The 72089-nt window shown below is 41.3% G+C and overlaps 1 protein-coding gene and 1 long non-coding RNA gene across 2 annotated transcripts; one reads left to right on the top strand and one right to left on the bottom strand.

Moving 5' to 3' along the window:
• Positions 1 to 22291: 22291 nt before the first annotated feature.
• Positions 22292 to 55342, top strand: LOC134620354 (murinoglobulin-1-like). Its single transcript, XM_065470099.1, has 34 exons — positions 22292 to 22311; positions 23696 to 23794; positions 23874 to 24054; positions 24148 to 24301; positions 27143 to 27195; positions 27299 to 27319; positions 28563 to 28728; positions 28803 to 28887; positions 28987 to 29137; positions 33924 to 34047; positions 35753 to 35824; positions 35919 to 36064; positions 36462 to 36611; positions 37462 to 37605; positions 37712 to 37796; positions 37904 to 38060; positions 38432 to 38493; positions 40096 to 40217; positions 40289 to 40340; positions 40583 to 40666; positions 42110 to 42286; positions 42537 to 42612; positions 43551 to 43707; positions 43987 to 44061; positions 46629 to 46791; positions 46866 to 47053; positions 49696 to 49908; positions 50550 to 50674; positions 50782 to 50872; positions 50960 to 51028; positions 51109 to 51214; positions 51373 to 51397; positions 53877 to 53886; positions 55313 to 55342. Exons 1-34 carry the CDS (start codon positions 22292 to 22294, stop codon positions 55340 to 55342), a joined length of 3633 nt encoding a protein of 1210 aa, XP_065326171.1.
• Positions 55343 to 56622: 1280 nt separating this feature from the next.
• Positions 56623 to 58712, bottom strand: LOC134624225 (uncharacterized). Its single transcript, XR_010093493.1, has 3 exons — positions 58624 to 58712; positions 57823 to 57880; positions 56623 to 56657 (listed from the first exon to the last, which is right to left on the bottom strand). It is a non-coding gene; the product is annotated as an uncharacterized LOC134624225 (long non-coding RNA).
• Between the last annotated feature and the right edge of the window lie 13377 nt (positions 58713 to 72089).

Raw genomic sequence — 72089 nt, 5'->3', positions numbered from 1 at the left:
CACAGAAGACCTGCAGCAAAGGGTCAGAGGTCAGACTGGGCCACGTGATTCAACAATGAGCCAATGATCATCAAGTAGTGACTAAAGCAGAGCCCTGACGTTCTGACATTTATCACACAGTTAGAACAAATGTCTGCTGATGACTTCATCTCATGAAATGACTGATAGATGTCAATTCATTGATCAGCTGAGCTGCTGATCTTCATCGTGCACAGAAACATTCAGCTTGTTTCAATCAGTAAATAACTCCCACTACTCCCAGTTTGAACTGTTCCCACTCAAAATGCTGTCAGAACAATGATCATTGTAGAACTTCACAAACATCACGTGTTGTTTTCCACATGGAAGATCAGCAAACATACAGAAACTTCCTGTTGCCACACACGGCCTCTAAAATCTCTTCCACGCTTTCTGTCTGAAGTCCACTCTCTGTGTCGGATCCACAGGAAACAACAAGATCTTATTAACATGGTTTTCAATGTGTCTCCTTCCAAAAAGTCCAACCAATGAACAAATGTGTATATTTGTGGAGGCCGAACAAAAGCATGACACATTTGTCTGTTTCTATAAACTGGTGTCAAACACAAATATGAAGAGTTTCATTGACAGACTCCAAAATGCCCCCGCAGTGAATCAAAGGGAAATCCTACAGTGTGCAGAGAATCTTAATGGCTCCAACATCAACACATCCACAATGTTGGATCCAGTTCTACCTCACAGAGTTACTAAGACACACCCTCTGCCAGCATTACAACAGCTCCACCTGCTTCACCTGCCTCCTCAGCCTCTGTACACCTGAAGAGAAAAGAAAGGCTCCAAAAGCTCAAATCTACAAAGGATTCATGAAGTTTCATCCAACAAGAACATGTTTGCCTTCCACAGTGTGCTGTTAGACACCACTGTACCTCTGCCATTTCAAAAAGAGCAGCTTGGGAACATTTTGGCTCCAAACACTTTGTGTTTAACTTCCTAATCTTTGTTTTCTTTGTGAACAACATCTGGAGCTTTTTGACTCATAGAAACATCATTTTGTTCTTTAGATGTGTTACGAAATCAGTTTTGCCCCGGTTCTTTATTCGTCGAGGAATCCAGAAACGGCACCGGAACTCAGTAATTATTTTTACAAAATCTTTATTCATCTTTATTTAAGCATGCACTTCTAGAAGGGAAGACGAGGCCGGTGTCCCTCTGCAACAATCTTCACCCCTTTGTTAGTCACACCCAGCTTTATAGAAGCAGCCCTATCATAAATCCCCCACAGTGTGCTCCAAACTCTGTCTCTGTGTGTATGCACGAGCACGTGAGTGCCTGTGTGTGCGCGTACCATGTGCCTATGTGAGTGCACGTGAATGACTGTGCATGTGGGTGTGGGTGCGTAAATTAAAGCACTGTAGGTGTGTGTCTCAATGTAGTGCCTTCCCGGATGTCATAAAAACCCATCTCCGTTCCAGACCACCGTTATCAAGTCACAAATGTTGAAACCCCCACCTAAGTATACCCTGAGGAATTTCCACTTTACATCAACTCCTCTTTGTCTTAGTTTCACAGCTCAAATGGGGGAGGGCCTCCTAAAATCTACTTCTAAGTTCATGACACAATCAGGCCTTTATTACATTCAGGGCAGTGTCAGTGTCTTTACAATAATTCTACATTCTAACTAACACATTCCTAAACTTCTAAAATAAGCTAAACATTCCTACATATGTAAACTCTAAAATAAGCTAAACATTTCTACAATTCCCCCTTTTTATCTGCCCTATGGCAGATAAACCTAAACTAAATCTTTCACCATAATGTGTTCATAATATGACTCCCCATTTCCCAAAAGTGGCATCATGGTGTCTGCCTTTGTATCAGATTCTCCTACAGCACGATTGATAAGTCTTACAAGCAAAGCTCTGATACAAGGCACACAACAACACCCACACGTCACTATTATTGCAATAAAAACAGACAAAGAAACCATAATTGACATAATGAAACCTTTCCATTGCCCAAAGACAGAGATCATCCATGCTTCCAGTGGGTTCTCCAAACCCGAATGCTCATGCATTGTGGTGGACAACGTTCGCAGGCCTTCCAGCGCTCGGGTCACAGAGCCATTGGGAGCTGTATTATTTGGAATAAAAGTACAATGCATATCCCCAAACATCGCGTAAACGCCCCCTTTTTTATCCCAACAATATATCTGACGCCATCCGATTTTGTACTGCCATTAAAGATGTTGGACTTAACTGTTCAGCAAGCCCTTCAACTGCGTACCTGGTAAAGTTTGCCAGTCTCAGGACATTATAGTGCACATAATTAATACGATCCACATTCTTGCTAGGAGTTACTGGAAAGAATGCAGAAATTATTGGACAATTTTCAAATCCTCCCGCAATTTGGTCAGCTAACTTAAATTCATTCGGCACACCCCTGGGAACTCCAATGGCATCCATATATGTTGGTGATCCTACTGTAAGGGCAAACAATCCTAATGACCGTTTGGCCAACACATGGCGTCTCCGCCTGGCTGTCAGTTGGGCGGTGCCGGGCTTACCCAGCTGCACCCCATTTTCACCTACTAAAACGAGAGGTGCACCTAAACGTACCATGGCACAGAGACCAAAAGTCCCACTAGGAATTCTGACAGACAATCTGTACCCACCATAATAATAATACGAACCAGCACGTGCCCACAGGCCTATTTCAGTGCCGGTGTCTCTTGATAACTGTCCTCTGGCCAGGTACGTCACAGTGCACCAATCGGCGTTAATCTCCCCAGCCTCATGCTCATGTTCGTCAGGGGAAAACACAATTAAGTTAAAACACGTGTAGTCGGCTCCTCTCGGTGTGAAAGGACCAAGTACAGTATCATTACCTATTGGTGAAACAAACTTGCTAACATAGTACAATTACCTTCAGAAACCGCTTCTCTATTGAGTCTGAGCATGCACTCAAATCCCCACTGGTCTTCAGGATACAGAGGAGCTGGTTCTGTGAAAAGATGTGGGTGGGCCGCTGCGCACGCCACACAATCTGAAACATTTTGTTCCCTAGCATTTTGGATAAGCCAGTTTAGGCATAAATTACTTTTATGATAGCCAGTGGCCATTGAAATGAGCTGTTTAGGTTTTAGTCTTGTATAATCTACCTCAATTATTTGTGGGCCCGATTCAGAAAGTGGCAATGGTGGGGGAGGCGTTAATAGCGTTACTACCGCCACATCAGATGCAAAATCTCTAAAGTTAATTTTAACCAAACCGTATGGATCCTTCCCTAAGACATCTGCCCCTATAAATAAATACACCACAGATCGGGCGGGCCACACAGTGCCATACCAACGAGTCAGTGAGAGGGTCAAAGGGTTCTGCCCAGCTGGAAAGTCCCGCTGGAACCCAAGCTTCTGCCACGTGGTGTCCTTATAGGGGCGCCACATGCCAGAATACTCCACTATGGTAGACCAGTAGTCACACGGGCCCTTCCAATAAGTGTGATAGGGGTACCCAAGCTTCTGATTGTTACACTCTATATCTACCATTGGATTATAACCTACCCAGACATCATATCCCCGCCATGAACTGTTTAAGCCCTTACATTTAATGACAGCACATAGGTCGAATGTATACGAGGTAGTGGACCCTTTAACGTAGTCCAACTCTATGCCGCCGTAATAATCCAAACGCTCATCTGATTTACCTGTTTGACTACGTTTGAGTCGCTTCGCCGGGGCCTGTGATGGTGGAGTCGCCTGCGTGGATTCAGATCTGTCTCTGGGCAATTCACTTGAAAGAAAAATCACAGTTATAATAACAGCAATCATCACTCCTGACACTACCATTGCTCTCCAATTTCCCCATAATCCCATCTTAATTTTATTTTCTTTTGTCTTCTTTTGTTGTTGTTGTCTTTTTTTAAAATCTTATCTCTTTTGATTCAATATAGTTTCACTTTCCACTTGTTTTTATGAAACCACCTTTATCTTCTGAGTCGGGCGATTCTCTGTTGCTCTTCTTTCTTCAACTTCCGGGGTAGACTACCCTTCAGTCGTTGCATGGATCAGGGATTTATTCTGTCCCTGTACTGGGATCCATGTAGGGCGTCTCAATCGAGTCACCCTTTCTTGCCAAGAGCCTTTCCGACCTCCTAGGCTCTTCCGCCACCGCACACTGGTTCCCGTGGTGCCAGATCTCGCCGTTCCTTTCAGCTGGACTTCCTCTGCGCTGTCACTTTTGGAGCTTGGCACGCTCCCTCCATCTCTCGATTCTCACGTTCCAACGCTGCTGAAGATTTTAAGGCAGAGCACGTCGTACACCTTAGCTGTCTTCCTCAACATCAACGTCGACACTCTTTCATTTTATTCAAGATCTTGCTGTGCAGAGTCTCCTCATAACGATCTCCTGTACAATGTCTGCTGTGCTGAAGGTAATCTCTGATTCTCCTGAGGACTCTCTCCTGGCCTCAGCTCCCATCTTGTGGACGTTCTCCTCAGTCGCTCCTTCTCGTCATGACACCTCACGACATCTGCAAATTAAACTGACACTCCTCTCGCCACATGGCTTCCGCCATGTGTCAACTCCCCAATGAGACATGTACAAGAATGTTGCACAGTCTCCCTAAAACAATCTCCAGGGTTTCACACTTGGAGCAGCCATACTCCAACCTGTAACCCTGTGTAAAAAACATTAGTCGGCAGTTACATGTTTAGCCTATTTAACTCCCAGCTCCACCTGAAGCTTGTATCCTGGAAGACAACGTCTGTTCAATTAAACTTCACATTTTCAACCAACTATAGATCATAAGAGTAATAAAGTATTCAGCGTAAAAGACAAGTGTCATGTGTAGATTTTCTCAAATCATCAAATCACTATTATTGCCATTATCTGTCCCAAATCATGAATCATCCCAATTTATTCCACAATTTAATCGGTGACTTTCCTTAAACAATGTCACTTCACTTACTATGAGCTCAGTAGTGGCCAGCTAATGAGCCCATATTCAACTATTCCATTAACACTGCATCTCTTATTTGTTTTCTCATGTCACTTGTCTGTTTTCTGCTGAATCCTCTACATGCACTCTTAGAAAAACAAACATTAACGACACACATGGATCATCCTGGTCAGGCGCAGGTCGACAAGTTCCAGAGGTGCTATAAAAAGACCATAAAGTTAAGCCTGCTGTAAAATAAATAACAGTTATTTCAACACAGCATGATTCTCACACTATTTTCACTTCTCCCCTGTAATATTCAACATTTTCCAACAACACAATGTAATAGCATAATCAACATATAGCCTGTAGGTTCCCTTCACTCATAAACCCAGTAATCCTGTAATAGAAAAAACATCAACCATTAGTGTGCCCTACTGTAACTCACATAATCAAACACATCATTAACTTCCTGCTGTAGAAAAGAAATGTAAATGTTAACGCTGTGCACAAGCCCATGAATAACACACCGCTGATAGATTGACAAACACAGAAAATGGCATTTAAAGGTTTAAATCGTCACGCAACCTAGGATGCTGCTGTCATCTTCCTGCTCCTGTAAAAGAAACACATAAATTGATCCACCCTTTTGTCCTGTCTAGGTGGAGGTTAACCTTGAGTAGTGGTCAAGTCTTGTCAGTTTTGTCAGCTTTTACCAGTCAGTCAGTTTTTCCTCTTTCACTCATTCATTCATTCATCCATTCTTTCTTTGCTGGTAGTAGAAAATATCATTGCATTTTCGTTTCCACCCACAGCAAAATGACGTCATTTCAAAAAGAAAAAGAAGAATTTAAATCGGATTGCCTCGGTGAATCCTTTTTGGCAGGGACTCTCATTTTCTAATTGTCCCAAATAAGCGGCTTTCTCCAGAGCCAATTGTAATTTTTGGAGAAACTCACGTGCAACAGTTTTCTCGACATGCTGTAAAACGCTTTTAATTCCCGTCGTGCAGATCTGCTTAAAGAAAAGAAATTCACAAACACAAGTCAGTGCACTTGTTCAAAACAAAAAATAAAATAAAAATATCAAACAAAACTGTCAAACAAAACTCCCAATGCACTGTCCAAAATAAAAATAAAAATAACAGATCAAACTGAAAAACAAAATTAAATAAAAATACAGAAGCCCGGTCTTAGGACTTGTCCCAGAATGTTTTCTAATAGGTGAAGACACACCAAATCTAAAACTTGGTGCCATGGTAAAACCTTCCCCATACATCAGAAACAAAAAACAAAACAAAACAAAAAACAAAAAATCTGCTAGTTTCACTCATTTAAATTCTGACTGCAAGATTCTGTTCACCCCTGTTATCATGTTCCCCAAAATAATACTAATTCAGTTGTCAATGAATCACTTCTCAACCCACTCAATAAACCAGACAGGATGATGGTAACAGTATTGCCTACTTAAAATTGTGTTTGATTCTAATGAGCTTCATTGCGTGTGTGTGTGTTTGTCAGGTTAATACATTTTCTATTTCTGTGTGTCCTTTTATGTACCTTCCCCCTTTTTTCTGAAACAAAACTCCATTCACTCCAAGTTTTGTTTCAGAAACATCTAAATGAAAATCTCTGTCATAGTCAGGCACAGCTAAACCCCAAGTGCTTGCAGGTTTCCATCGGCAACCACGCTGTGTTTTATTAACCCCTTCTACCATTACCCTCTTTTGATGTGTGACACTTTATGTAAGATTTTGTATCCTCTGTAGTGCATATCAGGTGCATGTGTGGTGTTGTCTTTCCAGTTACTCTAACAGTACTCTTGCATACCTCAGTGCTTGTCTTCCTCCCCCTTTTGTGGTGGTCTGGACACTTTATCAATCCTCCACTTCAAGGCAGTCGCTTGTCTCCCCAGATTCCTTAACCCAATTTAATTCCCCACACTAAAACAGCATTCCTCTGTCCTCACCTGCTCCTTTCTCCTCTCCCACTTTGCTGTCCAATGGCAGTCAGTTCTCTTCAGCTTTGTCCCATGTATGCTCCCACTGTCTCTTCCATTGCCATCTTGCTCCAAACATGACAAGTGTCAAAGTCCAACAATCTTCTCAAAAGTCCTTCACACACCGTGAAGTTGCAGCTTGCTGGAAACGCATCTCCATTCATCCAAACAAGATGATGGATCTTCTCTTTCTGATGCCGTTTGCCCATAGTGCTGCTGGACCTCTCTGCTCAGGTCTCTGGTATTGTCTCTTGGACTGCTGTCCACTGTTGATGTTCATCCTTGTGCTTCTGGAACTGCACTCTGTGTCTTCAGGGAGAGATTAGCTTCCTTGGAGCTTGCTTTTTCAGGATGAGGACGGGAAGCTGCAAAACAATTCAGCCAAAAATTCTGGCTGGGTGTTTCTTTTTTTTTTTTTTCTAATGATTTTAACCTATAATTTTCTTGCGACTGCTGCCCGTGCAGAATTGATCCAGGTCCATTTCCCACCTGTAATCGACAGACTGAGAGACTTTCGTTATTCACTGTGACTGCATATGTTTACATCACACCTAAAGCAACACATCTCCACTTATTTGTTTTGAACTCTACTAACTTTAAACCCCGAAAATAAAATTCCTATTTGTTCTTAACCGCAAACACAAAAAATCTTCTTGATGTTGTTGTTAATTATTTTCACCCACAACACTCCAAATTATGTTTTCTTTTGTGTCCAGCAGGGGAAGAAGGTGACCTGTAGTGTCACTGCTTCCCCCAGTTGGAGACAATTTCCCACTCACACTTCCACACTTTGTTGTTGTTTGTTTGTTTGTCACTTTGTTTTCTTTATTTTCATTATTTTCTTTCTCTTTTTTTTCCACAAAAATTAAAATGTTGTCCTGCAACCTAGAGAGTTAACTGTCATTTGATAAATTCAGCATTTGATAACAAGTCTCTGTTTAATTTACACTATTTTAACACTGATGAGAGATAACAAGCTGATTTTCATTGCATGTGTGTTTGTGTTATTAGGCAAGTTTAATGGATGTCTGTGGAGCTGCATCTCCAGCAGGGCATGTTCTTAAAGCTGCCTTTCCTACACACCTCTCTGCTATTAATTGATCATCTTTAACTAATGTGCTATGAGTCCACTGATCTTTGCATCACACGAGGTGACTTGGACAAGATGATAAACAAACTCACATGCTCAAGATGCTGTCTAATCTTCATGAGCTCTCTTGTGTTTGTGTTAGTAGGGTTAATGCATGTCCTGCTTGTGTGTGTGATTTTGTATATATTTCTTTTTGCAGTGTTTCAGATCCCTTCACAATTTTCCAACTTAAGCAGTCAGTTTGTATCCCCCAGTTTGTGCTTTTTACTCACTTGGGCCACAGATTTTATTTAGTTTTCCTCTTTCCCTGTCATCATAAAACATGTGACATGTTATCATGCATTTCACAAAAGAAGTTTGTTCTCATGTATTCAGAGTTGTGTATCTTGGTGCAGGATTCACTCGCACATCAGGAAACTCAGTGTTTTAGAGTCTCCACTCCAACAAACTCCAACACATCTCATTCACTCGTGCTAGAATTCAGTCACCTGTCGTTAATCTAAGAACGATCAACTAATTTGCATATCAGCTATTAACCTACTAAGATGACAGGACAACAGACATGAAAGTTCAAAATGTTATCATCAAAATAAAATTTCCCTCATACTGTAAATTACTTGTGCTGCACCAATCAAGCAGAAAGCATCTCCCAGTTTACTATATTAACAACTAAATTTATTGTCTGATCACTGGTTGGTCAAACCAGAATCCTTTTTTACCCCATTTTTTTTACACCCACACATTAACCTGTTCACTCACTCCTCCAACCTCATTCTCTTTTAACTCCAACAGCTCTCATGCAGTCAGCAATCAAATTCTCTATTCATCCTTGAATACTTGTTCACCTTTAAATGTCACTATTAATTTTATCAACTTATTTATCATTACCTTAACACTAATCCACTGTTTAGTTTTTCTTTAATTACTTTAGTTCATTTTCTCCTATTTGATCACTTTGATTTCTTAACTATTATTATTTCACAGAAAATCAACTAATCTGCTTTGTCTCCCTTTTTGCCATCAAGTAATTCACACACACTCACAGGCTGGTCACTCGCCCCCACCTTTTTTCCTCTCTCACTCTCACTCACACACACACATTTTGCTCCTCCTTTGTTCCACCTGTGAACCCGCCCCCTGGGGCTGGCTCACACACACCTCATGCTTCTCGCAGTCCCATTCAAACTTTCTGCAAGACACCTCTGCTGATTCAGGACAATGCCCTGATCAGAACAAAGAGCAGGTGCCGTCCGCTCTTGTACACCTCAACCTATCTAGGACAATTAGGCTCACGATCTTCAGATCGCGCCACATTTGCCTCACGAATCATTGAAACTGCGCCACGGACTGGATACCGCAGTTTCTCTTCCCCATAAAAATTAAAACCAAATTAAACCCCCCAATTGACTTCACAGTTTGCAACAATTCGCGACACGGCCTCCTGCCGCAATTTCTGCACACCACAAACACACACTTTTAGACACAAATTATTTTTGTTACTTTAATTGACTCCCGTACTTCAGACGAGACGCCGACTCTAACGGCGCTTTCACACACCTACACAGTCGAGACACTGCAGTCAGTGGGACGAGCCAAGCAGTCGTTCTCTCACTAACAAAGCAACTTGCCCCCACTCTCATGCAGGTTATCAACCGTGACTAGGATCCCACACCTAGGCTTTAGTTATTTAAGGCGCCCCCAGTGCCCAGGTCACCACCCCGGCTCCTGTCCCACAGGTCCCAACGCCGCGTCCGAAGATGGGTTGAGTTGCCAAACTCAAAGCACACACGGCCCTCAGCCGGCGACGAGGCCTTAAACCCCGCTTTCTAACTAATAGTAACACGTTTCCTGCTTTAACGCACGGAGGACGGATCACACACCGCCACTTTTTTCCTAATAACTAAGACGGATCACACACCGCCACGGATGAAACACCGATGCTATTAATTACTAACTAAGACGGATCACACACCGCCACTAAAACGGATCACACACCGTTTCTTTAACATACTGAGTGAAGTTACACTGAGATACGCTCAACTTAGCGAACAGATAATTTAGGCTTTAAACAATATGCACACTTCGATAATAAACAGGTGGTGCTTACCTTTCAATCATGTGAGCTAGCTCTCTGTTCACCTCGTTTCACGATCTCAGCTCTGCCAATTCATCCTCTCTGGGCCTCGAGCGAATCCCAGGGTTTCGGCACCAAAACTGTTACGAAATCAGTTTTGCCCCGGTTCTTTATTCGTCGAGGAATCCAGAAACGGCACCGGAACTCAGTAATTATTTTTACAAAATCTTTATTCATCTTTATTTAAGCATGCACTTCTAGAAGGGAAGACGAGGCCGGTGTCCCTCTGCAACAATCTTCACCCCTTTGTTAGTCACACCCAGCTTTATAGAAGCAGCCCTATCATAAATCCCCCACAGTGTGCTCCAAACTCTGTCTCTGTGTGTATGCACGAGCACGTGAGTGCCTGTGTGTGCGCGTACCATGTGCCTATGTGAGTGCACGTGAATGACTGTGCATGTGGGTGTGGGTGCGTAAATTAAAGCACTGTAGGTGTGTGTCTCAATGTAGTGCCTTCCCGGATGTCATAAAAACCCATCTCCGTTCCAGACCACCGTTATCAAGTCACAAATGTTGAAACCCCCACCTAAGTATACCCTGAGGAATTTCCACTTTACATCAACTCCTCTTTGTCTTAGTTTCACAGCTCAAATGGGGGAGGGCCTCCTAAAATCTACTTCTAAGTTCATGACACAATCAGGCCTTTATTACATTCAGGGCAGTGTCAGTGTCTTTACAATAATTCTACATTCTAACTAACACATTCCTAAACTTCTAAAATAAGCTAAACATTCCTACATATGTAAACTCTAAAATAAGCTAAACATTTCTACAGATGACAGCAGATTGGGACTGAATAATCAATCACTATCAAACCAATAAAGATGCTGATTTTACAGGAACTTTGTTGGAGAAGCTGGAAAGACATGAAACTGGTGGAGATCCCAAACCAGTTGATAGTGCTGATTATTCCAAATAAAGCTGTTTTCCATTTGAGATGACTTTGTCCTGATATATAATAAAGATGTGAGTTGTTTTTGAGCCCCTGTATTAAAAGTAGATCCAGTTTAAAGTCAGCTTGAGTTTGATGTCTTTATGTCAAAGCTGCTCATGATGTTGAGCTGCTGATGGAATAAAAACAGGTAAAAATCTGCCTCAATATAAAAGCATGTAGTCCAGACTTAAATGGAGCCTATTGTTAGCTGAGGTCCACACACAGTGTTTGACAGTGTAAACTGTGTGAAAGGGCTGCTGGTGGAGCTCACTAGGATGAGCAGGTGACCATGTGCCACGAGGTGGAGAGCAGCTGGCCTGGCTTTGATTCTGACCACGTCCCCTTTCTCTCTCCCTCTGCTTTGCTGTCACTTATCTTCACTGCTCTGTCCAATAAAGCTGAAAAAGGCCCCAAATCAAAGAAATCTGCTGCAGCCTCTGAAATGTCTTCTGTTTCCTTCCCGACGGCTTTTTCACCGTCAGCCCATCAGACAGTCCAGCAGCATTTATGATGATGTCATGATGTTGAAGAGACTGCTATGGTGGCCTCCCATGACCCCCAGCCTCATCTACACTGAGATGCAGACATTTGAAAACAACTGAATAATAGTCCAACACAACAGTCTGTGTACAGACACACACTGAGCTTTCATAGAGTCAAAGGAGTCAATCAAACACAGCTAGTTGAGTCATTTCTTGTGTGAGTCTAAAGTGAATCTAGTATTTGAAAGTCCACTTCCTGTATTTGTTGTTGAAGACTTCTTCAGCTTCTTCTCAAGGACATCAGCTGCTTGTTTGGCAGCAGAGGCAGTTAAGAAGCTTCCTGAAAAACACTGAACAGTGAGTTCACTGTGGCATATGACAAATTCAGCTTTCTATGTGCAAATGTGTCTGTGTCAACCTTTCAAATGCTGTTGAATCCAAAACATCAGCGGCTCCTTGGCTGCTCACTTCATGCACTTCTGTCTTTGTGACAGTCCAATGACATCACAGCTGTTTCCACCCCCAGTGTCTCAGGACTGGACACCTTTAAACATGTGGAGGATCAAACAGCCGTCCAGCTAAACATACATGAAACTATCAAAGCTGACAATCATTCCAATAACATCTAATGCTACATATATATAGACACAGGACTACAAGGAAATGGCTCTCAGCATCTGGCTGTGGGAACAAATGATCCCTGTTTGTCTTCAAATTGTGTGCATGTTTTAGACGTGTGTCACATGTAGAAACACAAAAATGACACAAAGATGTGTTTGACACAACTGTGCAGCTGTAAGTTGTTTCTACTGATTCATTGAAGCTCTTCTAACATTCTGGAGACAATCAGTCCATGAATCTGTTCAACACCACAACAATTTGACTTCAATGTGAACGTTTGCCATTAAATAACCTTCTTCATCCAGCTGACAGCATCCTTCATTCTATGATATGAACAGTTCCTCCTGTTGATGACAAACCTCTGACATGATCTGCTTGAGGAGCTTTTTCATGTGAAGCTCTCTGAGCTCAGGGCTAAGTTGCTGTGTTTCATCTTTAAGAGCTGCTGCCTCCTCGCCGTTCTTCTTCTCCTAATGACACCATTTCTGCTTCAGATCTTTCACTGGGCCTAAAACAGATGGAGAGTAGATCTACTGCTGTTCACTGTTTGTGTCAATATGGAGAAATATGAAAGACAAACACAGCACATACAGAGAAATGTAGACAGGATGTGCAGCCAGTGCAGTAAATGGTCTAAATATCAGCTCTTTAGAAAATGATCCTGATGAACATGAAACTAACATCCAATGAGAAACACAGCTTCCTTGTTTCATGTCCAATAACAATAAATGAAGAGCTAATAAAGAGCTATTCTATTGTAAAATGCTGAGATGATTATTAGACACAACCCAGCGGCTCACCAAAAGCCTGCATTGCAAATCTATATGAAAGTAATCTATGCTCATATATGGCAAAATCCTTTAAGTGTCACTGTGTTTTTCATCTGTGCTCTTGTTGGTTGGACAAGTTTGTAAATGACAAAGAGCTCAGTGGACTTTGCATCCATCAAATCCTGTTAGATCTTTGTTTTTCCTTCACAGCTTTGTGATGAAGGCTAAAGAACAGAGATATGAACTATTGCCAATATGAATCCTGATGCATGACGTGGGCACAGACCCACCAAAGCAACACTCAGCTCACCTCATTCCAGGCGCTTGTCTGCTGGAGACCATGAGCCTTGTTAGTCACACATTAGCACCGTGGTAGGAAACAGCCTCCATCATTTCATTAGATCTGAATTTGGACTGTTTCCCTCTGGATGAGAACCAAGTCTGTCAAATCTATTGATCCAACACAAACTATCAAACACATTGGCTCACAGTCAGATTGGCTTTGTATGGATGGTGTAACAGGGGCTGGGAAAGGATGCTGAAAGCTGAATATAATACAGAACAATAACAGGACATATAATCATGTAGAAACATGATCTTCAACAGGCACACTTCTATTATTCATGATCACAAAGAACTTGTGCAGCCCTGATATCAGCCCTAATATATGAGTGTGTTTGCCCAAAGATTGAAACAGCATCAACATGACAGCTGGAAGAAATCTTCTCTCAGCCTTGTTTGGCAGAAGATCCCTGCAACAAAGATTGTAGCTGAAAGATGACGTGTGTAAAGTTTGTCTTTGGGAGGGTTGAGGCTGTTTTTAGACCTTTGATAGTTTCAATCCAGTTCTGAAAGACAGAAATAAAAACAACATCATTAAGATCAGATCATGGAGCTGTTTCCTGCCTTGTTTCTAGCTTCACATTACAAGACTTTACTACAATAAAGATGCTAACATGTATCTGTAGGAACAACATCACTGAATCTATAACAACTGGAGCCAAACCAGTGGCTCTGCTGGGATCACTGGTGAGCCAACACTTCCTTGTTGGATGCAGATTTCAGGGCTTCCTGTTGCTCCTCCGTTATAACTGTTCTCTCTTCTCAACACATGATGACACAAAGGAATCAGCAGTGACGAAGATGATGCTGAAGCACACATTTCACACATATAACAGAGCAGTCCAGTTACACACACCTCTGCTTGACATTAGGCCTCAAACAAAGACACAAAACACTAACTTGACTCTAAATAGAAGAAACTGGCAGCTTTTTCTGTTCTGTGCTTATTTATATTTGACACACATGCTTCTCTTTGTGCAAACACACATCGCACTATAAGGGTAACCTAGCACACAATGATTGGACAGCACAGTGATGATGCTGGGAGATCCTATACGCAGCAACACAGAAACACTGAGAACTTTAAACATTGATTATATTGAGATAAGCAGCCGACCCAGTCTAGATAAAGGCGAGCAGCTGGGACCGCTGCTGCACCAAAAACAGGTTTCAGTGTTTCCATGTGTGTGTGTGTGATGTCTTTACTTATACTGGTCAATAGACTTTAGTCAACACATGATTGAAAGGTGTTACACATGAAATAAAAACAGTGTTTATTCCTGTGAAGCAGCTGCATTATAACCAATCTGCTCCTTTGTGGCCTTTAAAACAGCTTAAATAACTGTTGTTATATTTGTTTCTGCTCCTCTTGGACAGACGACTCTTGAAAAGACATTTTTGAATTTCAATGTGACTTTAACTGGATAAATATGGGATATATAAACGTCTGCAACAAACTGATTCCAGCTTCTACCTCATGATAGGAATGTTTTTGTGGCTCAAGATGACCTGATATCTTTCATGATGGAGACATTTGACACATGTTTCACATATTATAGAGCAACAAGTTATTCATAGCAGTTTAAATACGGGGAGTCACTTTTGGGCCCAGCAGATAAAACAGAGCCAATATTTGCTTCTTTATTTAAGTGACGTGTGTCACAGATGTGACCTAGTAAAGTGTAGCTGAACATTAGTAACGTTATTAACACTCTCAGCTCGTCCTTGTTCCAGACCTGAAGATCCTCTTCTTTCATTCAGCAGCAGCTTCAGGTCTCTGATGGTCCAGGCTTGTTGTTGGGAAACAGCCCTGCTGGGATGATGGTGTCCTCACAGAAACAGTCAGTGATGCTGTTGATCTCCATCACAGAGCACGTCCCAGTCTGCAGTCTCAGTCCTGCAGGGCCTCGCTGGCTTCCTGACTCCACCCAGTCAACAACAGGAAGTGTTTGCAGGAACAAAGTGAGGCTGTGGTCAAACAGGAGTTTTTATCTCCTGGCTCTGACTCTCACTGCGGCCCCGCTGCTGTGTCAACATGTGTTTGTGCTAAACAATGATGGAAAGTGTTATAAATGACTTGTTGGCCTCTGATCTGTCACAAACAGCTGAAACGTGTCTCTCATGAGTCACATGAAGGTTTCTGACAGAAAGGACAAAAAGTAGCTGCAGTCAGTTTGTGTCATTTTTATATTTATTCATCTGGGAGAAAAATCTGAGGGACATTAAAATGTGTTTTTCAACAGAGACAAGAACATAAATATAACGTCACAGGTAAATGAACATATTTCAAGTAAACAGCTGGACTGATCAGGTCCAAACACAGAGTGATCAACAAACAGCTGTCATATCTTTATATATAAGCTCTTTATAAATCCTGTTCACTGCAGTCTGTTTCCTAATAATGTCAAACTGTTAGAAACACAGAAACATGGTCTTTGTTCACATAAACCTGTCTGGGATCCTTTGTTGTTCTTTTGATGCAGAGTTACATTATAAATATAAAGAGTTATTTCAGAGTCTCATCAGTTTTCCTGCATGTCTTTATTGAACACATCAGCAGGGCTGAAGCTCTCATGTTAAACACACACTGATCCAGCTGCAGCTGGACTCTGTCATCTAACTGAATGTGTTGGTGCTGATCACGGGGCTCTGAGGGGGGAGCAGCAGGAGGACTCTGGATGCTGACGTCAGTGTATCTGTGGAAGCTCACACAGCGTCTCTGTCATTCAATATTGTGCTATATATTGTATCTATGCAAAGATGAACAGACTGTGTGTTCACTGGTCTCTGTGCTGCTGACTGCTGCAGCTCTGATGTCATCATCACTCCCTCCTCCACCCTCAGCAGTCCCAGCATGCTGCTGTGGTGCACCCCACCCTCACTCTACACCTGAGCCATAGACCACACCCTCCACCTCAATATACACCACAGTTTTCTCTGCTATGGAAATGAGATCAGGAGGAAATCATTATTATTATTATTTAATAAATGCTCACATTAATGTGGGCTTATTTGTTTCATAATAGAATCATTAGTTGAGTGTTTTTAGTATAAAATGGTGAAAGTCCCTCTTTTTGCTCCTCCCCTCACCTGTGGATGGACGGTGCTGTTACCGTGGTGACAGCTGTGATGTGTTTCAGTCCTGCCTGGTTATCACTGCAGGAATCTTTCACATTTATTACAGGTAATAACTCTGATTTTTCTGTGTGTTATGAACTAAATGTATCCTGATACACACAGAGATGGATGAGCAGAGGTCACATGATGAAAGAACAAACATGGAGTCTTTGATTTATTTAGATATTTATTGATGAATGCAAACAAACCCTGACACTGAACCATCGTCCAGCTTTCACAGAACAAACCTGATCACATGACCTGCTGACGGTGAAAAGCTCCATGGCAACAACAACAAACAGCCTCACATATGTTAACAGAGGCTGTTAGAAGCACAGAGTCTTTACAGTCTTCCTCCTGTTTGTACACAGATCTCTGCACATCTTCATCACAGTTACTCACAGACGTGCAGAGTGTGTGGATATCAAAGCTAAGTTTCCACCATGTTTGTAGTCTGTACTGGGAGTCATGGAGCATCTCTCTATGAGCACTCAGTGCTTTAAACAGTGAGTCCCAGTTAAACCAGCAGACTTCACACCACACATCACACAGACATGGAAACTTCAAACCCTCAGACTGAAGTCACTGGCAGTCTCTGGCACCAGCGACTGCGCTAACAAACATACAGCAAACAGTGAAGGTTTGGTAGAGAAAGCTGGTTGGGTAACACCAAGTATGCAGCGGAGGAGGCGGGGTTACATTACTAGATGATTAAACATGAAACTATTTTGCTGATAATAATTGAAACGATTAAAGAAAATCAAGATAATTCATAATTTTTTAAACTGGAATGATGAAATTATCTTGGCTGGATCTGATTATTGGGGGTCATGACCCCCGTAACCCCCCTGGAAATTACGCGCCTGGTCCTGAGGTCAAATCCACCATCTTTGTTTCAGTGCTTCATGTTCTCCCGTGTTTGTGTGCGTCCTCTCCGGTACTCCGGCTTCCTCCCACAGTCCAAACACATGCAGTTAGTGGGGTCAGGTTAACTGTGAGTGGTTGTGTCTCTGTGTTATTCCACCTTAATCAATGACTTCCTGTTAGCATTAAGTGCTTCTGTAGGACTGATGTCATTTTCATGGTTGGATCATTTAAATGAAGCTGGACTCAGATGCAGTAAATAAGTTGATTGATCATTAATGAATAAAGCTGGTCAAATCCATCACGCGGACACATGTGATTGTGTAGTATTGATCCCAATGCTGGTATTAGTCCTGGATCAATAACACTGGATGGATGCGTTCAGCATGGAGCCCTGAGCTGTGTTACAGACAAACATGAAACTGACAGGTCTGTGTCATTCACAGTCTGTAACACTTCTAAACAACAGAGGCTGACCCAAGTGCCTCAGAGCCAGGCACGCTCACATCACAGCTCTCTAAAGAAGTTTCAAAATAAGAGCTGAAAGTTGTGTTTGCTTGTGTTAGCTTATTATTGTGGAGACTAACATTCAGTGATCATGTGTTCAGACTCATAATGATTACTCTCAGAAATCCTGATCTTTGTATTTACTGTGTGTTGGATCAATAACTGAGATTCATCGTATCACACAGCTGTGCTGCTGCTGGTGATGTCAGCACATCTGGAACAATCCGAGGTATCTGCTACCAGACTGAGCAGGACGTGAGACCTGTGGACTGTTTAAAGCTGTCCCTCCACAGGTCACTCAGACCTGATCCACACCTCAGTGAGATTCTCTGACTTCCTCAGTAGAGACAGAAACCATTCAGATCTGGGACGATCAGCTGACTGATGATGTCACACAGACTGTGTTTTTCAGGAACAGTGATTCTGATGTGAGCCTGCTAGCTGACAGCAGACCTGATGAAAGCACATGTTGACATCTGTGAGGACAGACTGGACTCTTTGACTGCACCTTGGTTCTCCTCAGAGGTCTGTACAGGAGCATGTCCACCCCCACTGAAGATCTCAGTCACTGTGAAACATAGAAAGCTGCTTGTGTGGCCTCTGCCTCACATGTAGATGCAGCTACAGGTTTGTCTGTCAGTCAGACTGAAACAGTGTCCTGATGCTGCATCATTCAGCTCTGTGCCCCAGTCAGCATCACTGTGTCTCCCAGTGTCAGTGTTTCTTTTCCTGTAACACTCAGCACAGGCTCAGCTGGTATCCAGTGTTGGACTTTCAGCTGCTGTCATAGATCCTCTAACATAGATCAGCTCTGCTACATGTTGTTAGATCAGTGCAGCTGCCTGTCATGTCCTGATGTTTCTCTGGGTCAGCAGCTTCTCCATCAGAGGTTCACATGGAGCTGATCCAGTATCTCCAGTAACTGTGTTCAGTGCCTCACTGGTTCATCCTTCTGTCTGTGTGACGTCAGTCAGATGTTAAACTCTGTGATCTTCACTGTGTCACAGAGTTCAGTGAGTCCCGTTATTCACAGGATCAATCAGATCATCAGAGATGATCAGCAATCAGTGGTGCCAACAGCGCCTCCTGTGGTGAGAGGATGCAATAATGCAATGTAGCATTTTTACACTGAACACTTGCAGTCATGGAAACTGTCTGTTGGATCTGTGTGACGTTGCTTTCTTGTGTTGCTTTCTTGGTTAGAGTTCCTCACAAATGTCCAGATGATTCTTCTAATGAGGCGTCGACCATGTTTTCAGTTCTTTGGAAGAAAACATGGCCCTTTGCCATCCTTACTTTTCTTTGACTTCTTCAAATGCAGCTGAACTCCAGCTGGTATTTGATTGGACTCTGCAGCTGTTTCTGGTCATCAGTTCATTCCTGCAAACCTCTGAACCTGAACAACAATGATGCTGCATTGCTGGCTGATCCCAAAAGGTTGATTCTGTTCATCTGGACGTTTTCACATTTGCTCACTGATCAGGTGACTTCTTCAGTCTCAGCTGACTGCAGCTTTACAACCTTACAAACAGCACATTTGCACAATGACTGAAACCAGCAGCACCTGATATATATGATACTAATATAATACATATACATATATAATCCATACTAATGATGAAGGAACTGAGCTCACAGTGTTCATTCAGTGAACTACTCAGTTTATTTTGGGCCTCAGAAATGCTCACTCTGTTTGTACATCACTGTCAGCAATAGACTCATTCTGCTGTGTGGACAGGAACACATGTGACATCACTTCCTGTTTGTTTGTGACTGAAGAAGTTTACAAGGAATCATTTAGAAGAGTTTCAAACATCAACTGATTGAATCCATGAATGTGAAAACGTGTTTGTGAGTGAAAGAGACAGACATGTACAGACTGAACTATCTGTTCAACAGTCAGAGTGTTTCTCTAACAGGAGACACTCTTTACACTCAGCACAGGGACACTGAGGAACCAGGAGACCAGAACATAAACCCAGGATAAAGAGTTTGAGTGAATGTGGTGTTGAAAGTGTGGAGGTGGATCAGAGTGTCAGAGGAGACTCTGTAGAAGGACAGAGTGCCAGCAGGACAGTCCACATACACTGCTGCTCTGTTAGAGACAGAGGAGGAAGAGGAGGAGGAGGAGGAGGAGGAGATGGATGTTCCTCTGTTATTGTGCCAGACACAACGAGGACCATCATCAGAGCAGCTCAGACTCCAGGACTGATCATTGTATCCAAACACACAGTCTTCACTGCCTCCTTTCCTTCTGATGCTTCTGTAACTCACTGATATAGAAACCTCTCCTCTCCACTCGACCTCCCAGTAACAGCGACCAGTCAGACCATTTCTACACAGCAGCTGAGGAACAACATCAAATCTGTCTGGATGATCAGGATATGACTGAACCTCCTCCACATGTGTCACCTTCCTGTTGTTGTCAGACAGTTGGAGGTTTGTGTTCACTGTGTTTGTGTCGATTGTGAGTTGACAGGAATCTGATGGAGAGAACAAACACAATCCAGCTGCAGTTATTGATCCATCATCTGTTCATTGATTGACACTTTGATGATGACTCCTGACATGATGAAGATGGTTGAATGTGTGCTGCTTTGTTTTCATGAATCCCATTAAAAACACACTTACACTTCCTCAGACCTGGTCTCAACCATCGGACTCCAGCAGGCTCCACCCTGAAAGGAGGAGGGGTCAGAGCAGTCAGCATGCACACATGGACATTACATGGCTCTCATACACACACTGTTAGACACTGAGCTCAAAGCTCGGCTCCACTGTTTTATTCAAAGAAATCTACATTTATTTATCAGCACATTTAAAAACAGCTTGAGCCAAAGTGCTGCACAGAGTAGAGATAAAATAGGAAACATACACAGTAATTACTATAAAGACTCGTCAGAATTGAAAGCTACAGAGTACAAATGTGTTTCCAACCGGGTTTTAAACATGTCGAGTGTTGTTGACGACCTGATGTGAAGGGCGACTGTTCCAGAGTTTGGCTGCAGCCATCGATAAAGCTCACCTCTGTTTTTACGGCTAGTTCTGGTCAGAAGCTGCTTATCTGCAGACCTGAGGGGTCGACTTGGATTATTTTTGTTAAAGAGAGATAAGATGGAGCCAAAATAAATTTCTTCTCAAAATGCAACACTTGCACCTGCACATTTTTATAACCTGCGCTCGGAATAGTGGCACAAAAAAAAAAAAAAAAAACAAAAATAACGCCATAGAGGGGTGGTAGTTACACTCACAGTAGCACAGTAACAGAGCAGGAGAGAGAGAGAAAGAGAGCCAGGGACAACAACGTCACATTAGGAAGGTATAGTAATCATCCACAACTATTTTCCGTTGCGGATGATAAAGGATTCAGAAAGTTTTTTCATGCAGGCCCATATGACAGAGAATATGCATCTTCTTTTCGTTTTCATATTTTAATTTATATTTAATTGTGTTGTGGTTTGCAGTGTTTTGTGTTGTTTCACTTTAATTTTGTTTAAAAGGAAAAAGCTGAAAATTTAAATAGTTAAAAGTTGAAATGTGAATCGTTGGTTTTTGTATTATATGATTTATTTATTACATTTTATGTGGAGTAAGTAAATAAAAGTATTTACAAACTCCAAAACACGTAAAAACTCAGAAGCACGTAAAAAGTCAGAAGCACGTAAAAACTCCAAAATACGCAAAAACTCCAAAACACGTACGAACTCTGAAGCACGTAAAAACTCCAAAATACGCAAAAACTGCAAAACACGTACGAACTCAGAAGCACGAACAAATTCTTAAACACAACAGAAGTGCTCCAGGATGCTAGGTGCAGTGTTGAGCTTTGTTACCTAGTGGCTACACAAGCCAGGAAGTACCAACGACCGGATCTGGTGTGTGGTAGTAACAGGTAAATGAACATTTTTTTAAATTATTTGAATATATATGAGTGCTTGTGTATGAATACACAAACAATACACATATGCTTTCAATTGTGTAATTTAAGTGATCTACGTAGCTGTGCTTTGGAAGTTCAGTTAACGCTAGAAATGTGTTTTAGTTTGTATTAGCTTTTTGGAGTTTGCACGTGCTTGGTCTCAAGGGGCCACCGTATATATTTATATATAAACATATATAAATAAAACCACTTTTTTTTACATTAGTAATTCCTTTTGTGCATAATTTTATATTGTTGTTGATAATACATTAATTAAAGCAACAAAACAACCTGAAAAGCTGGTTCAGAGCCGAAAGAGCCGTCTCTTTTTAGTGAGTCAAGCCGAAAGAGTCGGAATTCCCATCACTATTCTGTTCCTGTGCTACTGCCAGTGTAACTACCGCCCCTCCCCCCTCTGCTCAGCGCAAGCACAAGGCTCACGTGTGGAGTGAAGCGGAAAAAAGTGCGAGAGAGAGGGTGAGAGAAAGAAAAAAAAAAAATCGGCTCTAAGATGAGTTTCGTTCGCGACCGACACATGACTAAAGTCATTGCTTTCGTCCAGAGTTACTCATACAAGGTTATGCATTTGTGCCTAAGAAATGCTCCAGCTCCTCATGAGGTAATACTGGTGGATATCAGTAATGTGGGTGCTGGAGCTGCTTTTCTGCCTAACAAACACCCTTCGTGTTTTAATTAACTAACGTGCACGAAATAAAACTTGGCATTCACTGTTTTAAAATTGATTTCATAAAAGTATTAATTTGGCTTAAAGGACTTTATTACAGAATTCCTTTGTGTAGTAAAATTTATAAGAGAACATTGTTGAGCTGTTAAAATTGGAGACAATCCAACTGAATTTTTCACCCACATTTATGAAGTTTGTCACAATTTAAATGAGCATGCTGTTTAGGGTCCTTGGTCACACGTTCCAGCGCTTTAACCGTGATAAATAAACATGTGTCATAAATAAATGTATCATAATAAATATCTAATAATATGATAACAGCAGCAAATATTCAGTATATCAGTACAGACTCCAGTCTTTCATTTAACTGTTTTTAAACAAACTTTATTTTCTGCATTTGTTAACAAGTATTAACAAACTGTATTAACATTTATGGATTAACACATCTGTATGTGTGTAAAGCATGCCCCCCACAGCGCCTTAGTGAGACAGAACAAACAAAAATCCTTTTCCCGTAAAGGCAAATCAAACAAGGCAAATAGAATAACATGGGGTAATACTGCTGGGTCCAGAGGGTCAGAGATAATGACTCATTCTCAGCAATGTTACAGTTTAAACACCAGACTACATTTCCATCCACAGCAGCAGTGTGACTGTCACTGCAGTTATTTCAGTGGCTGAAGTTTGATCTGTGTTGTTTACCAAAGTGCAACAAAAGCTGTTTAACATGATTCATTTTGAATTCTTACAGAAACATTGTCATATTTGTCTTAAAGTGTGTATAGCAGACTGTGCCTTCACTGATGAATCCACCAGCTCTTTTTGAGCCTGTTATCACTACACAAACATTTGTTTAGTCTTTCCTGTAAAATAAGGTCAAAAACATGGCACAGTCAGACATCCCACACTAGGTAAAGGGAGTTACACCTACTGTAACTCCCAGTGATTTTAGAAAATATCAGTAGTTACAGGCTACAGCGGTGTATCCCAGCACTGATGTTAAGTCAAACATGGACACATACAGAATAGAAATAACATTTTTTGTAAAAGCCAAATTAAATTTGGAGGTGATTTAGCACTGTTAAAATCGGAGCACTGTATGTTACTGTAATGTTTTACACTGAACGACAAACTTTAGTGTTGTCTATAGTTTAGTGTTCAGTGCTGAAAGCAGGATTTGGATTTTGAACTGTAAATGTGTAAGTGATTGACTTTGTGGAGATCAGAGTACATGAGTGTGTTTCAAACACGTGGCTGTTACAGTGTATGTGGGTGGGGATGATCTGTGTCGGCCAATATTTAGCAGGAGGTGACACAGAGGATTGTCACAACCAGTCATGGACCGTCTCTGGATCCTGAGCTGCACTCTGTGTGTCCTCCTGAGCTGGATGCATGTGGATCAAGCAGTGGCTGAACCGTGAGTTTGTCTTCAGCGTGTTTTTGTCTGTGTGAGTTGTTCACTGCAGTAACTGCTGTATGTGCGATGCTGTATGCAGCCAGTACCTGGTGGCCATTCCTGCAGTTATTGAAGCTGGAGCTGAGGCCAAATTCTGTGCAACTCTCCGACAGCCCAGTGGGACTCTGGTCATGACTGTCACTTTGAAGTCCCGAGAGAAGAACACGACCTTATTCACACATACGTCAAATGAAGCATTTCAAACCTGTGTTCAGTTTAAGGTTGGCAACCAGCACTTTCACACACAAAGTGTGTTTGTTAGTTTTTATAGCATTATTGGCTTAAATGACTATCTAAATATCCCACTGTCCCAGGCTCCTTTGGTACAAAAGGAGGTGCAAGACTTTCAGGTGGAGGTACGAGGAGACACATTTTACTCCAAACAAGTCAGAAAAGTGATGATCCGAGCGTCTGATACCTTCACATTCATCCAAACAGACAAACCCATCTACCTCCCTGGACAAAAAGGTAACAATGTGCTGTTATTTTATATATGACACATAGTTCATTCCATATCAAATCATCATGAGCCAGCTGCTCCACCATCTCCAATTTGTATAACAAGTTTTATGGTGTAAAATTTGGACACACATACAGTAATTGATGTGAAATGTTTGGTTCATATAGCAAATGCTTTTCACCATATTTTAAACGTCCGTTGACCGAGATGTTTGTTCGCACTTTGAGTCCATCTTTGAACAGAACTATTTAAAAAAATTCCCACAAGCTTCATGTTTAGCTCACACTAATGAAGAACTTCACATTGCAACAAAGACAGCCAGTGACAACGTCTGAATGGTATGTAGTTGTATTTCACAGTAATGCAAAATAAAACATGCAGAATACTCAGAGTGCACAACTTCCCCCAAAGAGCAAAGGCCAAGTTATATTTTCCATTTTGAGACCTTCGCTGTGATGGAGAATTAGACAGTAATTGAGATTAACTTTGGAATAAGCTAAGGGGCATTACTCAGACATGATTTATTTTTTGTCCCCGATTACAGAGTCAAATTCATTTTATGTGAAAGTTTAATGGTTTTATCTTTAATAGTTTTATTGTTCACAATTAAATAATTATGTTCAAACATGGAATTCAAAGTACAAAAAAACATGAGTGAAGTATATGGCGGGCCACGGGTGCCAAAATCTATGAAACACATAATTAGATAATAAATTAACCTCCTAGGACCTGCCGTCCACATATGTGGACATCACATTTTGGGTTATTTAGACCAAAATACTCAATTTTGCTCTACATGGGCCTGATATCCACTTACGAGGACATTATACTGCTACTGTTCCATCAAAATTTTAAATGAATATCCTCATTTGTGGCTCTCATTTTTCTTAAAAACAAAAATAAGGTAAAAAAAAAAAAAATCTGGAAATTCTTTGTTTTTATGTTCATTGGGCCCCAATATGCCCAAATATCCAAGAGAAATTAAAAATGCATGTCGTGGAAGAGTTCGGGTCTTAGGAGGTTAAATGTCTCATTAATTAAAATATAAATTAGTGATATTAGTGATATCAATTAAATTTCAATAAATTATATATAGATATAGATATAAATATAGACATATATATATATACAATAGACATTAATTAAATATTAATTACTTCATTTAAAAAATGTAATAAATTATTTGAATGATGTGAAAAAGTTTCTGTTCATCTGGATGTTTTCAGTTCCAGTTACTAAGGCCAGTTCTCCTAAGGCATCGAATGATTTTAGGCCTGTGGCTCTGACTTCTTTAGTGATGAAGTCATTCAAGAAGATAATGAAGAAGCAGATTTTAATGCATGTTGAACACCATCTTGACCCCTTCCAGTTTGCCTGTAGAGCAGGAAGAGGTGTGGAGGATGCTGTTGTCATACGCCTGCATCTCTCGTATAAGCATCTTGAGGCCCCTCACACCCATGCAAGGTTATTATCTGCTGACTTTTCATCAGCATTCAACACAATTAAACCCTTCTTACTTGCTGACAGGCTTTACAATCATTTTAAACTTGACACTAGTCTGATTGGCTGGCTGACAGACTTTTTAACTAATAGGTCACAATGCTTGGGGGTGAATCATGTACTTTCTGACGTGCTCTCCTCCTCTAGTGGATCTCCCAGGGGTGCTGCCTCTCTCCCCTTCTGTTCATTCTGTACACAAATGAGTGTCGCAGCAATTTCACGAACAGACACATCCTGAAGTTTGCTGACGACACAGTGATCGTCAGTCTTCCTGTGGGGGACGAGTCAGGCCATGGGCAGGTTGTAGATGGTTTTGTGGCTTCGTGTGATGAGTCTTTCCTTTCACTGAGTGTGTTAAAAACTAAAGACATGATTATTGATTTTAGGAAGTCCTCTTATAGCTCATCACCTACTGTGATTAAAGCTGTCCCCTTGTGGGACAATAAAGAATTTGAATTTGGGGAAACCCTGAACCAATGACTTTCTTTTGGGTACGATACCAGAGCTCTGCTTTGGACTTCCTCTGTGTGCAGAACCTAACAGCCCATTGTTAGTCAGTGGTGCTTGTGTCAGTATTTATGCAAATGTACTGTTTATACGATTGAGGAAACCTGCAGTCATCTGAGATTGAAGAAGTCACCTGGATCAGTGACGAAACGTTTCTCCCACTGAAAACGTCCACATGAACAGAATCAACTTTGGGGGTTTTCCTTACCTGGATGATTGAGTATACACTAACAGATATTTAGGTATTTATGTCTAATTTCCAGTTTCCAACACATATTTAATGACCTGTCACCCATCAAACTCAGGGGCAGAGACAATTTAGACAGAGTCCAAAGTAATGCTTTGGCCTGGTGTCTGTTTATTTAGTGTGCCCTGCTTAACACACACAGTTCATTTGGACCTGATGGAGCTACACCATAAGCAGTATTTTGTAATACTTGCCGCGTCACTAAATGTGTTTTTAATATTTTTATGTAGTGTAACCTTCGAGTCTGTCCACGTTACCACCAATCCATATCAGTCCATTATCTGAGATCTGTATTGACTTGCTATGTAGGGTAAAAATCTGATGTTGTGTTTGTTGATAAATTGCAGTGACAGATTAATTCACTGCAGCACAGCAACCATGAAATATTTAATTAAAAATTGAAAAACAAAATACATAATTTAATTAATAATACATTTTTTTAGATATTTAATTAATTATTTCAATTTTAATTAGTTATGTAATTATGTGTCTATTTTGTTAATTTTAGCAATCATGGCCTCAACCCTAATGGACCTTTGTTTTAAAGTATAAGGAGAGAAACAGAGAGATAATCACTTTAAACTTTTTCTCACAGTGAATTTCAGAGTCGTTGCCATGGATAATAAGATGCGACCGGCCAATCAGCTGGTGAGTTTTTGAACAGTGTTATTAATTATGCTGTTTAGAATTGGGATGCAGTGATTTACACAACAATTTCTTAACTCCGCCCGTCTTTGGTTCTTTCTTTCAGTATGATGTCATTGAACTTCAGGTAAGAGAATATCTCCAGAAAAGGTTTTTACCTCTGCTGTAAATGCATCAACACAATGCTGAACACATGGAGTCAGTCAGACTTGATTGTTCCCCGTTCACTGCTTGCATATGCTGCTTCTGCAGTATTACTCCAAGTCACTGACAGTGCAACGTTTCACATTGGACAAATTGGGTTGCATATATACAGAGGTGGGTCAAGTATCCAAAAATTTTATTCAAGTAAGAGTAGCATTACTTTAAAATATTATTAAGTAAAAGTGAAAAGTAGTGTTAAAAAAAAAACACACCAGAGAGATTGCTGTCAGTGCTCGCAGGGTCAGGTGCAGCTGCCATTCCAGCCAGCCTGTAAGCCTGTATAATGATATTGACAACAAAGAGTTGTACTGGTCTTACAGCCAACAGGAAAATATCCAGAATACCAGATTACCAGTCAAGCCCTGCTGTCACCACAACTTTGCACTGCCAGTAAAGTTAGAAAGCCCTGTGACTCAGTTGACAATGGCATTACCGGCTTTTTATTCCTTTAATTGGTATTACAGAAAATGAACAAATAAACAAATGTTCAAAAGAATTATTGTGTTTTTACACCGGCCTTTTCATTTCGCATGTAATAATAATTTTGATTTAATGACTCCATAAACACAGCCACAGCGTCCCTGTCTTTACAGCCTAGGTTTCTTTATATCATTTAATTTTTAAACATTTTTAAACAAGTGCTTCACATTCACAAGGGGACTAAGCTGGCTACAAATGAAGACAGGTCATTTTTAAGTCCCTCTAAATTTATAGAGACAGGGGGGCTCTGTGCATCTCTATAGTGGGCACTTATCAAAGTGGCTCTGATCTTGTAGTGGAGACAGTATGACATAGTCTACACAGGTAAGAGGAAGTCAGCCATTTTTAATCACTACAACTTTGATGTATTTTTACTATTTACACATGCTGTACTGTTTTTGACTCAGGTTTCATTGTTTGGTGTATGTAGCAATGCAAATGTCAGTGTTTAGTTATACTTCTGGAAGAAATATATGGATCCTCAGTCTTTAATGATATTGCAAATATTGTTACTTATCATGTAAAGGCATAGCAATTTGATGTTTTGCTGCACAAAAAGTTAACATGATGACAGGTACAGTGTCAAGCTTATCCAAAATTTTGCATGTGTTAAAAAATACAGCGAGGACACACCTACATACAATCTTGAATCTTGAATTAGGTGTCACTGCCATTTGATTTAACAGGATCCTAATAGGAACAGGATTGGACAGTGGCTAAATGAAACATCCAATAGCAGAATACTGCAGCTTTCTTACTCCTTGGACACTGAGGCCCGTGAGGGACCGTACCAGATCATTGTGTCAGTGGGTGAGAGGAATATATCTCACAACTTCAAAGTGGAGAAATATGGTAAGTCAGTCTTATTTATTCTTAAATTCTTTGTTGTAATGGAGTGTAAATGCTGACATTCATATTTTCCCCAGTTTTCCCCAAATATGATGTGACACTAAATATATCTGAAGAAGTGCTTATTGGGCAGGAAGACATTGAAGCTGAAGTGTGTGCAAAGTAAGGAAAAGTTCTTTCAGGACAAATTATGTATTGTAAAATCTGGAGTTTGGAGAGCAAACTCCACTCATAATGTTTATTTATTTTTATTTAAATAGGGTACACGTATGGACAGCCTGTACCAGGACGTGTTACAGTTAATGTGTGCCGACCTATTAATAGGTATAGCAGTTTTAGTATATCGCTGTACGATTACGATCTTTTGGCCCTATGGCAGATGGGTGGCTCCTGCCACACAGAGACAAAGCAGGTACAGTTATGGATATATTTCTCTTTTTTCTCTGATTCTTTGGGTACATTCAGGCCACTGCATTAGCATTACAGCATACGGGTTGCCTGCTCTACCCAGTTAAACCGGCTCATACTTGTTTCCTCCATGCGTTTGAATTTTTTAGTGACTGATCAACTGATCTTTCTTGGATGGACATGTCAGCTCCAAAGGAGTGAAGTGGTTATTGTTGGGCCTAAATGGCTGCAACGGTTGTGTTGGTGCTTCTAATACCTGCTAGATAATTAGCATTACTGGTAGGGCTCAGGCAAGTGGTGTGTCTCATTATGTCTGTCACAGAAAAGAATACAATTTCTGTGAGAAAACTTCAAAAATACTGTGATCAGACTGTGACACTTAAACAAGCTGAATGAATATACACATATCCAAAGATTTGAACAGTTTTGACTGATTTACTGAGTTACTGGTACAGTACAGTGTTGTTTTGTCTGTTTGTGCTATATACACAGTATTTTAGTAGTTGGCAGGCAACATTATGGCATCATAATGCGGTACAGTGCAAAAATATTGAGCCACTCCTCTTTGTTTATATGTTCCATGTACATGGGAAATAGCTACAGTGGTTTACTGACACATGCAGACACAAATGGAAATGCAGCCTGAACTCTCTCAGGCCAGCTTTCATCAGTTCAAGCCCTGCTGTTGTCGGCGTTTGTTTTAGATTCAAAGAAGGAAATGGGAATAAAGGATGTGTTTTGGCTACAGGCTGCTTAACAGTGTTGGGAAGGTTACTTTTAAAATGTATTCCACTACAGATTACAGATTACATGCCCCAAAATGTATGTTGTTACTCAATGAGAGTAACGTATTCTGAATACTTTGGATTACTTATTATCATGCTTTTTACAACTACATGAATGTACTATTGCTGTGTGATTTATTACTGTTACTGAGGCTACTCGCCATACCAACACCAACTAGATGTTTAAATCTTAATATAAATGAGTAACAGTAGGAAAGTTGAAAGGCTGCTCCAACAGAACTTATTGTTTCAGAGGAAAACAGGAACACAGTGTACAGTCGAGTCTAAATAGTTAATAGTTACTTACTTACAGCTGGGCTCGTCAGGCACTCTTCTTGGCTGCAGTGGTTATTATTACATTTACATGCTTCCAGCTCCCGTTTTTGCTCCGTGACAGCTCGGACTTTTCTCCTTTCTCTCCCTCCCTCGCTCACAGACACATAACAGGTATGGCAGTCCATTCTCCCTGCAGCACGGACTACACTGCCCATTCTTTAGGGCCATGCCTGTAACACTCTGCCTGTTGCCTTCATATTAAATTATCTTTTGAATAATAATTATTAAAAATATTTCTTCACGTCATTATGCGGGCCGCAAGTAGAGGTGACATGCGCTGCGAGATTAAGACACAGGCATTAGAGCCTCTTAATGTGTGTTTGTTTGTTCCACCGGCGAGGAATTAGGGTGGTTATGGCCTTTGGGAAGAAACTGTTTTTGAGTCTGTGGGCCTTTGTGCTGATGCACCTGTAGTGCTTCCCTGAGGGAAACAGGCTGAACATGTTGAAACCAGGGTGGGAGCTGTCCTTGATGATTTTTGCTGCTCTGCTGAGGCAGCGGGAGGAATAAATGTCCATCAGGGAGGAGAGAGGGCAGCCTCTCCCCTCTCCCCTCTTCCCTCTTCTGTGCTGTCTTGACTACACTGTAAAGTCTCGCTCTGTCCAGGAGATGTCAGCAGAGATGAGGACACCAAGGAACCGGAAGGTGTGCTCCCCCCAGTCAGTGCTTTACCTCCTGAAGTCGACGATGGCCTCTTTGGTTTTCTTAGTGATAAGTGTCAGGTTGTTTTCTGAACACCAGCTGCCAGCTTCAGCCAGCTTCCTCTCTGTCAGCTGCCTCGTCTCCCTTTGAGATGAGTCCGAGTACCGTGGTGTCATCAGCAAACTTGATGATGAGGTTGTTGTTGTGGGTCGAACTGCAGTCGTGGGTGTAGAGAGAATACAGGAGGGGGCTCAGCACACAGTCCTTTATCCAGACACATGTGAGAGGGGGGAGGCCAAGAGTGACCAGTTTGGTGATGAGGATGTCCGGGATGATAGTATTAAAGGCTGAGCTGTAGTCCACAAAGAGCATTCGTTTGTAGCTTTGCTGCTGTTCCAGGTGACTCAGCACAGCGTGGAGGGCTGTGGCGAGGGCGTCTTCTGTGGATCTGTTTGCACGGTATGCAAACTGGTGGGGGTCGAATTCTGGGGGGAGGTAATCCTTGATGTGCTGAAGGACTAGTCTCTCAAAGCATTTCATGATTACCGGTGTGAGGGCCACAGGGCGGTAATCATTCAGGCTGGTGATGGGAGACTTCCTCGGCACTGGGATGATTGTGGCTGATTTTAGACAGGATGGGATGGCTGCCTGATCCAGTGAGGTTGAAGAGTCTGGTGAAGATGAGGGTGAGCTGGTGTGCACATGCTCTTAGCACCTTGCCAGGTACTCCGTCTGGACCGGCCGCCTTCCTGGGGTTCACTGCTAGGAGCACACGTCTGACATCTGGATCTATTTCAGCATAAATACCTGATCCAGCCCAAACTATATGCTTTAGCAAAAAGGAAAACTAGGGAGGGCGTCTGTCTCCTGAATCCAAACTGGAAGCTGGTTTCACCGACTTCATGTCTGGTTCCTCTGTTCTGTCCATCATCATTTTCTGTCAGCTTAGTAATTAGCCTCAGTGTTTAGTCCTTTGTTCATGATATCCTTAGTTTTCTCTCTCTGTTAAGTATTTATATTCTTAGGCCTTCGTAGATTTAGTCATCTGGGTTCTGTTCTCGGTTAATCGTGCTTTCCCTGTGTTTCTCCTGCACTTTTCAAGTCTCGTCTTTTAGTGAGTCCATGTTTAGTTATTTTCTGTTTTATTTTCTATTTTCCAGTCCTTTGTTTTATGCATCTTGTCTTGTTTTCCACATTGAGTTCTAGCAGTGTTCCACAGGTGTTTCCTCCCTGTTCTGTCTGTTTATTCTCCTGTTCCCAAACACTGTTTCCTGGGATTCCAGTTTTCCTAGAAGTGTATTTCCTTAGTTAGTATTTCCAGTGGACTATCTTGAACTTGCTGTGTTGAAAAACCGTCCACTTGTTTTTCTTCCCACTTCTGTGTCTTGAGTTCTGGATTTGGGTCTGTACCCTGATTGCTACACAGCATTACATGATACGCCTAAAACCCCAAACAGACATGATGGCTATCACAGCAGTAGTTTGTAGCTTTCTCTAACTTGGGTGTAACTGCTGCTGAAGTTTATTGTTAATGTTTGGTGTAGAATAAAGGGCCATGCTCCAACTGATGTTTAACCAAAATTTTAATCTCGTCTTCGCCAGCAAACACCGTGAAAAACTACAGTGAAAAAAGAAATGAAAACACAGATATTGTGTCAGCAAAATAAAATTACAACCGCAAAAAAACGTACACACAAAGTAAAATACACAACCATACCACGTGCGCCTTTCTACAAAACATTTGTGAGCAGTTGCAGTTCATATTTTTTCTCCTTATTCACAAGCTAGCTTGTTTTTCTGGCTCGAGTCTTTAGTCTCTGGTGGCATATGCACCTTAATTGAACATCCCTCCAAAGCACAATACTCAGCTCCACCAGTAGGCGCCAATAATACAACATGGGATTTAGATGAAATACCCTGTTTTATAATCATAAAAAACATTATAATCACAAAAATTGAGAACAAATAAACACATTTCACTATGACAGCTGCACTGGGTATGAACAAGTTAGGTCAAGAAACAGATGCTAGAGACGTATAAAGAATTAGAAAAATATAATAACAAAAGACAAGTACTAGTACTGCAAATAAAGCAACATAGTAAAGCTGTCACAAGATAAATTAGTGATCTAGTCAAGTTGAACAGAGAGATTTATAGTACATCGTTCTGTCGCTGGTAGAATTCCAAATGTTCAATAACCAGATAGTGGTCACACCCAAGTCAGTCAAGATAACAAACAAGATTGGCATGTTCAATAAATAACCGTGCAGAAAGAAGCAATGATATGTGGTAACATTTTATAATAACATTTTTTTAAAATTGTTCAGATTTTTAGCATATAATCACAGGAAAATGAAAAAAGTAGAAAAAAATAATGATGTTGTTGTAAGTTGTGGGCACCCACAGGATCTTTTAAAAACATGTGAGACAAACTGCACTTTAAGAAGAGACCTTTTGGGTATTTTTCATTGTAATTTAACAGTATTATTAGGGGATGGGTGGAGTAAGCTAACTTAACATTATAATCAGAGTAAAGACAAAATACAAAAATACTTTTCAAAACCCTTTGAACAGCTACAAAAACTGGGTCTAATTACTAAGAGCTGTTATTATGTCACGGGCTGTGATGGCAGACCGTGGAGTGGCAGTGAAAGTAGGGCCCAAACGCGAGACTCTTAGTGAAGGACAGTGGATTTATTTACAGGAGGTGAAAAAACTATATACAAAATCCCAGCACTGTGGTCCCGTGGTGATTCTGCCTGAATCCCACGCAGTGCAGATGTCCGTGAAAAGTGAAAAGTTGCGACTCCAAAACACTCCAATTCCCACACCGTGACTTAGAAGCACACTCCGCTCCAGATTCCTGGTAACACAAAAAACAGAAGGTTAGCAGGAGATCTATTTCCTCGGAGGTTATGCAAAAGCTCACGGCAGTACTGACGAGTTCTGACTCAAGGATCTCGTGTCGGCCTCAGCTCAGCTGCAGTCTTAAATGCCGTTCCCTTGACGATCGTAATCTGCTGCAGCTGGCAGAGGACGACGAGCGGCAGGTGTGGCTGTCTCAGGAGCAGAAACACTTCCGGGTTCTCAGTCTCCTCAGCAAACCCACACCTCCGGAAGCTCACAGGGAGACACATGGAGAAACGGAGAGCAAACCAAAACACCACACGGAAAACATAAACATACACTGGAAATACATGAGCCCTGGGTCCCTAGACCCAGGCCATGACATATTTCACTCCTTTCCGTTGGCTGATTTTATCCTTTAGGCTCAGGAAAGTTTGGACACCTACTTATTTTATGGTTTTTCCATATTTTCATGACTATTTTTTTTTTTTTTTTTTGCTAAAGCATATAGTTAGGGCTGGACCAGGTGACCCTGAATCCTCCCTTAGTTATGCTGCAATAGACGTAGGCTGCCAGGGATTCCCATGATGCATTGAGTTTTTCCTTTCCAGTCACCTTTCTCACTCACTATGTGTTAATAGACCTCTCTGAATTGAATGATACCTGTTATTAATCTTATTGTAGGGTCTACCTTACAATATAAAGCACCTTGAGGTGACAGTTTTTTTGATTTTGAGCTGTATAAATAAATTGAATTGAATTATTTCCCTTGTAGATTCTCACTGAAGGCATCAAAACTATGAATGAACACATATTTAATCATTTGGTGAACAATGCTGAGCACTTGTTGGCCTTTTTGCCCTCCATCTCATCCCAAACCATCTCCTTTGAGTTTAAGTCAGGTGACTGTGGAGGCCAGGCCATCAGGTGCAGCACTCCATCACTCTCCTTCTTGGTCAAACAGCACTCACACAGCCTGGAGGTGTGTTTGGGGTCGTTGTCCTGTTGGAAAATAAATGATGGCATGTTGCTGCAGGATGCTGTGGCAGCCATGCTGGGTCAGTGTGCCTTCAGTTTTGAATAAATCCCCAACTGTGTCACCAGCAAAGCCCCCCCACACTATCACACCGCCTCCTCCATGCTTCACAGTGCGAACCATGCATGTAGAGACCATCCATTCACCTTTTCTCCGTCACACAAAGACACATCAGGTGGAACCAAAGATCTCAAATTTGGACTCATCAGACCAAAGCACAGATGGTCTAATGTCCACTCCTTGTGTTTCTTGGCCCAAACAAATCTCCTTTGGCTGTTGCTTTTCCTTGGTTGTGGTTTCTTAGCAGCTATTTGACCATGCATTGATTCACACAGTCTCCACTGAACATGTAGAGATGTGTCTGCTACTGGAGCTCTGTGTGGTATTTATCTGGACTCTAATCTGAGCTGCTGTTAACTTGTGATTTCTGAGGCTGGTGACTCGGATGAATGTATCCCCAGCAGCAGAGGGGACCTTTGGTTTTCCTTTCCTGGGGCGTCCTCATGTGATCCAGTTTCATCGCAGTGCTTGATGGTTTTTGTGACTGCACCTGGGGACACATTCAGATATGAGCTCTAACAGTTGTCAAACAGGGCTGTCAGCTGTGCACCAACCTGACTTCTGCACAACACAACTGATGGTCCCAACCCCATTAGGAAGGCAGGAGATTCCACCAATTGACACTGTGAGGTGAAACCATGTCAGGCGACTACATCATGAAGCTCACTGAGAGAAGGCCGAGGGTTTGCAGCACTGTCAGTAAAGCAAAGGGCGGCTACTCTGAGGACTCTAAAACATAAAACATATTTAGAGTTATTTATAGATTTTTCTTTGCTTCACCTACAATGTAGAAAGTATTAAAATAAAAATTAAAAAAAAAACACTGAATGAGAAGGTGTGTCAAAACTTTTAACTGGTAGTGATGTCCACAGATATCAGTGCTAGTTCAGGCTTGTTTTTAAATGATTTCTATCTTCCAGGTGTTGTCCAGAGGAGCTGTCATCATGCAAGGACAAACACAGGTTCAAGTGCAAGATAGATCGGGTAAAATTCCCATATTTCCACATATGCCACAGCCAAGCATGGACTTTGGCCTGTTTTGTTGATCTGTGGATGTATGTATGGACCTCTGTTTCAGTGACTGAGGGCCAGGTGTCCTTTAAAGTCAGAGTGTCTCCTGAGATGGCTCCAGAGTTCCAGCTTGTGGCTTATGCTGTCCTGCCAAGTGAGGATGTTATTGCCCACAGTGCCAACTTCTCTACTGACAAATGCTTCAGCAACAAGGTGAGTGTAATTCTAGAGGTGTGCTGTGTGTTTGGTGTCATTTGTCTGCAGTCAAATTCAAATCAAAGTCATCTCCAGTTGGCTAAATCACGTGAGGATTTCTAGCATCAGTAAATGGACTGGTTGTTCCACAGCTGTTTCTACTCTACCTGAGGACTCAAAGTGCTCCTTCATACGACCTCATTCGCTCACTACCATTTATACAAGCACCTTTTTCAATGATGATGCAAGTCCTTTCTATCTAACACTGACACAGATTCATACAGTGTGCAGCTTGGGCTACAGCCATCCCACTGGGACTCATGATTTGTCACTCACCACATTGAAGCAGCACATTTAGCCAGCAGTGAGTGGGGACTCATCACAGTAACATCTACGGGTGTTTTGTGTGTGTCAGGTGTCAGTGGAGTTTTCACCGTCTTCAGCCGTCCCAGGTGAAGAGACCAACATGCAGGTGACGGCCCTGCCACGTTCTCTGTGTGGTGTGAGCGCCATCGACAAGAGCGTTCTCATCAAGGAGCCTGGGAAGACTCTGGATGCAGATAAGGTAACTGCTGATATTAACACCAGTGAGATGGACACATCCTTATTTCCAGAGCCCGTAGTGTCACAAGTTACCAACAGCTCACGCCTTCGCTCTGGTACTTGTGTCCTGATAAGTATTCTTTGGGCAGTCCTACATTCAACTGTTTTAAACAGTAATAATACATAATACAAGGTTACATATGCATGTGTGGTTAAATGTATGTTTCAGGATCACTTGTTGCTCATGTGGTTGCAGACAGCAATATTTTAATCTTATAAAATTAATTCCTTTTGGGCAAATTAATATTTCAGCATGGAGATAAATCCAGGATCATGAATTTTTTTTAGCAAATAATTCAACCATGTAACAATCTGTAAGTGTATCACCTGCCAGTCAGTGTCTGCTTTACTTGAGAAGAATTTAACTTTGCATCAAAACTGCTCAAATACGTGAGTATTTGTTGATGTTAAACATACAGCAAAACCTGGAAAAAGTGAGGCTTAGTGAGGTAAAGGAGCTACAGAGACAGCTTCAAATGGAGAACACTTACTGTAGCCATATAAGTCACTACGAACAATGTGGTGTTTATAGTGAAACTGTAGAACTGCTGTAAGATTTGGTAAACAGATACTTCAACTATAACACCTCACATCTGCGGACACTTACTGCTAACTTGATCATTTTAATTTATTTTTTTTAAGAAGTCTTCTTAGATCATCAGCAATTGATTTAAGCCTAATCTGTACTCCATATTTCCATATTTACACCAGTACTACATGTAAGAGTTAAAAAAAATATGTGGATCAAATGTGACCAGGCAGGCAGGCAATAAATGTTTGGATGTTTTGTTGAACTGCACTTTTCTTTTCAGATATTTGACTTGCTTCCACTCAAGAAATCCTCAGGTATCCCATATGAGGTTCGAGATGCTGAAGAATGCCTTAATGTGAGACCAAAAAGATATGTTTTGCCGTACCCCGGTCAAGAGCAAAATGACGCCTATGCAGTTTTCCAGGTAAAATACATGTATACCTGTGAGTCCGTCAAACATAATGTAAATGCAATAGTTTTTGTTGTTGGACCAGTTTTTGCTGATCTTCGTGTGTTGCTGAAATATCTAGAAAGTCGGACTGAAGATGGCGACAAACTTGATTTTTCGATTGCCTTCATGCCTCAAGTTCAAAGGAAAATTTTACCATGATGGCCCTCGTGTCGTCTCCGGTGAGTCATTCGCTTGTTTGTGTTGTGTCTGGCTATAAATTTTGCTTTTTATTTACCAAAAAGAAAACAGGTAATTATTTTTTCTATTTTTTATTCAGCTATTGTTCTGGGCTACAGTCCCCCAGTTAGAGATCCCATACGTGGACTAAGTAGTCTTGATCTGGGATCTGCTGGGCAGCTTCCTCCACCAATAGAGACAGCTCGCTCTTTCTTCCCTGAGACTTGGATCTGGGATCTGGTGGAAGTTGGGTAAGTATCTGTTGTGAAGAGATCTGGTGCATATTCCATTTTTTAAAAAGTTTATACGATCACATTAAGAAACCCATGTGAACTTTCTGCTGTGTCTTTGCACACATGAAAAACATGAAAATAGAATAATTGTGAGTTTTTTCTTAAGCATGTTTTGATGCTTCAGGCCGATATTTTATTTAAAGATGTGCTTTGTTTTTGTGGGATATATTATTTCACTTTCTTCAGCAGCGCGGAGCTGTGTGGCAGGCTGAGTACACATCCTGTTTATGTGCCAACGAGCACAGTTGCAAATTGAGGTAAAGCAAGACTATAAACCCCTGTGTTGGGAGTGGGGCAGAAAGAATTATTAGCTGTGTCTCAATTCCTAGGCCGCGTCCTTTAGAGGACCCGGCCTTCCCGGTCTACGTGGGCCGGGTCTTTAGAAGGTCGGGTAGACCAGAAGTGCGAGGCTGTGAAATTGGACAGTCTAGCCTTCAGATTTGCATCACTGCTGTCTCGGTGGGGTTTAATAAACTCAGCTGTGTGCTCCTTGCTATCTAAAATATAACAGGACACTGGAGTAAATTCTCGATTATCTCACATTTCTGTTCAATCAGTTTTCTGTTTGACGTTTATTCAGCTGTGTGAAAACTATAACTTTAATCTCAGCCAAACCGATTTACTCGGGAACAAATAAAATACTGAAAAAAGCCAAACAGTAACATTTTTGATTTATCTAAGTGACTTATATATCATAATAATGGATTGGATTGCATTTATATAGCGCTTTTCTAGGCACCCAAAGCGCTTTACAATTCCACTATTCATTCACACTCACATTCACACACTGGTGGAGGCAGCTACAGTTGTAGCCACAGCTGTCCTGGGGCAGACTGACAGAAGCACCATCGGCCCCTCTGGCCAACACCAGTAGGCAGTAGGGTAAAGTGTCTTGCCCAAGGGCACAACGACCAGGACAGAGAGAGCAGGGGGATCGAACCGGCAGCCTTACGGTTACAGATGAGCTTCCCAATCCCCTGAGCCACGGACTCTGATCATGTCTAACCTGAGTAGCCAAAGCTTGGTCGCACTATGAATTCTGGGATACGGTGGGCCACGAAGGACACACCCGACCCATCCTTCAAATCTGGGGAAATGAAGGATGCATTTGTCGCCGCATTTGGAGCAGCCTTTGAATTTGGACAGCCTTCAGCGTGTAGCTGTGACGTAATCGGCCTTCACATGTGGCCTCAGGAGGATGTGGCCCCTGAATTGGGACACAGCTGCTGGGTCTACAAGGTCTAGATTTCCCACTTCTATCCTTCCAGTCTGAGGGTAGAAGCTGCCTCCATCCTCATGGTTTACTTAATGCAGCTGTTTTAACTAATTATAAATCATTTTGTAACCTGCCTTTCAATTCTCATCAATTATTTCCATTATGTATGCTTCCCTTGGACAGTATATATAATGATAAATATTACAAAAGACTGCTTGCAGTTTCATTGCCATCCCAATGATTTATATCTTAATCGGTTAGTGAAGTCAGAAGCAACAGATGATGTATTATTGTAGGGTCTACCTTACAATATAAAGCACCTTGAGGCGACTGTTATTGTGATTTAGCGCAGTATGAATAAAACTGAATTGAATCAGTTACTTAGCTACAGGCATGTGTTAAGGATGGCCTGCAGTTTTCTAAATTGAGCCAAATTGACATTATTGTATGTGGCCCTAAAAGTGTCGTCTCTGACGAGATACTTTTTATGACTTACATTACCTCAGCCTCCAGCAGGACCCTGAAATTATTTTGGACTATTTATTTTCTAGCTCATGTTTTTCACACCTGATGCTGTAAAATTTTCAGTCAGACGTTATCTTTGATTTAGAACCAACATTAAATCTAGAGATCTAGTTTTAGATCTAGTGTAATCACAGCTAACTGTTTTATTTTGTCTCAACACATTTCCTTCTAGTTTTTAGAAAATCTGTAAAATAACCTCAGTAACCTTTATTTTAATGAGATAAAGAAGGTGACATGTGCTGCTGTTTTTAGGGGCTGTGAATGTGACTGTGTCTGCTGAGGCCGTAGCGTCCCATGTGTCATGTGATAATGAGGTTGTGAGCGTACCAGACAGAGGTCGCATCGACGTTGTCACCAAATCTCTCATAGTGAAGGTCAGTACCATACATACAAGACCAGAAAAACATTTTTAATTTTCACTCATTTTAAAGATAATTTTCTTCAGGCCGAGGGAACAGAGATGACAAAGACGTACAACTGGCTTCTTTGTCCAAAAGGTCAGTATGATTTCCATCAGTTACAAAGTTTAAATAAAGAAATGACCTAAATGCTGAAAGTTAGCAGTGGAGTGCACTGTGTACATAAAATGTACGCAGTGGAGTGCACTGTGTACATAAAATGTGCCAAATTTTCATCCAGCACTTTCACAAAATGTAATGATATGTGCTGAAGATCAGGCCACCTGGTGACTTTGAACAGTAACTCTGTTGTAAACATGACTTCCTGATTCTGTACACAGGAAACACACTGATAGAGGAAGCAGAGATACATCTGCCTGAGAATGTGATTGAAGGATCTGCCCGCACTTCTGTATCAGTCCTGGGTAAACCTCATGATTTCATCTCAATGAATTTTGATCCAGCCAAATAAAAATATGGCAGGTTAAAGCTTTGATAAAAAGACAAATAGTAAGTTACTAAAACAACAGAAAATAAAAGAGACATCATGTTCAAGTAAAAGTAAAAAAAGTATTCAACTTTTAAAAGATGATTTCATTTATAAATAGAAAAAAGCGACCCACATCTTCCTGGCCTTATGTGAATAATAAATGGACCCCAAAAATCAAAAGGCTGGTTGTGCCATTCTTTGCAGGAAGAACTGCAGTCTAGCTTTTGTCATAAGTGTTTTTTGAAACGCTGTGGAGGAGTTTTGGCCCAGTCACACCAGAGGGTTTTCCAGCGTAATCGGTCTGGTCATGCAGAAACACGTCAGTAGGATTTAAGTCCATATTTTGACTCGGCCACTTTCTGGCGTTCTGGATCATTTTCCATCTTAATAGCATAAGTTTGAGATTCAAGGCACAAACTGATAGCTGGACATTCTCCTGGTAGAGAGTTCTTCCTCCAGGTCGTGGCGTGCTACTGAAACAGCAGAGGCATGATTTAACACTGGGCACCAGCTGCCTTAACCAGACTCCTCCGTCGCTAACCACCTGAACCCAATGCCCCACCCCTCCCTGCAGCTGAGCCACAGACCCCCCTACTCCACATAGCCCCAGGGCATCACACTGCTACCACCACTGTTGGTATGATGTTCTTTCTATGAAATGATGCAACAAAACTCAAAACTTTTTCTCTTCAGTCCATATAATATTCTCCCAAATATCTTGTGGAGCATGTTTTTTGGCAAATTTGAGATAAGCTTTTGTGTTCTTTTTGGTCAGCAGTGGTTTTGCCCCGTCTCCTTTGTATTGTTGAATCGTAAACTCTGACCTTTACAGAGGAAGGCAAGGCCTTCAGTTCTGGGTGTTGATGGGAATCGCTTGACTTTTTCGGTGAGTCGTAGATGTGCTAATGGATTAATTTCGGCCACATCTTTTCAAGTTTTCTCAGTTTGTGGATAATGGGTTCCAACATGGTGCACTGGCGCTCCAAAGCTGTAGAAATTGTTTCTTAACCCTGTCCAAACTGATAGATCTCAAGACTTCTCGCCTATTTTTGAATTTTTTAAAATCATGGCAACGACGTGTTTCTTTTCGACATCTTTTAGCCTGCTTCCCTTTGTCAAACAGATTGTACTTGAGTGATTTCTTGATCCAGCAGGTTTGGCCTTAATTAGGCCTGGGTCTGGTTGGTGAAATGAAACTCAGAAGTATTTGGTTAATCACAGTCAATCTACAATTTTCAGTTTGGATGGTTTTTCGCTCAGCAAATGAAATCATCATTTAAAATTGCATATTGAAATTATTCAGGTTATCTCTGCCCAATAATACAAAGTTGTTTTACTCTAGTTTTGTTAGTTTTAGTGAATCAGTGTTTTTGATCAGGTGACATCCTCGGCCGGGCTCTGAAGAACCTGGATGGATTGCTGCAGATGCCGCATGGATGTGGGGAGCAGAACATGGCTCTCCTGGCCCCCAACATCTACATCCTCCACTACCTGAAAGGCACACAGCAGCTCACCACAGCCATCATGGAAAAAGCTACTAACTTCCTCACCAGTGGCAAGTTTTTATTGTTTCCTCTAAGAAGGAAATCATTTGAATCACTTCAACACACACGGTTCAAGAAACAAGCCGACATGAGGCAGAACATTAGCCACAGTTTTTGGTCAAATGTGTCATTTTCCTCATCTGTCAGCAAGAGTCGTAGAATTTCCCAAATCTTGATGTACACATGCAGATCTATAAAAAAATGGAGTCCAATCATCACCGTAGCAGCAATGTCTCGATCATTGTGTCTCTGTTGTTACAGGATACCAAAGACAGCTCAACTACAAAAGTGACGACGGTGCTTACACCACATTTGGAACAGGACCAGGAAACACTTGGTGAGAACATCACTGATCAATTATGTCCTACATAAATCAGAGCGGTTACACTGGTTTTTAAATATCCCACCAAACAGAAGACGTTTCTCAAAGTTAGACATGTTTATGCTATTAATATAATAGTCAACCTCTAATACTTAAAATAATTCACAATTTAGCATAATTACCTTTAGTCCTTTGACTCCCCTAACATTAAAAATAACTTTTGGTTAATACTGTGTAATTTAGTAGGGAGGAGTATTAGGGCCACAGTAAAAAAGTCAAAATTTAGAGATTAAACTTGTAATTCTATCATTTATTTATTTATTTTTTTCCAAATAAAGCCAAAATACTATTTCGATAATAAAGTCGTAATACTGTTTTTTGTAAAAAGTCAAATTCAATTCTAAGAAAACAGTTGAAATGATTACGGTTATTGTTTCAAACTACCACAGCTGCTATACCCTGTAGATTGTGTAGATGACTCAGTGAAATAAAGCAGTCGTCTTGTGATACAGTATAGATGCTTTTTATTCCACGAGCGTGTAATCATCGGTATCCTCGCATGTGTCCATTACCAGCCATTTCATTTTATACTAATCTCCATCTGACCACGTACAGATTTCTGTACCACTTTCTGCTTTTTAATGCACTTATACTTACTGCCACACTGTTTTTAATTGCTAAAAGAGACATCGGTTCCTTCCTTGTTACTAAAACTGATTATGAAGTACGATTTCCCTAATTCAGAGGGTACAGCAACCGTGGCAGTTTGCCCTGGAACAACTGTAATCTTCACGCTTTTTTCTCAAAATACATTTTCAAATGTAATGTTGAAATTTCAACTTTATTTTCAAAATGATCAGTATTTTTCTCTTAATGTGACCTTACATCCAAACACCAAGACAAACATTTCCATCGTTGTAAGATGTGTAAGTGTTTTTTTTTCTTTTTGCCAGGCTGACTGCGTTTGTGGTAAGAAGTTTTGCCAAAGCTCAGTCTTTCATCTATATTGATCCCAGAACGATCGAAGAGTCTAAGACCTGGCTGGAACATAAACAACAAGAAACTGGTTGTTTTGAAAAGTCTGGGAAACTCTTCAACAACAGAATGAAGGTAACGTGTAGACTGTGGAAATAGCCTCCAGCGTGGAAGCACTTTAACAATTTTATTAATAATTTTATTCATACATGGAAAACAGTGTATTAAACACTGTAAAAGCATTGAACATGGACCAAGACATTCATTTTGACACTTGCTCCATAGAACTGCGAGTCACAATCCTTAATCAAAGATGATACTAAAACCATATGCAACTGAAAATCATTTTCATGATGTCATATCCCTGAATGTTGTTGGTGCTTTGATGATGTCTATGATGCCTTCTGTTGACAGGGTGGTGTATCTGATGAAGTGACTCTCAGTGCGTACGTTACTGCTGCCTTCTTGGAAATTAATACATCCCAACATGTGAGTAGACTCAAAGAATATCGAGCTATTTAGACAAAATTTGAACATAGAGTTAGCCCTACTGAGCCATGGAGTTAAGCTTAGCCAGCAGTCTCAGTGTCTTATTTGACTGTCCCCCCTTCCCCTCTGTATTCTCTCTTTCTTTCTTTTTCTTTCTCCCTTTCAGTATAATTGTCTGTCCAATTTGTAACAACTTAAAATAAAATAAAATAAACGAACAATGATAATATAAATTAATCAAGTGGAACAATATGGCATTGGCATATTTTCTCCACTTGAAAAAAATCCATTGGGCATCTTTCCTGGGCTTTGGACAACAATCCTGAGTGCTAAAGTACCAAACGGGACAGGCAAAAACAAAAAAGCAGCAGTCCCTACAGATAAGCTGGTCTCACTAACAGCCAGGATCACCAGATGACACAGCTCACCTTTGCTATTTCTTTTGGCATTTTTATATGGAGCATGCATCAAGCTATTTAAGTTTCACAGTTCCTCTGCAAGTCATTTGGTGCACGGCTGCTGACTTATTGCAGGTGCCTCGGTTGGCTCCATCGAAAACAATTTTCTGTATGTCATTCCCCCCATTCCCATTTTTCCCATGTACTCTCTAAACTGTCCTGTCAAAAAAAAGGCTGAAATGCCATTGATGACACGTTTTTTAAAACTTCCATAAATTTTAGTCACAATATTTCCATATGATTCATATCAAAAACAAGCACTTGTCAAACAATTCAGGGTCTGAGTGTGCCATGATGTGTCGACCTATGGAACCAGCACCCTAATGCAGTCTGGATCAGCTCTCTGTCTCAAAAGTACTAATCTCTGATCTTATGGGTTTTACTCAGGAAGCAGTAAAGAACTTGGGTGGAATGTAATGGGTGAGGAGTTCTAACTGCCTCCATCCAAATGTCTACCCTGCGTGTCTCTAATAAAAACAGGCGACCTGAGCAGCCTTGCAGGCCTGGTGTTCATTTGCCACTTCTTGACCAGTGCACTTGGTACAACTTCCCTCTAGACCACTGCACTTGGTACAACTTCCCTCTAGACCAGTGCACATGGTACAACTTCCCCCTAGACCCCTGCACTTGGTATAACTTCCCCCTAGACCCCTGCACTTGGTATAACTTCCCCCTAGACCCCTGCACTTGGTATAACTTCCCCCTAGACCACTGCACTTGGTATAACTTCCCTCTAGACCAGTGCACTTGGTATAACTTCCCTCTAGACCCCTGCAATTGGTATAACTTCCCTCTAGACCCCTGCACTTGGTATAACTTCCCCCTAGACCCCTGCACTTGGTATAACTTCCCCCTAGACCCCTGCACTTGGTATAACTTCCCCCTAGACCCCTGCACTTGGTATAACTTCCCCCTAGACCAGTGCACTTGGTATATCTTCCCTCTAGACCCCTGCACTTCGTATAACTTCCCTCTAGACCAGTGCACTTGGTATAACTTCCCCCTAGACCACTGCACTTGGTATAACTTCCCCCTAGACCAGTGCACTTGGTATAACTTCCCTCTAGACCCCTGCAATTGGTATAACTTCCCTCTAGACACCTGCACTTGATATAACTTCCCCCTAGACCACTGCACTTGGTATAACTTCCCTCTAGACCACTGCACTTGGTATAACTTCCCTCTAGACACCTGCACTTGGTATAACTTCCCTCTAGACCCCTGCACTTGGTATAACTTCCCCCTAGACCCCTACACTTGGTATAACTTCCCCCTAGACCACTGCACTTGGTATAACTTCCCTCTAGACCAGTGCACTTCGTATAACATCCCCCTAGACCACTGCACTTGGTATAATTTCCCTCTAGACCAGTGCACTTGGTATAACTTCCCCCTAGACCCCTGCACTCTGTATAACTTCCCCGTAGACCACTGCACTTGGTATAACTTCCCTCTTGACCCCTGCACTTGGTATAACTTCCCCCTAGACCACTGCACTTGGTGTAACTTCCCTCAGCTGCGATAACCACATTTACTCAGGGCCTTCTCGATGTTCTTCCTCCTCACTGGCCGCTGTGTCAGTGGGGATGGTGTTCGCACTGTGTTGTAGCGTCCTGATGACACCCAGTTTGTGCTCCTGTGGATGATGAGAGTCAAACCTTAGATACTGATCCGTATGCGTAGATTTATGGTATTCATCAGCTTTTAGATGTCCCCCATTACTAATGGAAATCTCTCAGTCTAAGAAGGCTAACCTGCCACTTTTCATATCCTCCCTGGTGAATTTGATGTGTCGGTCCACCGAGTTAATGTGATCTGTGAAATGTGGTACATCCTGAGATTTGATTTTCACCCAGGTGTCATCCACATACCTGAACTCTCACCAGCAAGTACTTTTATCACCACCCAACCTGTACAGTGGTTTTTTTTATATCGCTTTGCTTGATCTCTACTTTCCTGTAATTGCTTTGTTTTACGACAGCTCACACTCTGTATTATCACGCTGATGTTTTGAGCCCCTAAATCAGTTATACTACCTCCTTTTGTTCTCATACTGGGTTTAACGGAAGAGGTTCTTTACCTGAAGTGTTTTCTTTGGATCTTTTAAAGGATCCTGTGATGAAAAAGAGCCTGGCTTGTCTCAAGCAGTCTATCAGTGACCTGAGCAACACCTACACTACAGCTCTGCTGGCCTATGTGTTCACTCTGGCAGGAGACATGGAGACCCGCGCTCACCTTCTGCAGCACTTAGACAGAGTTGCAGTGAGGGAAGGTGAGTCATCCTTTAGCAGGACATCATTCAGGCTTTATTAGCATAACTGTGACTGTTATTGTGTGTGTTTGTAGGAGGTTTCCTCTACTGGTCTCAGACAGCAGCAGAAAAATCAGCCTCCCTGTCAGTGGAGATCAGTTCTTATGTGCTGTTGGCCAAACTCAGCGTCTCCCCGACTGCTGAGGATCTGGCATATGCCTCTGGTATTATGAGGTGGCTGACTGGGCAGCAGAACTATTACGGAGGCTTCTCCTCCACTCAGGTACTACACCACCTGAACAGCATGAAGCTAATCTTGGAGTTCATCTACAGTCTTGGACCAAATTAGAAGAAATAATCCTGAAGCTTTCATGTTGTTGCTGTGCTTTTCTCTCAGATATGCAGACTTGTTTTAGCAGGCAGGGATGTTTTTATTCTTTTTTTTTACAATATGAAATTTACTTTTGTCTAAAAATGTGTTGTTTTAATAGAATAGCCTTCTGTGCACCAACTACATGTAACAGCCTGTAAATAACAGCTCACCTGCAGTCTATAAGTTTATACCTGTGATTTCTCTACTTTGTTTCTCTGAGATCATCTCTGTTAAACACATTTAACCTGTTTTAACGTTTTTTTTAACCAGGAAGTGAAGGTTAGAAACTCTTTTGTGAGAGTGTGTTGAAGTAACACAGGCAGTTTTACCTTAATGTCTATTACACTCAACACTATGTAATATGGAGTCCTGGAGTCCCATTAAAACTGTCCTCAAGCAGAAGAGGAGGGCCTTCAAATCCAGAGACAAAAGGAGTTGAAAAGGGTGCAGAGAGAGCTGAGGGGACTGATAAGGAATGGGAAGGACAGCTACAGGCAGAAGATGGAGAACCAGCTTCAGCAAAACAACGTTGGTGAAGTCTGGAGAGGCCTCAGAACCATCTCAGGCCACAAACATCAGAACTCTCTGCCTGGGAGGGATGTGAGGTGGGCAAATGAACTGAATCATTTCTTCAACAGATTTGATTCAGCCATGAGGCAGTCTCCAACATCGGCTGCAGACTCACTCACCCCCACTGCTGCTGTTCCACCTCAGACACTTCACACCTCCTCTATTCACCCTGCTCACTCCTCCCCACCCCCAACAACAGCATCCAATACACAACCAACACAAGGCTCCAGCCTGTCTCTCTCAACCACCCAGGTTAGGAGGGAACTGATGAGGATTAATGGCAAGAAGGCAGTGGGCCCAGATGGCATCAGCTCGAGGGTCGTCAGGTCCTGCGCAGACCAACTGTGTGGTGTGATGGAGCACCTCTTCAACCTGAGCCTGAGGCTGGGAAGAGTCCCACAGCTCTGGAAAACCTCCTGTGTTGTTCCAGTGCCAAAGACTTCACGCCCCAAGGACCTCAACAGCTACAGGCCGGTGGCTCTGACATCCCACCTGATGAAGACCCTGGAGCGGCTGGTCCTGGCTCAGCTTCGGCGCCTGGTGAGCTCATCACTGGACCCACTTCAGTTTGCCTACCAGCCTGGCATTGGAGCGGATGATGCCGTCATTCACCTCCTACATCGCTCCCTCGCTCACCTGGAGACCGCTGGGAGCACTGTGAGAATCATGTTCTTCGATTTCTCCAGTGCCTTCAACACTATTCTTCCCTCGGTTCTGAAGGACAAGCTGGAGAACTCAGGAGTGGACCATCACCTCACTATCTGGATTTTGGACTACCTCACCGACCGACCACAGTATGTGAGGACTCAGGGCTGTGTGTCGGACAGGGTCGTCTGCAGTACGGGGGCCCCACAGGGAACGGTTCTGGTTCCGTTCCTATTCACCATCTACACTGCAGACTTCTCCCACAACTCCACCCAGTGCTTCCTGCAGAAGTTCTCAGATGACTCGGCAATAGTCGGCCTCATCACTGATGGGGACGACAAGGAGTATAGAGGACTGACTCAGGACTTTGTGGACTGGTGCCAGCTGAACTACCTCCAGATCAATGCCAGTAAAACCAAGGAGCTGGTGGTAGACTTCCGCAGGCACAAGCATCCTCCACTGCAACCACTGAACATCCAAGGTATGGACATCGAGGCTGTGGACAGCTACAGGTACCTTGGTGTTCATCTGAACAACAAACTGGACTGGACTCATAACTCAGACGCCCTCTACAGGAAAGGGCAGAGCAGGCTGTACCTGCTGCGGAGACTCAGGTCGTTTGGAGTGGAGGGCCCACTCCTGAAGACCTTCTATGACTCTGTGGTGGCCTCAGCCATCTTTTATGGTGTGGTCTGCTGGTGGCGGCAGCATCTCTGCCGGGGACAGGAAGAGACTGAACAGGCTGATCCGAAGGGCCAGCTCTGTTCTGGGAGGCCCTCTGGACCCAGTGGAGGTGGTGAGTGACAGGAGAATGGTGGCTAAGCTGTCATCCCTGTTGGACAACATCTCCCACCCCATGCAGGAGACTCTGACAGCACTGAGCAGCTCCTTCAGTGGGAGACTGCGGCACCCACGGTGTGGGACGGAGAGATTTCACAGGTCTTTCCTCCCCACTGCTGTCAGACTCCACAATAAAGACTTTTGCAGCTGATCAAACCCTCACACATGCAATAAGACTGCTATATGTGCAATTCTCTTACAATTCTTCTTCTGACGAAGTTGTACTTTTGTATTTTCTTACTCAGTTGTATATAGCATTTGTATTTCTATTTTATTCTATTGTATATATTATTCTATTCTATTCTATTTTATTCTATTGTATATAGTATTTTATTTTATTGCATTCCAGTGTTTTCTAATTTCTGCTACATAACCTTGCACTTTTGCTGTAACAAAACAAATTTCCCACTTGTGGGACTAATAAAGGTCATCTTATCTTATCTTATCTTATCTTACAAATGACTGTGTGTGTTAACCACAATGAATCCATCCTGTAGGACACAGTGGTGGCTCTTCAGGCTCTGGCTCTCTACTCCACTCTGGTGTTCAGTCCTGAAGGTTGGAGCACAGTGACAGTTCAGGCTCCCAGCAGTCAGCTGACATTTGATGTCAATCAGGGCAACAAACTGCTCTACCAGGAGGAGGCGCTGCAGGATGTGTCAGGAAAATACAGGCTGGAGGTGAAGGGCACTGCATGTGCTTCAGTGCAGGTCAGTGACAGCATCATGTGACCAGGTCCTGGTTGGTGTCAAACAAAGGCTTTCTTTGTCCTTATAAAATGGTAAAGAAGATTAGCATTTTCAGATGTCATAAATGTCTTTTCATTCAATTCAATTCAATTTTATTTATATAGTGCCAAATCACAAAAACAGTCATCTCAAGGCGTTTTATATTGTACAGTAGATCGTACAATAATAGATACAGAGAAAAACCCAACAATCATATGACCCCCTATGAGCAAGCACTTTGGCGACAGTGGGAAGGAAAAACTCCCTTTTAACAGGAAGAAACCTAGTACAATTCTATTTTACACTAAATTAGAGAATTGAGCAAAAATTAATAAACTCACTTTCTGTCTGTATCAGAATCAGAGAAACTTTATTCATCTTAGAGGGAAACCGAGATGTGATAGCATCAAATGCACAACAAACATCAATCACTCGTATAAAATGAGTGTAGAAACAGAGATATCACAGATAAATAATGAGATAAATAGATACATATAGCGATATAGGCATGACTATAAAAGGACAAGTATGTGTGCAAATATATGTCGTGGTGTAGAACAGTGACAGCAGGGTGGAGTGAGGTATGATTAATTCTGTGGACCTGACCCAAGTTTGTTTCTCAGATTTCTGTCCACTACAACATCCCGACACCTACTGATGTCACCACTCTCAGTGTGAAAGTACAACTAGAGGTCAACACCACCAGTGAATCTGCTAGACCCAAATTCAGTCTGAAAATACAATCGCTGTAAGTATGTGACAGGTTAGAGGAGTGCTCTTTACCCGTGTGGAGGAACTGCTGGTAGATGAAAAGCAAGTGTGCACACAGGTCATAATCACACTGTTCAAACACAGGTACAGTGGAAAGGAGAAAACTACAAACATGGTGATCCTGGACATCAAAATGCTCTCTGGATTTTCCCCAGACCCCGAGTCTTTGAGGAGTGTGAGTAATTAGACAGATTCTACCAACGAGTGCATTTCATGTGATAATTGTGATGATGATAATAAAAACAATGTCATCTCCTCTCAGCTCAAACATGGTCTCCTGGTGAGTCGTGTTGAACAGAAGGAAGATCATGTTCTGGTGTACTTAGAGGAGGTAAGTGAAAGTCACCGTGGGGACACCAGATGATGATCTTTGGTACAAACTGTGTCTGCAATTGTTTCTGTCTCGTCCAGTTATCAAAGGACACACCCATCAACCACAGCTTAGAGATCACCCAGGAGCTCCCAGTGGACAACCTGAAGCCAGCCATGGTCAAGCTCTATGACTACTACCAACCAAGTCCAAGTCTAAGCTTTACTCGAGCAGCACACTGACACACTTTGCTCTTCAGAGGATTCGTACATCATACTGAACAGTTCAGAAAATCTGATGTTTAAATGTGTTGGACACACAGAGAAATTACACTTCAGTGTTTTTCTACCATATGTTTCTCTCAGGTGACCAGGCTGAGACCCAATACATGTTTGTCTCGTGAGCTGCAGGTAAGAAGCTGTAATAACACACAAGTACACCTTTCACACACATTTATTTAATTTTCAAAATTTCAATGAAAATGAAAGGACTAACTGTTATTCCTCGTCTCACAGTCTGAAGAAAGTGTGGTTGGTCCTGAGGTCATCGCTCAAGTTAAAACCTGCATTTTAATAAAGAGACTTTCTCTGCTCAAATGTTTGTATTTTTGTGTTAACAGCTCCAGTATTATTAAATGCTTCATTAACAAAATGCTTCATTTTTAATGATAATTGGAAAGGAAAATACAGTGCTGTGAATGCAGCCCTCAGACTGGCCTCTGTTATGCCGTATTTCTATCTCAGCTCAGCTGTTGTGTGTTTTAGACAAAAACAAAATGCTGCAAGTCAACTTAGAACAGAACATTAAAAAAGCAAAACATGCTCTCTCCAACACGCCATGAAGTTCAGCTCAGTTCTGCTCCAATCTCAAAGTACCAGGACAAGGGAGATGTGAGGCTCAGCTCTAAATGCTCAGAGTGAGGACTGAGTATAGACTGATGGGACAGAGCCTTTTAGCACTGCATGCACAGCTTTGAGTCATGAAGCTGTGACACTTGTGCACTCATTTTTATCACATCTCCACCTCTCATTCCAGATAAATGAACTCTCCCAGTGGCAACTATCACACACTGGTGTGAAAAAATGTTTTTTTCTGATTTCTTAGTGTTTTGCATATTTATCACATCTATGTCTTGATGTATTCTCAATCGTCCAGGAAAGTAAATCTCCAAAAGTTGAATCTGTTCATCTGGACGTAGCGTTTTGTGGGAGAAACGTTTCGTCACTCATCCAGGTGACTTCTTCAGTCTCAGCTGACTGCAGGTACATATCACATGTATGTTTTAGAAAACACAAGAAAACACAAAACACAGTTTTAAAGTGATTTCATTGATTAAAGACAGAAAGGTTATCCTAACCTACCTGATCTGTGTGGAAAAAATAATTGCCTCTCTTGTTAAATCATGAATTACCTGTGATTAACCACATTTTTTGGAAAGCTGAGTTCAGTTTTTAATTCAATTCAATTTTATTTATATAGCGCCAAATCAAAACAAAAGTCGCCTCAAGGTGCTTTATATTGTACAGCAGATCGCACAATAATAAATACAGAGAAAAACCCAACAATCATATGACCCCCTATGAGCAAGCACTTTGGCGACAGTAGGAAGGAAAAACTCCCTTTTAACAGGAAGAAACCTCCAATAGAACCAGGCTCAGGGAGGGGCGGGGCCATCTGCTGCAACCGGTTGGGGTGAGAGAAGGAAGACAGGATAAAGACATGCTGTGGAAGAGAGACAGAGGTTAAATGAATATCAGGCTACAATGCAAGGACCTGAAATGTACACCGCAGTGGAGGCTTTTATGGAAAAAATTGCAACTTCTCTCAAGCCAAATAGGGAAAAATATCCTCACTCACATGCCAACACTGAGGGAAGCCCCACCATCAGGGTGATGAATTTCAACAAGTTTAACAAATCCAGATCCTCTATCACTGATGATCACCTCTCAGGTGTCCATCGCAGATATTCACCCAGATTTCAGTGCACTTGTTTAAGCCCAAGGCAGGCTGGATTTTTCTCAATAAACAAGTAAACAGAACTGAAAACATCAAAAGCTTTTGTATAAAAAAGCAATATCTTTTATCTTTAACATACTGCAAAACACCTTTTGTTGATTTGTGAAGATTAACAGGTTAAAATTTAACAGTGATGTAATGGTTTTTACGTTGTTTATTACTTTTATAGGATTATTTTCCTAACTGACCTGCACCACAATTCATAAACTTACATAAATATTTACAGAATATTCCTATACTTCTCGTTATCAGTAGCAGCTTATTATAGTATCATTATATATGACTTTTATGCCAATGCAGACCAAGATCCGAGGCATCCATGCAGAATAATCTCTACGGGACGGTTATTAATCACTGTGTATGTACCATGGAGATTCTTTGGATGAAGTGATCCATAAACCTGTCACTGCTGTAGGCTGAAAGCATTTAAAGCCCAAAACACGCAACAAAACAAAAACATTGACTTTGGCTCTTACAGCCTGACTGTATCATAAATTTAGGAGTAGATTTTAGGAGACCCTTCCCAGTTGAACTGTGAAAGTAAGACAAAGAGGAGTTAATGCTGAGTGGAAATTCCCCAGAGGATACCTGTGTGGGGGTCTCAACATTTGTAACTGGATACACAGGGACACACACAGTGCTTAAAACTGTTACACTCACACATACACACAGGTACGCGCACACTCACTCATGTGCACTCATATAGACACACGGGTACATGCACACGCAGGCCAGGGCTCTAGACTAACTATTTGACATGGGCGCACCGGTACGCCTAACTTAAAAATTTAGGCGTACCGGCACAAAAGTTAGGCGCACTCAAATTTTTCAACCGCTTCGCTTAACACCGCAGTTTTACATGTGCACCTTCTTTGGGGGGGGAAGTCCATACAGACAATATTCATTTCTAAATTATTAACTAACAATGTTGTGCTTAAAGTGCTTTGTCAATATTGTAGAAAATGTTAAACTTAATCATCATCTTGGCCTCCTCTGACGACCTGTTTGCTGTTGCATGCTGCTGAAAGGCAGTGGGGAGAGAGGACACTTGGGCAGTGCATTTATTGCAGCATATAATGTGTTTTCTGGATACACTGCTGCTTTTTCAGCATTCAAAGATTGATGGCACCGTGTCAGAGCACTGGCTATGAACTTCAGACGGATCAGGCCTTAACTTAACAAAAAAGTTATCAATAGTTCTTTTCATCTTTTCTTATTACCCACAGCTACATCCACTTCTGTCAGGCCTAGGCTGCTCACTAGGGCTGGATATCATCACTGATTTCTATAATCCATTCGATTCAGGTTCTCAAAGTCCTGATTCGATTCAATTTAGCCTCAGACAGTCAGAAATATTATAATTCTGATCATTTATCAGTACTGACACTTGTGAGACTTCATCAGAATTGTGAACATCACAGCAGATGCCTTTGTGTAAAAGTAACTGAGAATAAAACACAGAAAAACATGAAGGAGATTTTCCTGGTCTGGCGTTGTATAGCAGATAATCTTAAAAATATTCTGCAATTTTGCATAATTTTAAGAAGTTTAAATTTCTTCAGTATTGAACAGCAGAAATTAGGCTTTCTTGTCGGACGTCATTTACATGAAAAAAGAAAAAGACAGCGCTGTAAACAACGGTAGACTGGTGGGTAATAAGCGAATGAATAATCCAGGAAACAGATTTGAGACGGGAAACTGTTCTTGAAGTACACACAGGGAGCTGTGTAGGAAGTGTAATTTTTATCGTGGGGAAGCAAAACAGCAAAAGTCAGAGGGAATTCATGACGACATTGATCAAATGTGAAGCGCAGTTTGCTGCTTCTTTTTGGCTCGGCGAATTTTGGTTGGAGAGACAAAACCTGCAGCTCAGAATCAGCGCAAAAAAACGTAAACACAGCGCGGACCCGACGCATCAGAATCGCTAAGCTCCGACAGCGTGTCCGTCTGCGGGCCGTCCGGTGAGAAAGCCGAGAAAGACAAAGCTGATTCTGATGCGTCGGGTCGCTCTGTGTTTACGTCTTTGTGTGGAATCCGTTAATGAATTGATATCGCCTTATTAAAGCTACTCACCTCCCTCTTCTACCTGCACTTTCCACTGGACCACGGCCAATCAGAGAGGTCCTGCCCCTGACTATCTCTGATTGGTTTAGTCCACGATAGGGGCATAATGTGTGTCTGCTGTTAACATGGAGAGTTGCAGAGATTTTTTTTTGTTACCCAAACAGGTGCGACCAAATGTTGGTAACAGTTGGTCGCACTGGTGCGACCAAATGTTTTTTTTTTTAGTCGCACTACGGAAAATTTGGTCGCATTTGAGACCATATTGGTCGCACTCTAGAGCCCTGCTCAATACTATAGACAGCTGCTGGGGTTTCTTTAACCTGAGTAGAGAGAAGTCCGCTGTTGAGTTTTGGACGAAATGCATTCTGGGATATTTAGCTGTCCCAAGTCTACACCGATGCATGCTCGATAAAATGGGCGGATCGAGAACACATCCGGGACTTTTTCGCGTTCTCGGCGTGATGCGTACTTCGAATTGGAACAGTACTTGGTCTCCGACTGATCACGTATCACGAGTACACGAGAACGCAAGTACGCACAAGTACGCATATTGATAAACGCCCAGTTTTTTGACCGAGTCTTGCCATGTAAATTCAAAGTTTCATTAAACATCTTTCTTTGCAAGAAAAGTGCCTGGACTTGCTCGCGTTTCAAATGCATGTTGCCGGACTGACTCCTAAAGGTGGTACAGAAGAGTGAAATAGAGACGGAGTGCCGCCACTACACACAGGAAGCAAATTAAAAGTGCAAACCAAGCAGTCCCCCTCCCCCTTTTTTTCTCCTTAATTGTGGAGTCAATATTCAAGAAATACAAATAATTACTCGTCTGATATCTGCCTGGACAATTACTGGAGACGGAGGAGGTGGAGAATAAAAACAAAATTTCAATAACATAATTCTCTAGATTTTCTAGGTTTACATTCACATCTTATAATGTTGATTATGTTAATATGGTGTTAAATACAAACACAAAAAACAAAGATTTCTATATTCAAAAAACATACCCAAAATCAGGTCAAATGAAATCCCTGTATTCAAATTATGAGCTTAGCTTGATTAATTATTTGAGTAAAGGCTTTTTTACATTAACAAAAAATAAATAAATAATAATAACAAGGTATATTGGAGGACTTGTTTCCATTTCAACCTAAAACATGAGGGACAGGGGACAAGGGATTCAACCCCCTCAGTGCACTTATGACAGTTGGTTTTTCACATTAAGATCCTGAGACAAGTGAAACAATTAAAAAATTCAGTATGTTTGTTATCAAACTGAATTTTTAACCTGAAGGACTACTCATTCTCCACTTTGGTTATTTAAATTAAGCTAACTAATGTGGCAATTTGGGGATGAGATTCAAATTGATCACACTCAGACCAGTAGAGCATTAAAGTTTCACTTTTTATTTTGATAAGTTTTTCTTTCCCCCTCCACTTGGAGTAGCGCTTGACGGGCAGAGGTAGCCAGACTCAAGCCTTTGAGCAATTTGCTTACATAATGAAGCCCCTGAGTGACAGATGGAAGCCATCAAATGCAAGTTACACATGTGGTTCACTCCCAGGGAGCCACCTATAAAAGTGAGCAAACAGAAGAAAAAGAAATGAGTGGAAGTAAGCATCACAGTGGCTTTCAAACAAAATCCAGTAAATACTAACCCTTTACCCTTTCAAAGGAGTCTCAAAAGTTATTGTGAGACATTCCCATTTGGCCCAAATTCCCTGTCAAAAGTACCTCCAATCCCACAGTCCATTTCTGACAACGCAAGAGATGAAACCAACCCGACCTCCAGTAAAACATTAAACTGTTCCACGCTTGTTCTGGCGTCTTGAGTAGGTTTTCAAAACTTCCTTACCTTTTGCACATCCCTGAAGACATTAATACAGAGGGCACATTGCGAAATCCTTAAATGTATAGAAACAATATCTTTGATTACCTAACTTACAAAATAAATACCATTTAATAGTGTATCTTTGAATACTCTTTGTGCTGCATCACAAAACTACACAAAGGTTTCCCCATCATTGCTAAAAAGTATTAACAATCATTTTTGTGATCTTGGAGGGAATCATGACAAATCACATAAAGTGATTGACATGACATTGGCCAATCAGATGAAAGGAAGAAAAATAGGGTCAAAATTCGCACTTGTAACTTGAGTGCAGAGTTTCACACTTTTTTTTTTTTTTTTTTTTAAATGCACACAAATTCTTTTTACACATACAAATCCTGATTTACAAGTACAAAATATTTATGACCACAATTTGAACCCATACATGGCCTCTGAGGGCTGTTGGCAAACCATGGACATGCACAGAAGCATGATCAGACAGAGTAGAGATCAAAACACCACCACAGGACTTTAACCGACATTATTTTAAATTCAAAACCTTCAGTGTACACTTTTATACTAGAACAAAGAGTGTATACCCCATGGTGGCTGTGGCTACAATGTAGCTGCCATCACCAGTGTGTGAATATTATGAAAGTATAATTGCTTACTTTTTTTTTTGTTTGTTTTTATTGTGACTGTCTAAAATAAGTGGGGCGGCTACGGCTAAAGCTATTGGCGCCATCTTGTTGTTGAGACACGTTTAGCCGGCGCAGTGTTAGCTGTTAGTGTGTTAACTCAGAGACTGGGTGTGAATGGGTGGATGACTGGATATGTAAAGCGCTTTGGGGTCCTTAGGGACTAGTAAAGTGCTATATAAATACAGGCCATTTACCATTTACTTACAGGGAAGCGCAACTGCTCTGTCTGGTGGTTGAACAGCTCTAGGGTGAGATTTCTCATTCTGTAAAAATAAAAGGCATGCTGACCATACTCATCATCATGTCATACAGCTTTAATGTACAGTAAAGGATACAAAAACCAAGGCAAAACGAGGGGAAAAAGAAAGATTAAAAATCTAGACTGGGATAAACTAAGGTTAACTATAAACAATGTGACCAAAAAAACCAAACAAAAACAAACCATGAGTATGAACCTGAACAGAAAACACATAGTAAACCTGAGACCTGGAGAAAGATGAAACAAGACAAACAGACGACTGGACAGTGGAAGACAGGACTTAAATACACAGAAGGCTAATGAGGGAAGTGGAAACGCCTGGGGAGACACAGCTGACACATATCAACATGATGCCACAGGGGAAGTTAAACAAAACACATTGAACGTAGAAACAAGACTTTCAAATTAAAAAAACGGAATATATCACCTACTGTCATTATTGGACTAATGAGTCTCTGTTGGAATTTTTTTAAATTTAAAAAAATTAAAAAAATTTTTTTTTTTTTTTTATTTATATCACCCAACTGCACCTTGTCCATAACCTTTTGTCCAAGTGACTCCAGCATGTTTTCAAACAACACTATATAACTCCCCAAAGCTGCACTGGTCAAAGAAAATGATCCTGCATCCTGACTTTGTCACGCCAAAAATATAGCACGAGTCAGTCCCTAAGCCTGATAGCTGGCTTTTCTCTTTGATCAGGTCTTTGATCACCTCCTATTTCACATCATAAGGGATGTTACTTACAGAAACATCAGCTCTTTTTCTGGCATGGCGACCACGTTTCTTTTTGAGCCTCTTCTTCCTGCCAGGCCCCAAATGCACGTCAATCAAGCTAGAAAAACATGTACAGAACTTAAAGCACACTGGGGCTGCTAGTTTACCGTTAATAGCATTATTTTTTTAATTAAAAACTTATCACTAAAAACAACTTTATCGTAGTTTAAGAAAACAAATTAAGCCAACGAACTAACAAGCCTCAATATGAATGGACTTACCCCTGCTGCAATGGCTCCTCTTTTAATGGCTGCTCCTTAAAGGGCTGCTGCTGCGGCTGCTGCTGCTGGGGCGGCGGCGGCGACAGCTCGTACTGCACCGGCTCCTGTTTCAGGGCTACTTCCTTGACAGACATTTTGTAGGTACCATCATTCGGAGGCTGAATTTGAGGGCTGGGCTGGCCCTTGTTCTTCTTCATCTATTATTTTATGGCGGTTGAAACAACTTCAGTTGCATTACTGCCACCTTCTGGACTGGAGTGTGGATCGGAACAGCTTTACCTATACTCTCATATAAATACCTGTTGCTCTAAAACAGGGGTGCCCAATCCCAGTCCTCGAGAGCTACCGTCCTGCAGCTTTTAGACGCATCCTTGTTCCGACACACCTGAATCAAATGAATGGCTTGTTATCAGGCCTTTGCCAAACTTGATGGCATGCTAAAGAGGTAATCAAACCATTTGATTCAGCTGTGTTGGAGTAGGGATACATCTAAAAGCTGCAGGATAGTAGCTCTCGAGGACTGGGATTGAGCACCCCTGCTCTAAAACCTATGGAACTCCAAAGTGTTCAAAATTAAATAAATAAATAGGACATGATGAAATAAATAACTATGTGAATAAATAAGACAAAGATATGTAATGTGAGAATGATATTGTGAAATAATGGAACACATTTTGAAAAAAAGCTCATTATTGTGAAATATATTGCATTCTGCTATATAAATTTACTTATTATTGTGAAATATTATTTCATGGTCTTTATTTTTCACAATAACAGAGATTATTCCTGAGGCATTTTATTTATTTCCAGCTGTTTTTAATCCAAAATGTCCTTTTTTCAAAGTCAGTCTTTATTTCAAAATCCCATTTTTCCTAATGGCCTATTTATTTCATAATGCGACTTTTCAGCAGAATGACTTTGTCTGTCAATCAGTGTGAGTGGGCTTGACCTTTGCGCCCATTGGCTGATCGTTTACTATCGACTAGTTTTCCTGGATACCTGCTCCGCGGATGGCTGCTACAGTTAGCAAAAACGTGCTAGGTCAAAAGTCACGGAGGATGGCGGACTGGTGTGAACTTCGATCAATTCTGCTCATTTTAGCAGATCAGATAGAGAGGGATCATTTACCTGTAGATACTGTTTTGAGTCGTTTAGATGATGTTTCTGAAATGCTTGGGATGATAACTGCTCTTCAAGATGTTAGCATTGATGACAACATTGTCGAAAGTTTAAGATCAATTCAGCACCGTGTTCATTTGGAATACGCCGAGGAAGAACTGTCTTCAAATGTTGGTCGTCCACGTCTTGAAATCCCGGTGCAGCACTCAGGACTTTAGTGCTGTCCGGGATAACCATCGGGGTAGTTGCCGATATGTTTTCTGTGTCTCCGAGCACAATTAGGAGGAGAATAATGGAGGAAGGTCTGAGGTAAGTGTACGCTGTAATGTAACACCTGTGTGATTCTGTACACAGCATTATTTAGATGTTGACCTTAATTATGACGTTTGACATTGAAATATTATGAAAGTATTATTGCTTACTTTTTTTATTGTGACTGTCTAAAATAAGTGGGGCAGCTACGGCTAAAGCTATCGGCGCCATCTCGTTGTTGAGACACGTTTAGCCGGCACCGCGGTCAAGTGAGCCCTCACTTGCGAAGTCACAGTCAAGCTATCCGCCCCGCCAGCCGCACCTAAAATGTGGTTGCACTACTCTTACGCATATTACGGTATGGATGCCGACTGGCTTAGAAACGCAGTCTTTTGTGTCCTGACACTATTTTACATCACAATCCACTCCGTTTTGGTTCATCTCCACTTTTCCCCTTGTGATCCACAGCCAAGATTACTGTACGAATCAGAGAAAATTAACAATAAAATTTGCCCAATATACAGTACTGTACTTTTAATACTCACTGGATTCTGACTCTAGGCAACCCCCACTCTTCACCCTGTGATTCACAGACAAATTTACTGTACGGTTTTTGAGAAAATTAATAGTGAAATTTTTCCATTTTGCTTTACTGTACTCTATATATTCCCAACTTTGACCTCAGATTACAGGAAAACTGTACGAGGTGCCGCAGATATCTCACTGCATTCTGACTCTGGGTGACCCCCACTCTTCACCCTGTGATCCACAGCCAAATTTACTGTACGGTTTTTGAGAAAATTGATATTAAACTTTGCTCAATTTACTCTACTGTACTCTACATATTCCCAACTTTGACCTCAGATTACAGGAAAACTGTACGAGGTGCCGCAGATATCTCACTGCATTCTGACTCTGGGTGACCCCCACTTTTCACCCTGTGATCCACAGCCAAATTTACTGTACGGTTTTTGAGATTGCTGTGTTAACAGAGTATGACAGAGGCTAAGAAAATATACTGCCTACAATAATATCAAATTTAAACAACAAATTAAAAAAATTCCACATTTGCTGTCATTGCCATGTGTTCAGTAGAGCATTAATTAGTCATAAAAAATACATATCTTTGAAATATCATCAGTAAAAGAAATACTCTCACTATGTAAGACATGTTAGCAAATTCAGTTAATAAATATTGTATCAAATCTATACAGATGTTTAAAGGCATAATGCAAAGCATGTTTGTTTCTTATGGCTTACAAATGTGTTTGCCTTTAACGTAATTTACATTTCATTTATACAGTTTCACAGACGAAACAATAAAATACGTTTCCTGAGCTGTTCTTCATGGCCAAGATTTTGAATCCTTTTGAGGGTGATGCATTATCCATGAAGGTGGGCAATTTGTTCATTGACCTCGGACCCTCGCCGACTCTGACGCCTCTTAATTCTGCTTCCAGCCTTGATGATTAATTTGTTCTTCCTTTTGGCCTCCCTGTCACTGATGCTGTCACCAGTTGTCCACCAGTCTAATCTGCAATTCCGGTGAACCCAGAATTACCTGTATATTTGTAATGTTTCCAAAAATATACACTATATGTTGATGGGCATTGTCCCACTTTTATTCCTTTACAAGTAATAATCTCTATGGTTTTAATGACAATTCAAATACAGATTGTGGAGGACTTTTTATTCAACACTAAAAATAGTTCCTCATCAGCAGACTGTAGTACAATTTCAGCCCACCGTTAATAAACCCATCCAATGCAGCGTTATCAGAGAAATTATGCAAATGATATGTTTTTATGTACTGGTAATCTGTTTATCATTTATCATGATTCCTGCTCTGATGATTACTTTCTTACCCTTCTGTAATTTTAATGGATAAAGGATGTTGAACATTAAGCTCCAAACAGGATGAATGAGGAAGACCACAGAGGAGAATCATGGATGTAGTGAAAGAATACATGCAGATGGTTTTTTTCATGGTGCAACTCAGGACTTGCACCAGAAAATAAAAAACCCAGTAATTCTAGGGGGTGTTGGGTTTAGGGAAGTTACGCAAATTTGCGCAGGTTAGTAAACCTAGTGTTAAGATAGCATCAGAAGTTGCTCCTCGACCATGAAAAAGGGTGAAGAGTGGAGACAGCCTATAGTCAGAATCCAGTGAAATATCTGTGGCACCTCTTACAGTTTTCCTGTAATCTGAGGTCAAACATTAAGATATTAAAAGTACAGTACTGTATATTGGGTAAATTTTATTGTTAATTTTCTCTGAATCGCACAGTAATCTTGGCTGTGGATCATGGGGTGAAAAGTGGAGATGAACCAAAACTGGGAGTGGATATTAAGGTTAAATAGTGTCAGGACACAAAAGACTGTGTTTCTAAGCCGGTCTTCATTCGTACCGTAATATGCGTAAGAGTTGTGCAACCACATTTTAGGTGCGGCTGGCGGGGCGGCTAGCTTGACTGTGACTTCGTAAGTGAGGGCTCACTTGACCGCGGTTTAGCCGGCGCAGTGTTAGCTGTTAGTGTGTTAACTCAGAGACTGGGGGCAGTGGAGCCTGTAGGAACCTTTTACACAGAGAGGAGACCCACCAGCTTTCCACAGTCTACTTACTTATCACATCTTGGTAGACAGCAGGGTCATTAGTGCTTTAAATAGTAGATAGTTGAATGTTTCATTGCTGTTTGCAGCTAATTGTTCTCTGATAACACATAACAAAGTTGATGTTAAATAGCGAGTAGGAATGCCTGAAAAACCATAAATGAACAATTTCCCTCACTGTGTCTTATAGCATTGAGCGCCTGTGGAGGGATGTATATGAAAACGTCCTTGACCTTTTCTACACAATCTTCACCCAGCTAGAGATTCAAGGACTGTTCAACCCTGGTGAAGAAATTGACTTGTTTGCACTGCACAGATGCTTTTTGCATCACATTCAACATCATCTTCAGTCATTCCAGGAAGCATGGAATCAGCACGGACTCAGAACAGCAAACAACCATTCACCCCTGCACCAGAAAGGAGGGACAAGATTTGTCACAGGTACATGACTATTTGATCCCTATTTGTTCTTGTATGTAAAACTCTGTTATCTGTAGTTGAGATGAGTTTATTTCTACTGTGCAAGTTGGTGTACCAAATATTTCTCCTGTAAGTGAAAATGTCTCCCAAGTCATTCTCTCCTTTTATTCCATCTGTCAGGTATAGATGGCAATACTTTAAACAAAGTTAAATTTGTTATACCTGAAGAGAACCAAACTCGCATAGGCACTGACAGACTCAATATGTCCACCTAGGAACAGCTGCAGGAAACACCACTTCAGTTTAGATGTAAGGCATGTGCATGCTCTTTCAGGTTGATGAGGATTATGGTGTGGACTGGACAGGACCACATAATCACTGCCCATCAAATGAGATCACCATTCCTGAGAATCAGCTCCCACGTGCACTGAGTGAACGAGAGCTTGCTGTGCTACCAAACAAGTTAAGTTTCTACATCTATGGCTTTGTAGCTAATACTGACTCAAAACAGCATAACCAATTTCATTTTGAAACAGAACAGTGAGTGGCTATAAAACAGGATTTGTTTTACACAGCTGTCACTTTAATAATAATAACAATAAGTAACAATAAAATAAAAGTGATTTGATATTCATGTCCTGGATGTACAATACATGTCAACTCTGAGCAGATTTAATACAATGCACACGGTACAGTAGTATAACATCTTAATGCAAATAATTTTTCCAGTAGCGAGAATAAACTAAACATACTGTGTAATTGATAATGTACAGTGAACAACTGATTTTGTTTTCTGAACTCTTTGTAATATAAACTGACAAAAAGCCATAAATGCTCACCTTTACTGTGTATTTTTCACTGTCAAGTGTATTAAAGGAACTAGAAATCACTAGATTGTCAGTTTCTTTGAACAGTGAGTACAGTAATGTGATGCCAGAAAGAAAAAATGGTCTAATCTTACCATGTTTATTTATTTTATTTTTAGAAAGAGGGGCAATACATATTAATGAATATTTTAATAAATGTAAATATGCCATATTATAGCCTTGGGCTAATTTCCATCTGCAGACCCTCTGGCAGGTTGGTGTTAAACACAAGTTAGTAAAAACATACAGAGACACTATTTACAGGTCATGTAACAGAGACAAAAACAGTCATCACATTATACTAGAACAAACAAATGACAAGAAGAGTGGACACAGAGGACAGTATAGATAACAATAACGGAAACACATCAATTATACTGCACAAACCCCAGTATTGCATATGCCCTGACTGTCGTGATATTGCGTTCACACAACACTCTTTAATGACGAGTTATACTGCAGGCTCTGAACGTGTGGACAAATGTCATCCATAAGGGCAACTGTGCTGCAGCTTTGATACTCCAGTCCTTGAGTGCCCTGAGTGTCCTGAAACTTTTATAAATGTGTCCCTGCTGCAACACACCTGAATAAAATGAGGCCATTAGCAAGACTGACTGCCTGCTGAGGTGGTAATTCAGCCATTTGATTCATGTTACAGCTGCTCGTGGGTGAATGAACATGGTGCAATAAAAGTACTTGTAGAAGTACATTTTTCCTAACACTTACATTTATTTAAATGTACTTGTGTAGAGTTAGGGCTTGCCACCTTAGCATGTAGTCAAGTCTTGTTATAGAGTCTAGTTCTATTTTTGGACAAGAAGATGTCAATAAAATGTGGGGAGAGCTGCTCCAAGCCTCAAAACAAGTGTCCCTCAAGGTTCTTGCTGTTAATTTTACTGAACTTGTCTGAAAAAGTAAAAAAGAAGGAGAGTGAGAGAAACAAGCAAACTATTTAGTCATTGTTTAATGTTAATGAGACTAGCAATTAGAAAACTTGATGACAAATGTTAAAAACTCCCAGTTGTTTTAATCTTTGGGCTGAAGGAGGGACAATACTCGGTGTATACATGCTCAATCAACAATATTTTATTTTTATACAATTCATCACTTATGAGCATAAGAACCATCATGATGGGGAGAGATGCCTGAAGAGGGTCACAGCATGTCTCCAAATGGTGACGGGTTACTCAGCCTTTTATAGCTCCTAGTGGCCCCCACCTAGTCGTGAAAAGCCTAAACATTCACATGTTTTCTCTCTTACGGCGCCTAAGTTATGACCTCGGCTCCCTGTCTTCATGTTCTAAAGACGGTGGGGGTATGAAATGCAGTCTGTCTCTCCTAAGATAGTCACAAGGTCTCCTGCACCCAACATTCTCTTCATGATTCAGCAGTATAATATGTCAAGAAACAGTGTAACACATTCAACAGTGTCAAATAATACAGGTCAATCCAATAGATCTAATGATTTTCACACTCTTTTAAAGTCAGAAGTATAATGCAAACTAAAACTACATACTGATCACACACTCTATATTAAGGGGTATAATATGATCTACAGCAGTATCATAATTCAACTACTTTGATTACAGATATAAGGTAACATATAATAACAGAATAATCTCACAATTCCCTCTCTTGATCTCTTAAAAAAGAGATCACTTATAACATACACTCCAGCGTTACAAGGGCCAGTTCATCTTGGTCCTGAGGCCCTCTGTCCCCCTTTAACGGGTCGACCATATGTAGGATGACCTCTGTGTTTGCGCAGTTCAAATGCAAGAGAAATAATGAACACAACAACAACAAGTACAGATGACACTCCCATTACTCCCCAATTCTCCCACAGCTTTATTTTGGTGCTCCAGTTTTCCATTTTGGTGCCACCTTATACCTTTCAAATGTACTTAGACTAGAACCTCTGTCCAAGGAGTTTTTAACCTTTATTTTATTGCTGCAGCTACCAGTACCTTCCAGTTGGGTGATTCTCAGCTTCTTTCTTCAACCTCCAGGGTAGACTACCCTTTGGTCGTTGCACAGATCAGGGGATTATTCTGCCCCGATTTCAAACAAAGATCTGTGTATTTTGGGGTCACAGCCGTGTCCCCCTTTTTACCAAGAGCCTCTCGAACCTCGTTGGTCTGGTGTTCCTAGATTTTCGCCAACCCCTTCATGGTTATTGCTGTGTTTATGGGATCCATCTTCTCGAGGAGCCCAAACGCCATGACACTTGACCCCAGTTGCTGTCTCGGCAGTCCCTAAGTCTGTCTCTGCTGTGAAGGGTCCTCATATCTCCGTGTCCTCATCTGGTGTCTGTTCCTCTCTCTATAAGAGACAGAAAACCAAAACACCTCTCTCCCTAGCCTTGATAATCTAATGTTGTTATCCATTGTTCTTCCGGTGATGCAGAAACAAATTAACCTTTTATTCTAACTTTATAAGCTTAAGTTTTACCATACCTAAATTATTAACCACACAAATAAAGTCATAAAAAAATTTTATATAACCATTGTTTGATGTTAAGACTCAACTTCCACTTTTTTGACACATTCCCATGTGTCAATTCACCGAAGCTAGAAAATTAAAAAAGATTAGTGACATCATATCTCAGAAAGCAACATAAATTCTCCTCTCCCGTATTGTTGCTCCAGCCTTGTCTCCTGTGTTGGGGAATGAAATCAGTTTAATTATCACATTATGATGTTAATTCGAGTGCTTAAACATCAGGTAGACCACACCCACAGTAATTCAATACAACTGTAATTGTGGGCAATTATCAGTCCATTAACATTCAATCACAAAATGATTATTATATGCATGCTTTAGTCAACCACTCACCCTGAGGATCTTCAATCCCACAAAATTCCATTCTCCTCATGTAATAAAGTCTGTCATCCTTCCATGCACTGGTAACTGGTCCATCCAGAGCTGTAACATTTTGAAATATACATAGAACAAGCCAAACCACACCTTGGTCACACCAACCTTCTTTCACCCTGAGGATGTCCAACTCCATCCTAGTGGTTTGCCAAATTATGATTCTTCAGAACTCCTTTCTGTCTCTAAGTTTTGGAAAATTTTATGCTTGTTGTCAAACTTTTAATTAACCTCCTTTGGTGGTAAACAACTGTTGGTGTGGTCAAGTGGGAGCTATAGGAAACAAGAGCTCAGGACAGAACAGTTATCAGTCATGTGCTTTCTACAAAATTTGCATATATTTGATTTCATATTGATTCTCTGAGTTTAATGGTACATTTTAATTTGAATTTAATTTTGAATGTGGCAAAACATTCATAAATATTGTTAAAATTTTGTTACTATTCCTCTATAAACCTTAATTAACTTTTTACAGTGGGCTGCCATGGTTAATAGCAACATATTCCAGTCATAAGTGATATCAAAAGACTTCTCCACTGTAGCATTTGGCATTCCCAATAATATAACATGATAGCTTAATCAAAACACAGCTAATAAAGCACAGTTTTTCTTAATGCAAACATCAGTAACTCCAAATTAGCAACCAAAGGATTAAACCTGCAGTTCCACACTCTCATGTGAAGCTACCGTCTCCTCCTCCAGTCTCTCTTATCCTCCTGCTCCTGCAAAAACAAAACAAAACAAAGCGAAGCATCCACCCTCTCTTGCCGGCTTGGTGAATTGTTTGTCAGCATTTACTAATCCTAAAGTCCGTGCAGTCTTTGTCTCAGTATCAAGTCAGTCCATCACAGTCCAGTCACATGCATTCATTCACACACATTCATACCAGATATTGCTGATAATGGAGTCTCACGCGTGACCTATTCGAGCATCCATCACCAGCAAGATGACGTCATCATTTTAAAGGAAAACAATTCCTTGTTTTTTGGACTGGATTGACTCGCTGCAATCCTTTTAGACTCAGGACTTCTCATATTATCAATGTCCCATATAAGTGAATTTCTCCCAAGCCAATTATAATCATGGAGAAACACACTTTGCAACTGTTTACAGTAATAATATTTTATAGCGCTTTAAATTTCAATCTCTCAGGCCTGGTTTAAAGAGCTGATTGTTAAATCATGAACTCGCAAAATGTCCAAATATCACCACCGGTGGATCGCACCTCTCAGATGTTCTTATCTCAGTGCACTGTAACGAAAACGAAGACAGACATAACCAACAAAATACTAATAAAATAACACATACTAGGGCCCGTTGCAGACATGTCCAGGCATAAAACTATCCCTCTCTCGCTTAGAGAAAGAACACAAGCCAAAGCTCACTGATATAATTAAGCTAGCGCTAAGCAAAATCCAAAAATCAACCAGAAATTCACAGGAAAGTTTTACTTCCTGCCGGGACAATATTGTGTAGGAATGAGAACCTCAGGTACCGTAGCACCTTTTGTTCCTTCTTGAATTAAATTTCAATCACAGAAAATCTGGTACTCCGACCTAAAACTTACACTATTAGTTCATCATTTTCACTCTGTGCCACTGTTCCTCACCAGGCTGTGTGAAGCACAGCAAAGAATTCAGTCAAGGCCTTGAGCCATAAACAGACATCACGCACAGACATTGTTTTCATAACCAAACCGTTTTAGACCTTCTTCCTTAACTCTACATAAATGCTCTTTGGGTGACATAAAACACATTCTAAGTAATCAATGGCTCCTCATAAAAATTATATATTGGGATGTTTGTGTGCAGCATTTTGCATATCAGCATAAGCATTTGTTAGCAAAGCATTCTTCATTGCATCAGCGTGTGTGTGTGCATCACTCTTTGTTGCACAAGCGTGTGGATGTGTATGTGTGTGGATCACTTCTCAGTGAATTGAATCAGCATTTCGATGTGTGTGTGTGTCATTTCTCACTTAATCAACAAGTGTAGATGTGTGTGTTTGTGTGTGTGTTCATCACTTTCCTGTTCTGGTGTCTTGGGTAAACCACAGCCTGAACCGTGCCCTGGGGTCCTGCCCTCCTCCTTTTCAGTCTGTTTGCGACCATTGCTGCTGCTGCTGCTCAAAGTTCTGTCCATCCTGGTTCTGACCCTAATTGGGGCAGTCCTTCTCCAATGTCCATGCTCACCGTAGGTGAAACCTGCATCTTCTTCTTCTGTGTTTTTTGTCCATTCTGAGGTGCCTTCTGACCTCAGTTGGTCCTTCTGTCTCAGTCACGCCCTTTTTTGCTGCCGTGTTGGTCCATCACTGTCCTGCACAGTGTTAATGCAGAGTTATCAAGGTCAGCATTCTTTTGTTCGGCCTTACTTTTCATTCAGGCTTGGCGGGCGTCTCGTCACAGCTCTGTCAGCTGAAGCTGTCGGAGAATTTTCCCCCGTGTAGTGAAACGGGCCTTAGGTTTAGTGCTCTCCGTCTCTGCTGCCTGAGATCCTGCAGCACTGTTGACATTTTTCAGGTTGTTGTTGTGGATCCAGCTGTTGCAGCGTTTGGTCAGGGTCACGTAGAGGAGAGAGCAGGAGTCCAGGTCAGCCTCGGCTTTCAGGGCCGACAAAGCAGCCTGTAATTAAACATAAAGAGAAAAAACAAAACAAAACAAAAACAAACAGAAGTGTACGAACAGGAAAATGATGTTGTGTTGGCTGTGTTACAAAGAGGGGGGAGAAACACCGGGCCAGGCCCTGTGTCAGCCTTCTCTCCCCCTTTTTTTTTTCTTTTTTTTTTCTCTTTCTTACGATATAATCAACTCATAACCCACCAAGTTGACAGGACAACATGCACATTTTCAAATTTTTAAATTCACAAAAGAGAATTTTCTTTCCGTCAGTAATCACTTGTGTTGTTCAATCAGCAGAAAACATCTCACAGTTTGACTCTTAACCACTAAATTTGTTGTTTAATCACTGGTCGGTCATACCAGTCTCTTTATTTTCTTTTTCTTTGAAGTTAAATTGTTGTCCTGCAACCCAGAGGGTTTATTTGTTAGTAAAAGATAAACTTGATCATTTAACAACAGGTGTATGTTAATTTTTGCTGCTTTATCCTTGCCGGAAAATCTTCACGTGTTTATAAGTGTAAGCTGTTTCTTCATTGCATGTGTGTGCATTTGTAGGCGGGTTAATTTTAACTTTTTCTCAAACTAGGCGTTACCTTAAAAGGAGCCTTTCTCTCATATTTTTCTGCTTGTGTGTGTTTTTGTTTCACCTTTTGTTGTGATGCTCCGGACGCTTTCCCAACCTCCACAAGTCTGTTGGCCCCAAATTTTATGTGTTAAAACTTCTCTTACTTTCTCCTCTAATTCTCTCCTCGCTGCTGTCTGTTTCACTGCTGCTGATTCGTGCTGGGTGTGGTTCCCATTACTATAATTTTGCGTCGGCCGCTGTGCTTGTGGGGGCAGTTGGTCCAGGTCCGTAGCTTCCTGTATTAACACACTAAGAAATTTATTTAATATCATTTTCATCACTGTTAAACAAATAAGCAGGCAACACGCCCACCTTGACAGCGTAAACTGCACGCCAGTCTCCCAACACATTCCTTTCTCTACTCCTCAATAATTCTCCACTACACACCTCTTACTATCTCTCACTCCTTTTTTTTTTTTTTTTTAATTTTAATTTTTATTACACCACAGAGTAATACACCCAATTATGCCCGTCTATCTCTATGTGGCTCCAAATTCCCTCTTTGTTCTTAATTTCACGTTATCAGGGGACAGGCACACAACAATTTTAACCACTGAAACGTCACTGAAACGAGGACTCTAACCTCTTATTTTAAGAAATGAGGACTCTAACCTCGGTTTTCTTTTTTGACTACTATAGAACTCAACCTTAGATGTCAAAGCATTTTCATGTTCTATTCCACAATAAATGTGAACCCGTGATTACACGGCCGTTCCAGTGTTATTCTGTAGCTATGCGGGAGTCCTCAGTTCCCAAGTCGCCACCTCGGCACCCAGACAACGCTGGACCGGCCTGTGCGTCCACAGACAGGAGGGTCGCCACACCATGAACAAAATTAATTTCCACAGGTACACTAGGCGTCAACCTTAGATCTTAAAGCATTTTCTTCGCGCTAATGTCCTCCTAATCACACATCAACCGTCACTGTCACTGTGTTCACGCTGCACACACAGAAACACACCCAGAGCGCGCCTCACACACAGAGCAGCACCCAGAGCGCGCCTCACACACACAGCAGCACCCAGAGCGCGCCTCACACACAGAACAACACCCAGCGGAAATTTACACAGAAACCTCTTAAGCTCAACTGTTAGAACTATTCCGAAGCACAACCACACCATACACCAAGTACCCCTTTCACTGCGCTTATGACCGCCACAACGGGGCAAAATCGCATCATAACACAAAAGTGATGCATACGTCCCCGATGCTCAAAACCGACACCATAAACCAGGTCTGCTTTACCTTTAATCGGGGTGAAGTAAGTATTTTACTTATACTTCTATGACCGCAGCCCTTGAGGCACAACCGCACCATAAACCATCGTCTAGCCTCTATTCAATGTGCTGAAGCCAGCCACCAGTCATGCTGCACTTATGGCCGTATCGCCAGAACACGGCCGCATCATAAACCAAAACCTACGGAACGCGTTACTCACGCACAACCGCACCACAAGCCAGCATCTGCTTAACCTTAATTTTATACCAACTTTATGGCCGTATCAACGGGGACTCACCGACACCATAGACCAACTTCAAAACCTCTATTCAATGTACTGGAGTTATGGCCGCGTCAACGAAAAATTCTAATATCTATTGCTACAGAAGCCAGTCTTAGACAAAGTTAAATGTGGAAGGTAAAGTGGGCTGCAACTAGACTCAACGTAGTATGTTATTAGTATCTTGCTAGAAGCAGTTCATTTAACACACTGGAATTCAGCCTCAACTTATGTTGTTAGTATCTTGCGCCAAAAACCAGACACTGACAAATTTAATGTGAAAATGCGTATAACTCAGCGAACAGATTAATCTGGAAAGCCCAATATGCACATT

The sequence above is a fragment of the Pelmatolapia mariae genome, linkage group LG3_W, assembly GCF_036321145.2.
Source record: "Pelmatolapia mariae isolate MD_Pm_ZW linkage group LG3_W, Pm_UMD_F_2, whole genome shotgun sequence".
Classification (NCBI taxonomy): domain Eukaryota; kingdom Metazoa; phylum Chordata; class Actinopteri; order Cichliformes; family Cichlidae; genus Pelmatolapia; species Pelmatolapia mariae.
Note: the sequence above shows the minus strand (reverse complement) of the source record. Positions and strands in the feature narration are given on the sequence as shown.

What these genes read in the sequence shown, in the direction of transcription:
- LOC134620354 (XM_065470099.1), top strand. Translation starts at nt 22,292, where the DNA reads ATGCTCCAGCTCCTCATGAG. An exon ending in TCTTCAACAACAGAATGAAG is followed by an intron (nt 43,708 to 43,986) that starts GTAACGTGTAGA and finishes TTCTGTTGACAG; the next exon opens with GGTGGTGTATCTGATGAAGT. An exon ending in AAATTAATACATCCCAACAT is followed by an intron (nt 44,062 to 46,628) that starts GTGAGTAGACTC and finishes GATCTTTTAAAG; the next exon opens with GATCCTGTGATGAAAAAGAG.